The following is a 60,948-nucleotide window of genomic DNA, read 5'->3' as shown; positions in this document are numbered from 1 at the left end:
GAATACACCGCTCCTTCACCGCTGCAAAGATGCGGCTAGCAGGACTTTTTTCACCGTCCTGCCAGCGCATCGCTCCAGTGTGAAAGCCCTCCGGCTTTCACACTGGAGTTAAAGGGGCCGGTTTTTTTCAGGCGTTACACAGGCGCTATTTTTAGCGCTGTAACGCCTGAATACCGCCCCAGTGTGAAAGCAGCCTAATAGATTTCATGATAGACAACAAGCCTTCAAATTTAAAAAAGGAAACATATAAGCTCTGTTCTGAACACATCTATGCACATTATTTGGCTATATTTGATTAAATCATACCTTTTGAAAAACATTTTCTTTATAGGACCTTACCACCTGGTCAGTTCTGATGAAAATGTGATGATTGGGACGTATAGATCAGCTTTAGAGGTGTGTAGGAAGAAAAAGGAGTCGTCATGGGCAAGGACTGATTCAAATTTTGCTAAGAACATGACGTTTTTTATTAAACAAATGTACATTTAATAAAAAATAATAACAAAAGGTATTTCTCGCCTCTCTTTATAACATTGAATTAGCAACACAGTGCCCATCTGAGAAATTATAAGTAACCTCTAAACACAGCTTTCTCTAAAGCATCATCTACATTCATATATTGTGCATGTGAGGGGTAATTAGTGCAGTTATAGCGGCCACATGTTCTGACGTGTTCAAGAAAGTCTGGAATCCCTGGATAAACAACATTGTCAGCCAGCAAAACAGAGCCTTCCTTCAGCAAGCGACATTCCTGAAGAATGTAAAGAGGAATAAAGAACAACAATGCATCAACAACAATAATAACAAATGTCTACCCTAAAAGCAAAAAGTTAAAGAAAGGCAAATCTTACAAGCAATGTTCTAAGGTTACCAAGTCAAAATGTTCATGCACCTTTTATATTCAGTGTCTGCCCTTGCATAATTTTTGACAATAACTTAAGGCCTTGGTTAAAAAAAGTTTAGGATTTGTCCAGCAGTTGACTACCAAGTACATTTTGTGTTTTTAATAGTTTTTTATTTCAAGTTTTCAATTTTCCATAATGATTATCACACCAACATCTATTAACGATAAAAAACTTCCAATAACATGGTTCTGACATTTTGTTTTCTGAGGTAGCATTGACGTTATTATTGTTACATTTATGTCCCTCTATAAAAAAAATTATAGATTGTTACTGGTGTTTATATTAGGATTTGCCACCTCATGACAGACCGGTTAGAGATGGCCAGCATAGATATTTAAACCCAAAAAGAGATAGGTGAAGAAAGGAAAGAATACAAAATGAGTTTGAGTTTTAGAGGTTTAGATGGTGACCTCTCATATCCCGACCCCCACCCCCCGCCCGGCCCTCCCAAAGGGCCCACTGATTTTTCCCAGGTTCTTCTCCCCAGTTGGTGTAGCGGCAGCAAGGCACACAGCAACAGTGACTCTTTCTGGCTCAATGAACAGTCTAGCTGGGAAGGTGGGAGTCAATTATGTTCCTGGGTTTTCTTTTGGTGGGCTTTGTTGGGTCCAATCTATTGGCTCTGTGTGATATAAAAGGAAGAGGGGGTCTGAGCCCAGGGGGCCTAGGGGATTCTTGCTGCTGTTTTGCTGGAGTCTAGAAACCCAGTGATGTGCTGAAGATGAAGTCCCCACTGTTCCCACTGCCCGCTGGGGTTTTCACCTGAAAACATCATCCAAGCAGGCACTCTTTTCAATGCTGGTATGCTGGGGCAGCCACAAGCCTGAGGTAAGGACTAGGGATGTTAGGGGATCGATTGCATTTCTTTGGACTGTTGTCTGTAATTATTATCATGTTGATTTATTCTTCAAGTAAAATGTTGAAAACTTTGCCTCTGTCTGGTCTGAAGTTATTACAGGGGTGCAATGTAAGTAACCAGCACACATAGTCTTCACTTCCCTAAGCACATTGGGATATGAAGAGATCAGCGGTGCAAGAGTTAATGCAGTGTGACGATACAAGGGGGTACCAAAGATAACAAAGGTTTCTCTAGCAGCCTGTCATTAAGCGTGTACATGTGGCAGGTGAGATAGGCTCTTTCAGCGAGGGAGATGTTGTCAGAAATCCTTCAGCAACGATCCATGTTCCATAGCAATGGGAGCAGATCTTCACCCCGGAGACCCTCAGTCTGTGCACAGGTATGGAGGAAGAAGAGTTAAGTGAAGTGTAAGAAGGAAGTCCATGCTAGGTGTGCAGCGGGACCCCATACCATTGCTGGGAGTAAAGTTGCGGTGATACGATGGACAGGTGGAGTGGGCAAGCGAACTGTGTGTCCCTCCTAAATGCACAAATAACCATGGTAATGTTTAGTACATTGAGAGAGTTTAATCAAGTTTAATCAAGTTTAATCGTCTGTTCAAAGTAATAGTATCCCATTTGTAAGGTAGTAACCCTGTATAAAGTGCCTAGCATAGCCCAGAAGAACCCACCCGGAGTAGGCCTCTCACGTGACCCTTTCTTGGACCCCCCCACGAGGAGGGAAACATGGAGGACGTAACAACCACTCCATCACCCTATCCCTTACATGCTTTTTTGATGCTATATTGCATAATTAAAATTGGATAGGGTGCAGGGAGCTATGGGATACTCCAGCAACATTGGAAAGCAATAAGAGGATACTCTTTACTTCGTCAAAGCTTTCTAATTCAGTCTTTCTAGTAGCAACTAAGTAAATGAGCAGCCCTATGACAGCATAAGAAATGTCCAAATTTAAGAAAGCTCTGGCACTGATACCTAAAGGATAGTAGCAGAAAACTCTTACTAGGTTATATGTTTTGACATTTTTAAACTCGACAAACCCTTTCCAGTGGTATTTATCTTGGACGTGTCATTTGTTTCAATCAGTTCTGCACCTTATTTGGCCATGTTTTGGCTTAGAAATGATATGGTCCACCATGAGTAGAGCAGCATCCGCGTTCCGCCGAGGCCTAATTTAGGCTGTTTGTTGGTTATACTCTGGTTTCTCTTCAGATCGAATAAATCTTTCGCCTTTTACTAAAGATTTCCGTGGAGAGGAACAACCATGAGTTTCAGAGAATTTTTTGATGCCTAGCTGATGCTGGGCTTCGCTAATTTGGTGAAAAATAGCTCGAGTTCCCTACACTCTGGTCCATACCTACAATGTCCCTTTATACTTGAATGCATCTTTCCAATATCAGGTAGAAAATTCTCCTGTGAACTCTCCAGACCAGATCCTCAGTGAAATCTCTTAATCAGTTCCAGAATGTTTTCAGCAAGATAGGCCCCCCAGCTCTAGCATAGCTGGGACCTCAACGCGCATATGTAGAACTACAGCTGAGCTGCCCAGAGGGACAGCAGCCCTTCAGGCCGGGAACGTCTCTTCCTGGACAAGAACAGGGCTACCTCAAGCCCCCGACTACTTATTTCCCAGCCTGCTACTGAACACCCCACCCCCAGGTGGACAACATAAATATTCAGGCTGTTGATTTGCCTCTTTCAACCCACTACATTTTATAATCCTCCAGAAAGCAGGGGGAAACAGTCAAAACCTGCACCCAGTGAAGCCTAGAACAGCCCAAAGCAATCACAAACTGCTCCAGTGATTACAGAGGAGCAAAAAAGGACTATATTTACCTACATTTTATAGCAACCTATATAGGAGTGTGCTACATACATCTATAGGTTTCAAGGCTGGCGTAGTGCAACCCCTGAAAAGGCCACTGATTTAACTGGGTCTTTTCTCAATAAGTACACAGGCTGCCCATCCACTCCAGCAACAGTCCATTCACACTGGCTCCAATAAACAGTCTAGGGGATGTATTTTCAAAGATTATTGTATAAGGGGAGGAACTTGGCATGGGATACGTGAAAACATTCAGAAGCAGTAGTGTTTAGAGGATAGTCTTTCTTAACAGTAGTGGTACTGGTTGAGAACAGCCCAGGGTTCAGAGCCTGAAGACGGGGCAATTTTGGGCATCTGGTTACCGTGGATAGTGTGCAACTATCGGTACCCAGTTCAGAGTCCAGCACACAGTCTCAGGAATCAGCTTAAAGCGGGATTCCACTGCCGTTTTTTTTTTTTTTTTACCTGTGTCACTGTTGGGCGATTCTTACGGTGTCTTTGCAGCCACGATCGGCGTCTTTTTAACCCCTGGCGTGACGATTTCATTGCGAAGGAAAACTTTTAAAAAAGCAGTCCGGCGGTTTCCATTTTCACTGTGGGCGTTTGAAGCCCACAGGCATTTACTTCCTGGATGCGATGACACTGAGCTCCCAGCATCCACCGCTCCATCTCGCACATGCTCATTGAGTGTCCTCTTTGTTTTCCTTCCTTTTGCCTCATGTGTTATAGTGGTAATGGCTGATAGAGCTGCCTGCCCACTTTCAAAATGGCAATTTCGGCTTGACTGTGTCCCCCACGGATTCCTGGGAAATAGCTAAAAAAAGTTCCCAGGGACCATTGCGAAGCCGATAAACACGCCTACTCCCACGGGAGGAGAGCCCGGAAGTCGGCATAAACATTAAAAATAAAAGGTAAATACTGCATATTATTTTATTTCAATGGTCATAACTACATCTATGTTCCAAAGCCATTTGAATAAGATGAACTTGCAATTTTCTGTACCAAACCGCTTTAAAGTCACTACTCACAAGTCCAGTGGACAGCTGCCTACTTCCAGCTTCCTCCAGACATAACCCAGTGATTAAGGTGGTGTCTATCAGGACTGGATCCCGTGTGGTGTGTTTCTGCAGTCAGCTATGAGAAAAAGTCCACTTGAGCCTTGGATCTTAGCACCTTTATAGTCTCTTTTAGCAGTTGTTCAGTCCATGGGCTGCCAGGCGGCAGCATCCCCTGTACTTCTGGAACCCTTCTAGGGAGAAGGTACCCTGCTCTTCAGTGTCTGTGACTATTTATCTACACTCCAGCCTCCTTTTGGAAACTTCACCTCCAGAGATTGGCTGGAACCTGATAAATATTCAGGCTGGGCGATTTGAATCTCCTGCTCTAAGCTCTAGAAACTGCCTGTATGACCCTTAACAGGCCAGACTAAACAATTACTGTTTCCCAGATTGTAAAAGAAGCCAAACTAAATTTGCCTAGCCACCTACACTAGGAGATAGCTACATTAGTTTGGAACTCTGTAGCAAAAACCTACGTGGGTCCATGTCTGTATAACTACCCCATACTTATATCAAATTGCTTACTCCTTATTTACACCCACAGCTTAGAAGCCTTGGTAGGCTTCCATGTTACAAGAGATTTACCATGTGATAGGAGATCTGTGTTTTTACATAAGTCTACTGTGTTTCAATAGTGAGCTGTCAATTTGCAAGATTCTGATGGGTTACGAAGAGATACATGGTAAAAGAGACTTTCATATTAGAAACCGATGCAACATTATAGGAGAATGCTGAAGACTGCTTTCAATTTACAGGAGACTGTTGCCATGTTAGAAGAGACTGATTGCTGTTATGTTATCATCAGTGGCGGCTGGTGAAGTTTTAGGATGGGGGGGCGCAAGACCCCGCCCATCCACGGTTGGCCCCTCCCACTTCTCATAAGCCACACCCAGAAATTTCCAAGATTATAGTATGAATTTACATAGTTAAAGGCCCCGTTATTACATCTGATTTATCTGCGTGGGTGTTCTGGCATCACATTGTAACAGTTAGATATTATTATTTCATTGTTAGAGTATTCTGCCTTTTCTATAGTCTTAAGCAAATCTGTTACCATCCCTGAATATAAGCCATTAAAGGATATCTAAACCCAGAACAAACAATTTATTTTTGTTATATTTATCTAAATGAACATGATTTAAACTGGCTAGCATTTCAGATTTAAAATTCAATGCACTGTTCACTTTATTCAGATTCCAATCATATTTGTTCAACTTCAGTCCATTTCCAAGTTTGTAATATTTGGCCACATATGGATATTACCACTATGTGCAGGTGGCTACAATTTATTTCTGAGCTGTGTATAAGCAACATTTATTATAGATAAGAGAATGTGTAAATCATGCTCAGCAGTGTATTGCATAGTACAGATCCAATTCTGTTTATCAAAATTGAAACAAAAATCTACCACTGCTCTCCTCTCCTCTTTGTGCCTAGTTTAACATTCTAGCTATGGGCATGCTTATCATGCTCATAATCTACCACACAATTATTTTTCGATCTCTCTCTTAAATACAGGTATAAAAATATTGGCCAAGATCTTGACTAACTGGCTAAGACACCTCAGTGTATCAGAGCTCCATATTATTAGCTGAAAGCAAGTTAGGGTCAATGGCGCCCTTTCTCCATCATTTCCTATTAGGAACGGGATGAAACAGGGGTGTCCTTTGTCAGCACTCCTCTTCACACTGACTCTTGAACCCTTAGTTTGTAAAATTAGATTACATTCATGGTATTCAAATCGCTCTGGTGGAATGTAAGCTTGACACACACACACACACACACACACACACACACACCTTACCTGACTGTGTGCTCTCCGCAGCCGCTCCTCACACCGCTCTACTCCTCTTACTTCCTGTTTCCTCTCTCAGGTGAGATGGGAGAGAGAAGACAGGAAGTGACATCTGAGTCAACTCAGATGTCAATCAAACTGCCCGCCCGGCCGTAGTAACACATACTACAGCGCCGGGCGGAAGCTACTCAGCGCTTCAGAAAGCGCCCTGAGGCGGGCTAAACACCCGCAAATGAAGCGCCACGCCTGCAATCTCATGATTGCATTGGCGTGGCGTTTCCCGGCGTGCAGTGTGACCGGCGCTCGAGCACTTCCTTAAAGAACTTTTTTTTTTTTTTTAAAGGGCCAGTTTTAAAACTTTTTTAATTTTTTTACATTTTTTTTTTTTTTTTTTTTTTACCACACAGGGGGGGCGGCGCCCGGGCGCCCCCTATGGACGGGCCGCCACTGGTTATCATTCACATGAGTACAAGGACAATTTTGTAGTACTTTTTGCACATTGACTATAAGGGGGTTGATTTACTAAAACTGGCAAATTCTGGTGCTGCTGTGCATGGCAGCCAATCAGCTTCTAACTTCAGCTTGTTCAATTAAACTTTGACAAAAAAAAAAAAAACTGGCAACTGATTGATGTTTACACAGCACTGAACCAGAATTTGCATGCTCCAGTTTTAGTAAATCAACCTCAAAGCATCCAAGCTCCAATTCTATATTGCACAGTAACAACGCATAACTCCATTAAGCCATTAGGCTAACCTGTCTTTCCTGATAATATGATACCTATGTGCACATGACCCACTGCAGAAAGCCACATAATATATATGTATAGTCTATCAGGCTTTTCTAGACTTTTCTTCAAAGGAGAGGTTTGTACTTTTGTACATTGGTGAACAAGTACAACTGTACAAATGCTTGTGTTCAACCTACCAATCAAAATAACTAGGACTGTGAGGTCACTGCGCCTTACTTTATCTTTACCTTTCTAAAAAAAAAAAAAAAACACCTCATATTTAATGAATCCCTGTGCTCCTGCTGCCTGCAACATTTTAGGTCACTGTGACCTGTGGCATTTTTCCTTTTCAAGTGTTTTTTTTTATTGGTTATGCGTCATAGTCATTTGAAGCCTCACATCAACAAAACAGCAGAATTCCAGTCAACATAATAGCACTTTACCATTGTTAAGAATAAATGACATGTGCAATGTACTGAATGGCTGCCTGTGCCTATAGCACTTTCTGCATACAAATATCGAAAATAACCACAGTGCAGTCCAGAGCCAGGGATTTCCAAGAAACATCAGCAGGTAAGTGTAATGGTAGGTGCTCTTAGTAGTTTAGGTTAGATAATGTAGGAGGGGTGGTAAAAATTGACTACTTGAGTTTGCCAGTAATAATATACTTGCAAAATTGGATGTAGGCAGGGACTGCACAGGTCTGCCTTTTGCCCACCTCAATGTGGCAGATGTTTTCCAAAGTGGCAACTACTTGGACTGTTTTCCATAACTGCACGCAGAGAGGTCTATAGGCAAAATATTTGTATCACTTATGTGGTTTTCAATATGGCAACATGCACAAAAGGTTCCATTGCATTGCAGAAGGCTGACAGGCAAGTGTACCCCCAAGCAGAGGGCTGTATCCTGAAATGGTCACTTTAGTTCTCCACGCATGGTTTGGACTTGAGAAGACAATTTTGACTACACAAGGCTTTCCCCAAATTCACTATACTCAAGAAGAGAAGCTGGTGTCCAATGGACATGTGTCACACAGGTCTCCCACAGTGCACTAGCCCTTGTTGTAGGCTGTAATGTATTCATTGCCTGCCTACCATCTCTGACATCAGCAACAACAATCAAAAGACTGTGACAGGAGCAGTAAACCAGAAGCCAGGGGTTGACATATTGGATATGTGAATGCATATATTAGAATGCAATGTAAAGAAAGTACTCTTTAGCAGATCTGGTGCTGAGCCCAGCACACATTACATTTCATGGATGGCCATAAAGTCAGTGAGGCTACCGATAACTTCTGATGGTAGCCATTAATGTCTCAATCAGGAGCTGGAAGCACTGACTGAGGCTGGCATGTGTACAATTAAATGTGTCATCAAGCCTGTGCTAGGGAGTGATTGTGATTCACACTATAACCGAAGCTATAACTGAATGCACACAAAGACAAATGAGAATGTGTAATATGTAAATGTAGCATGTGATACAACTAAGATTCCAACTGATGAATGAAGCAGTTGGGGTGGGGGTGCGTAAGTAGTAGTATATACTACTTTGCTTAGGGCCCCATTTGGTCTTCATTAGCTCTGATTAGTGCCATATGTCTGCACTAGGGATGAGCTTCGTGTTCGAGTCGAACATACGTTCGACTCGAACATCGGCTGTTCGTCCGTTCGGCGAAGTCCGAACATTTTGGTCCGTTCGTGCCAAATTCGTGTGGCGCTCACGGCCCACAATGCACTGCGATGGTGCAGTGCATTGCTGGCTCATGATTGGCCAAGCATGCACTGTGACCCCCGCATGCTTGGCCAATCGCAGCGCCAGCAGCGAGGAGAGCCATGATTGGCCACAGGCAGGATGCCTGTGGCCAATCATAGCTCAGGCTGTGTAGTGCACGCCCCACACTATATAAGGCCGCCAGCGCGGCGGCCTTGTGTAGTGTGTTGGCGTCTGAAGCAGTGGGTGTTCTGTGTAAATTCAACACAGTACACACCGATCGTTTTCGGCCGATTTTCGATCTTGCTGTTGTGTAGTGGTTGTTGTCTGCGTGCCCTGACCGCAGTATACACCGCTATATTCACCTCACCTATATAGCTACTGATCTATCTTTTATAATAGAGCTTGCAGTCAGTAGTGTTAGGAGCTTGTGCGTGCTGTCTGCGTGCTCTGTACCCAGTACATACCGCTATATCCACCTACATAGCTGTTCTCTATTTGAGCCCACCTGCCATCTGCAGGAGTTATTGAAAGTTGTGTGTGCCTCCAGCACAGCACAGTATACATCTGTATATACCCCTTTATCTCTGGTGTTCTATAATAAAGGCATCTGCAGGAGTTAGTGGGTGTTCTGTGTACCTTCAACACAGTACACACCGATCGTTTTCGGACGATTTTCGATCTTGCTGTTGTGTAGTGGTTGTTGTCTGCGTGCCCTGACCGCAGTATACACCGCTATATTCACCTCACCTATATAGCTAGTGATCTATCTTTTATAATAGAGCTTGCAGTCAGTAGTGTTAGGAGCTAGTGCGTGCTGTCTGCGTGCTCTGTACCCAGTACATACCGCTATATCCACCTACATAGCTCTTCTCTATTTGAGACCACTTGCCATCTGCAGGAGTTATTGGAAGTTGTGTGTGCCTCCAGCACAGCACAGTATACATCTGTATATACCCCTTTATCTCTGGTGTTCTGTAATAAAGGCATCTGCAGGAGTTAGTGGGTGTTGTGTGCCTCTAGCACAATATACACTACCCAACTGCTTTTTTACCCAACTCCCTTCAGGCCATTACCATGTCTGGAAGGCCAGCAAGGAGAGGCAGACAGGTCTAGAGACAACAGTGCTGGTCGTGGACGCGGTGCATTGTCATCAGCACGTGGCCATGGGACACGCTTGTCCTTCTTTTCGGTAGCTGGACATGTTGAGCCGCAACATGCCAACGACTTGGTAGAGTGGATGACCAAGCCCTCTTCATCCTCCTCATCCTCTCTCACCCAGTCTCAGGGTACTAGCAAAGCAGCTGCCAACGCATCGTCTTCCCTCCTCTCAATGTCATCATCAGTGACTCCTTCCCTAGACCCACCACGTCCTCCTGAGGAGTCTCCTGAACTCTTTGAGCACAGTGTTGGGTACATGCTCCAGGAGGATGCCCAGTGTTTGGTGGGCTCTGATGATGACACTCAGCTAGAGGAAGGCAGTAGCGTGAGCGCAGAGAGAGGGGATGCTCAAGAAGGACAGCAATCTGGCAGTCATGTTCCACAAGCTGCAGCATACTGCCAGGTTTGCTACAGCGATGAAGAGGGAGGGGATGATGAGGGCACTGACTCCACGTGGGTGCCTGGAAGGAGAGAGGAGGAGGAGGAGGAGGAGGCACATGTCCAAAGAGGCAGGATGCCCTCCGGGGGCCAGCTTAGGGGCAGCACACCGACTGAATCACACCGCAGAGCTCCGCCTGTGCAGGGCGCTGCCTCTGCGCGTTATTCTAAAAGTTCTTTGGTGTGGGCCTTTTTGAGACGAGTGCATCAGATCGCACCGCTGCTATTTGCAACATATGTCTCAAGCGTATCTCGCGTGGCCAAAACATCAGCCGCTTGGGCACCACATGCTTGACCAGACATATGTTGACCTGCCATGCAGCTCGTTGGCAAGCGTACCTCAAAGACCCACACCAAAGAACAAAGCGGACCTCTCCTTGCTCCTCATCAGCTGGCATCTCCAACCCCACTAGACCTTCAGTCCTCTCTGAAACCTGCTCTGAGAGGAATGAAGGTGTAGAATTAGGTGTGTCACAGCCAAGTGCTTCCGGGAACTCTGCTAGCGGTACACCCACGTCCGATTATAGCAGGCAAATGTCTCTGCCCCAGCTGCTGGACCGGCGAAAGAAGTTCACTCCCAGCCATCCACATGCTCAGCGGTTGAATGCTAGCTTGGCTAAATTGCTAGCACTTCAACTGCTGCCTTTTCAGTTGGTAGACTCGGCCCCCTTCCGTGAGTTTGTACAATGTGCGGTTCCTCAGTGGCAGGTCCCCAAACGCCACTTTTTCTCATGGAAGGCGATTCCGGCTCTCTACCGGCATGTGGAAGGCAATGTCCTTGCCTCGCTGGACAGGGCGGTCAGCGGTAAGGTGCATATTACCGCTGACTCATGGTCCAGCAGGCATGGACAGGGACATTACCTGTCTTTCACGGCCCATTGGGTCACTCTTCTGGCAGCTGGGAAGGATGCAGGACAAGGTGCAGTAGTGTTGGAGGTTGTTCCGCCACCACGCCTCCAAAATGCTACTATTGGTTGTGACACACCTCTCTCCTCCACCCCCTCCTCTTCTTCTTCCTCCATGGCCTCTTCCAGTGCTCTGTCCTCAGAACCAGCGGTGCTTCGTAGGCGTTCCAGGGGCTACGCAAGTACGCAGGCAAAACGATGCCATGCCGTGCTTGCGCTGGTTTGTTTGGGGGACAGGAGCCACACTGGGGCGGATGTTTTGTCAGCTCTGCAGGGGCCGGCTGAGAGGTGGTTGACGCCACGCCAGCTTAAGCCAGGAATGGTGGTTTGTGACAATGGCACCAACCTCCTCTCCGCCCTCCGACAGGGACAACTGACCCATGTGCCCTGTGTAGCTCACGTCCTTAACCTGGTGGTGCAGCGGTTCTTGGGCAGGTACCCCGGCTTACAGGATGTCCTGAAGCAGGCCAGGAAAGTCTGTGTGCATTTCCGCCGATCATTTAATGCCTGTGCTCGGCTGGCTGAGCTCCAAAAGGAGTTGAACCTGCCCAAGAACCGCCTTATATGTGACATGCCCACCAGATGGAACTCAATGTTGGCCATGCTGCAGCAGCTGCACACGCAGCAGAGGGCCATCAATGAGTACCTGTGTGACTACGGCACCAGGACAGGGTCAGGGGAGCTCGGTTTTTTCTTACCATGCCAGTGGGGCATGATCAGGGATGCATGCACTGTCCTGTCACCGTTTGAGGAGGCCACAAGGATGGTGAGCAGTGACAATGCATGCATCAGTGACACTGTACCTCTTGTCCACCTCTTGGAGCATACGCTGCGTGGAATAATGGACAGGGCACTTGAGGCAGAACAGAGGCAGGAAGAGGAGGACTTCCTTGCCTCTCAAGGCCCCCTTTATCCAGACAGTGTTCCTGCTGTGCCACCCAGCACACAGAAAGAGGATGAGGAGGAGGAGGAAGAGGAGGAGGAGGATGATTGTGTCAGCATGGAGGTAAAGGCTGGCACTCAGCATCAGCAGCAGCAGCAGTCTTGTAGGGATGATTTACAGTCCCAAGAAACACGTGGACTTGTACGTGGCTGGGAGGAGGCAGCTGCAGATCATGTTGTCCTTAGTGACCCAGAGGACTCCGGACCGAATGCCTCAGCTAACCTACGCTGCATGGCCTCCCTGATCCTGCAAAGCCTGCGGAAGGATCCTCGTATTCTTCGGATCAAGGAGAGGGACCATTACTGGCTGGTACAAGGGTAAGGTTGCCGACCTTATCTTGCCATCGCAGAGGGAGCAGAGGATGAGACATCTCCGGGAGGCCTTGCAGAAAGGTCTGTGCAACGCGTTCCCAGAGACTGGGAGGTTACAAACTCCTGGTCCTGGACAACGTGTTGCTGAGGCATCGGCCAGAAGGAGCGGTGGAGAAGGTGGCCGTCTGACTGATGCTTTCAGACAATTTTTTAGTCCGCAGCCCCAAGGTATGATCGGTTCCAGCAACCATCGCCAGCGTCTGATTTACATGGTGCAGGAATACCTAGGGGCAAGGTCAGACTTGGACACCTTTCCCACAGAAAATCCTCTGGCTTACTGGGTCTTGAGGATGGATCACTGGCCAGAGCTTGCACAGTATGCAATTGAGCTACTGGCCTGTCCTGCATCCAGCGTTCTTTCGGAACGCACCTTCAGTGCTGCTGGTGGCTTTGTTACCGATCACAGGGTGCGTCTGTCCACCGAATCAGTTGATCGACTGACCTTCATCAAGATGAATCAGTCTTGGATCACCCACAGTTACCAAGCACCTAAAGCTGATGTAACAGAATAATTTTTTTTGAAATATCACATCCCTTCAAGACTGCCTATGCTGATGCTGAGTGACTGTCCTGTTATGTTGATTGTCTATCCTCTTCCTCCTCCGCTGATATGTTGGAAGAACATTTCTGGTTCTGGTTGATGTCATCAGCCCAATTTTTCTGTCCCTGTTTAACAGGGGCGTTTAAGTACAATTTTTGATGCAATGCTTTGCAGCAGGGCTAATTCCTGCAATCAAACAAGAGTATATGGGAGAGGTTGCAGTGTGGTGGCACCAGCACCAGTGCCTAAGGCCCAATTTTTCTGCCCCTGTTTAACAGGGGCGTTTAATTAAAATTTTTGATGCAATGCTTTGCAGCAGGGCTAATTCCTGCAATAAAACTAGAGTATATGGAAGAGGTGGCAGTGTGGTGGCACCAGCACCAGTGCCTAAGGCCCAATTTTTATGCCCCTGTTTAACAGGGGCGTTTAATTACAATTTTTGATGCATTGCTTTGCAGCAGGGCTAATTCCTGCAATAAAACTAGAGTATATGGCAGAGGTTGCAGTGTGGTGGCACCAGCACCAGTGCCTAAGGCCCAATTTTTCTGCCCCTGTTTAACACGGGCGTTTAAGTACAATTTTTGATGCAATGCTTTGCAGCAGGGCTAATTCCTGCAATAAAACTAGAGTATATGGCAGAGGTTGCAGTGTGGTGGCACCAGCACCAGTGCCTAAGGCCCAATTTTTCTGCCCCTGTTTAACAGGGGCGTTTAATTACAATTTTTGATGGAATGCTTTGCAGCAGGGCTAATTCCTGCAATAAAACTAGAGTATATGGGAGAGGTTGCAGTGTGGTGGCACCAGCAGCAGTGCCTAAGGCCAAATTTTTCTGCCCCTGTTTAACAGGGACATGTAATTACAATTCTTGATATAATATTTCACAGGAGGGCCCCTTCCTGTGCCCACCCAGAGTAACGGTGAGGACTTATAGTGTTGTGGCACCAGCACCACAACCACCAAAGGTCAATTTTTCTACCACTGTTCAACAATGGCATGTAATTACAATTGTTGATATAATCGTTCACAGCAGGGCGCTCCAGCGCCCACCAAGAGTCACTTTGAGGGCTTACAATGTTGTGGCAAAACCAACACCTTGTTCCGCCATTTCTGCAGAGCATATAGGGCAGGCCCCTACTTTCAAACATCCAATTTACAAACATCTCCTACTTGCAATTGGAAGGAGACAACAGCAAGTGAGATGAAAAAAGATGGACGACAAAACAAATTATACAGGGATGATAACCCTTCCCTATGTTTTCCAAAAAGCTTAAAAATTGTTTTTTTGACTGGAGCTACACTTTAAAAATGTACCAGTTGAAAATTACAAACAGATTCAACTTAACACAACAAAGCTACCCAGTCCCTGTCTTGTTTGCACCGCCTGTATACTGCTGTTCTGAGTATATAGGGCCTGGGGGCCACACGCATTTCCTTTTTTTAATATGGGTACAGGGTTCCCCTTAATATGCGTACAAGACCCAAATAGGCTGGTAATGGGCAGGGAGGGCTACCCATGCCATTTTTCTCAATGATTTTCAACCATATTGCAGGAACCAGATATAACATTAAGGCCGGGTTCACACCGCTGCGATGCGGGAACGCTGCGAATCCGCGGCGTTTTCCCGCATCGCACACCTCCCGCCGGCAGTTCACGCTGCCCTATGCGGACGGCTGGGAGTGTCAATGTTATGTTAATGACACCCCCAGATCCGTCCGCATATCGCAGTGCGATCTGCCGACTCGCACAGGAATCGGATCGCATGGTGTGAACCCCCATGCGATTCGATTCTGTTGCGGACCAAAAAAAGGGTCCCGTGCGAGTTTGCTGCAGGAGCGCTGCGAATTCAGCCATACCATCTGTATGGCTGAACTCGCATCGCTACGGAGATCGGATGTGATTTGCGGTGCGAATCACATCCGGATCTCCCCCCGCAGCAGTGTGAACCCAGCCTAAAACCACAAGCAGTTTTAAAAGGTGTTATTTCCGTTTAATGTCATTTTGTGCAGGGACTGTTCTAAACACGGGAAACACGTGGCACTTCACAGGCATACTACAGACAACCCCCAGGCACAATATTTAAAGGAATATTTCACTTTTTTTTCACTTTAATCGTCATAAAAAGCAGTGCTCAAGCCAAAATGGCCATTTTTAAAAACATTTTAGGCATTGACCCATGTCCCCTGGGGCAGGAGCCAGGTCCCCAAACCCTTTTTAGGACAGTATCTTGCATATTAGCTGTTAAAATTAGCACTTTTAATTTCCAACGTTCGAGTCCCATAGACTTCAATGGGGTTCTAAAGTTCGTTCGAATTTGGGGTCCGTTCGAAAGTTCTGGTGCGAACCGAACCGGGGGGTGTTCGGCTCATCCCTAGTCTGCACCAACAATATGTTCTAGAACAGTTTTTGTATCTTGGCTGTAGGTCTTTGAAAGGTACCCTTAGAGGTTTTTCAACAAATTAATTATCAAAATGGCAGACCTATCGCATTATAAGTCAACAAGCAAAATTGTGAGCATATATTAGCTGCTTGGTAGAGATAACTGCTAATAGGACACAGCAGTAAATAAACAGGGGTATCCTCACTCTAAGGCATGCCATAGATGGTTTGGATCTTGGCTGTTTCAGCAGGAATCGGCTAAAATTCAAATCATGTGTGGGCAGGCTGAATGTACCAAGTTGATTAATCAACTTGGGTACAACCAGCCTGCCAGATTATTTAGCGATTATCGGCCGCTAGCAATTATTACTGTCTTCTCCATGAGGGGGCAGCTTCCCCCACTCCCCGCTGCCGCCTGGCCAGAAGAATACATTGTCTCGACAGGAGGGATTCCCCTGTCAGCACTGACTGTGTTGATGGGGGAATCATGCAAATTTCTTTCCTGCATAATATTTACCTCCAACAGTATGGTGTCTGGTCGGTATCTGTCCTTTGCGTGGTCCAAGAACACGAAGTCCAAAGCATCCACGTTATACTTTTGCCTTAACTGAGGAATGATGTTTGTAGTGGACCCTTCCAACACCAAAACCTAAAAATCAAAACCATGTAGATTTGTCAAGATCATATAAACATGCACTCTTTACATCAACGATCTTTAACACAGGCATCATGTACACTGCCCGTTTACTAACATTTAGGACACTATGTGCCCAGGAATGAATGCCCACAACGCAAGCAGTCTGCATTCCAAGCATTCATCCCTGTGTGCATACTGCCCATATTGCCCTGTACTGCTAGGTGCACCATCCAGCCGCAGCAGTTGTTAGTCTCTCATAGTGTTTTATAGGCTGCCACCAGCAAAGCTGGATGGTACACCTGTGCTTTCTACCCAAGTCTAAACGCTGGACCTTTATACACTGGGGCAAAACGCTGAGTGGGCATGAGGCCTAAAAGGTATTTCCACCTAAAACCAAAAGTTAGGTAATTTGTTATGCCTTTTTTCCTTGTATATGGATACATTCTGGTGCCAAACACTTCTTTTGGTTCTCACTATGCTTTTGTCAACAGCAGTTAGGCAAATTCACTAGTAAAACAAACTGAGATTTATTTATTCATGTATTTATTTATTATAGGTATTTATAAATCTATAATAATATACCTATAATAACCTTTATGCAGTGCTTCACATATTGCAAATTCACATCAGTGTGTTGAAATCCATTCATTTTGCAGTATGCAATTCATTACAGACGTGGTTTAAAGGAAACATGTCATGAGAGCAATAAATGAGCGGCCATTCCTTCTGAAAATGCTAGATGTCTGGCTGTCATGTTGATGCTTGGGTTTCTGAGCAATTGACCTAAACAAGGTAAGGCATGTCGAATTTTCTTCCACTGATTTTCTTCATGTTTGTTTTGGTTCATGAATCAGGGGTACTAAAGCGAGAGTCAAGCAACAGCAATGTCAACCCATACATTTCTTTATATTAGGATATACTTTAATTGAAATCTGATGGAAAATTGAATGTTCAGCATCTGACAGCAAATATCAAGTAAGCAAAACATCTTTTTTTTTGAAGATTACGAGATCAATTTACACTTGCGTTAAAAAGTTTGTAATCACTTTTTTTTTAAAGTATCTAGTAATATATATATATATATATATATATATATATATATATACACAGTATAAATCGATTGATTACATTGATTTCAAAAGATCTATATTTACATATTAAAATGGTATTATTGTTATTTGCGCAGAGCTGCATATCTTGATAAATTCTGCTTAGGGAAATGAATGACATGTAAGTCATCACGGTTCTTTGCTGACTGGGTTTGTTGAACTTTGAAATTTGCTGCAAGCCATCTGTTGGGTATACCGTATCCTGAACTCCTGCAAATTCAATCATCTGCTTGGCCACAGCAGCATGAACTGGATCCAGCTCCACGGTGAACAACCGAGCTCCAGGCTTCAACAAGCGAGCGATTCGTATTGCAGAATATCCGCAGTATGTTCCCAGTTCCAGGATTACTGAAGGGTCTGTCTCTTTCACTACTTTGTCCAGGATCAGGCCTGAGAAAACACAAAGGATGGTAGCTCTAGCACATAACTCACTTTATACAGGAACTATAGGCAAATATTAAGAATAATCTTTAACCCCTTCAGCCCCAGAAGGATTTACTCCCTTCCTCACCAGGCCATTGTTTGCGATGCGGCACTGCGTTGCTTTAACAGACAATTGCACGGTGTTATTTGATCACCTCTGTGTTTTTTATTTTTTTGCACTATAAACAAAAATGAGAGATGAATTTGAAAAAAAAAAAACCACAATGGGGTTTATTTACTAAAGGCAAATCCACTTTGCACTACAAGGGCACTTAAAAGTGCGCTTGAAAGTGCAGTCACTGTAGATCTGAGGGGGGCATGCAAGGAAAATAAAAAAGCATTTTTGTTTGTACATGATTGGATGATAGAAATCAGCAGAGCCTCCCCTCATTTCAAATCTTCCCCTCAGATCTACAGCGACTGCAATTCCAAGTGCACTTGTAGTGCAAAGTGGATTTGCCTTTAGTAAATCAACCCCGATATTTTTTACTTTTTGCTATAATAAATACCCCCAAAATTTCAAAAAAATATATTTTTTTCCTTCAGTTTAGGCCAATATGTAATCTTCTACATATTTTTTGGTAAAAAATCGCAATAGGCGTAAATTAATTGGTTTGCACAAAAGTTATAGCGTCTAAAAAATAGGGGATAGATGTATGTCATTTTAATTATTATTTTTTATTTTTTTTAAATAAAAAATGGTGGCGATCTGTGATTTTTATTGGGACTGCGACATTGCGGTGGACAGATCAGACACTTTTGTGGGACCACTGACATTTATACAGCAATCAGAGCTATAAATAGCCACTTATTACTGTATAAATGTCAATGGAAGGGAAGGGTTTAACACTAGGGGGTGATCAAGGGGTTAAATGTGTTCCCTCAGTGTGTGCTAACTGTGGGGGGGGAGGGGTGGGACTGCCTGGAGGAGACTGATCAGTGTTCCTATATTCTAGGAACACACGATCTGTCTCCTCTCCCCTGTCAGAACGTGTTTTTTGTGTGTTTACACACACAGATCCTCGTTCTGGCTCTGTCAGGAGCGATCTCATGTGCCCGGCGGACATCGCGGCGTACACATCGCACCTCAGTACCGCAACGGGCACACACGCCCCCTATACCCCTTAAAGTGGCTGCCGTACAGCTACGGCGATTTGTGGCGGGTGGTCAGCAAGCGGTTAATCTAGCTATGAATACATGAAGAAATTAATATTTATATTACCTTTCCACAATCCTATAGTTAAACAACATGTCGCTTTTGGTGGGCAGTGCTGCTGCCAAACATGGTTAATGCAGTTCTATGGAGCCACACCGGAACCATACCACAACTGCAAGTAATGCGATGCATCATGCAGTAGTACGTCAAATATAGGATTAAATCATATTGTCTCCTCACTCCCCTGTGAAGAGCCACAGCACCTGCTGCACTTAAAGTGATTGTAAAGTCTTGTTTAAAAAAAAAATTAAAAAAATAACAAACGCACTTACCTGCTCTGTGCAGTTGGTTTTGCACAGAGCAGCCTGGATCCTCCTCTTCTCAGGTCCCTCTTCGCTGCTCCTGGCCCCTCCCCCTATTGAGTGCCCCCACAGTCAGCAGCTTGCTATAGGGGCACCTGAGCCAAGTCACAGCTCCCTGTGTCCATTCAGACATGGAGCTCTGACCCAGCCCTGATCCCTCTCTCCCCTGATTGGCTACCTGAGTATGATTGACAGCCGTGGGAGCCAATGGTGCCGCTGCTGTGTCTCAGGCAATCAGGAGGAGAGACCCAGACAGGTAAGACACTCATGGACATCGCTGGACAGAGATGGGGCTAAGGTAAGTATTAGGGGGGCTGACGGGGGCTGCTGCACACAGAAGGTATTTTATCCTAATGCATAGAATGCATTAAGATAAAAACTCTTCTGCCTTTACAACCCCTTTAAGTGCCGGTTCACACCAGCTTGGCTTCAAAGTCACGTGACTTTGAAGCTAAGACATCGCCGCTTGCATACAACTTATTTAACACAAGTCAATGAAAGTTGTGATGAAGTCATTCCAAGGTAGTGCAGGAACCTTTTTCTAAGTTGAGACGACTTGAGTCGCATGAATTAGAACAGTTCCATTGCCATTAATGGGGCACAAATTGCCATGTGACTTTGACACATGACAAGTCGCAGCAGTGTGAACCGGGGCTCAGTGTTAGATTTAATAGAAGGCTGAAGGGGGTGTGTAGGCAGCCTAAAGTGTTTTTATGCTGTTTTATGCTTTTAATTGGGATAACACCTACTTTACATTTGTTATATGTCCCCATTCACATAGCATACCTTTTTAAACTCCAAAACAGAAGTTTTAATCCGCTATCCAAAATGAGTTACAAAGTTTATGTTTACTAAAATTAACCCTGTCTATACTGTGTTGTCAGTTGTAAACTAGATTTGAGCACTGTAGGGTAGATTTACTAAAACTGGTGCACAAAGAATCTGGTGCAGTTGTGCATAGTAACCAATCAGCTTCTGGGGTTTATTGCCAAAGCTTAAAGAGTAACTCCACTTTTTTTGAGAAAAAACATTGCCCTCTGGGTGATCAATGTACATTACAAGGATTTTAACAAACTTTTTCGCAGAGTCCTACCTTTTGTTATTCGGAAGAAATCCCTGTGTGTTTTTTTGTGTCCACATGGTAAGTGAATCTAAAGGGAGCAGTTTCATAATTATAAATCAGCTGCCGCACCTGCAGAGCTCTAATGAGGAAACATGCTGGGTCTTTAAACGTAATTTCCTATTTGTAGTATCTTAGCAAAAATTACATTTTTGTTGCAGGGATGCCTGATAGCTGACTTGTAGCTTAGTGTAGACTTCTGGGAAAATCAGTGAGCCAATCACACAAGCAGGAAATGATGTTTCTGGGGGCGTTCTGTACACATTCTGTGTACAGAACACCTCCAGGTAGCCATATTGCATTGCATTTTACAGAGAATTACAGCACTGCAGATTGAAAAGAAATGTAATTTTTAATAACATTCAATTACAATATGACTTGTGTTGCAATTGTATATTCTATATGATTTTTTTTTATTTGCATTTTTTTTCGCCCCACGAAAGTGGAGTCATCCTTTAACTGAACAAGCTGAAGTTAGAAGCTGATTGGTTACTATGCACAGCGGTAATAGATTCTGTGTGCATCAGTTTTAGCCTTTCTCAACCTCTTCAACGCAGAGGAACCCTTAAAATAACTTTACGGTCTCAGGGAACCCTTGCTAAAAATTACTGTATCTACAACTCATGATACATAAGTGTCATGGTCAGTGGGAAGAAAGCTCCTTACCCTTGTGGTCAATGGGAAGAATTACAGATATCTAAAAAGACCAATGGTATTAGTGGAAACTTATCTGAGAGGTGCAAATTGCTCATTACTCAGCCCCTAGCAACCTCTGGCGGAACCCTAGAGTTCCATGGAACCCTGGTTGAGAAACCCTGATCTAGAAGGATGGCCTTCTACATTGTATGTTAATGAGGGGAAATTAAAACTGAATTAAGTATTTTGAAGTCTGTCCAGGGCCTTCTCTAAACAAACAACTAAAAGGGTAAGACATTTTTTTTTTTTATTATTTTAGTTATTGTGTGTAGGGTGCCCACATGCCCTGGATTTCCCGGGACTGTCCCGCAATTGACATGTTTGTGCTGGGTCACAGGCACTTTCACTCTGGGACAATGCAGTGACAAATGGAATGAAATAGAGGACACAGCCAGTCAGCCACCCTACTAACTACATAGCCGCCTCCACCTGGTGTCTAGCAACCTGTGACGTCAGGCTCTCAGCGTAAGGCTGAGTGAGCTTCTGCTGCACTGCTGGCTCAGATCGATTCGGCAGCTGTCCGACTTCTCCTTCTCCTGCCCGCGGCCCGACTGAGGGACCTCACTCACCAGAGGGGACAGAAAGTGAAGGAATAATAATGAAGAAGGTGACACAAGTGAGAGACAGTAATGAAGCTGACAAGTGAGGGGATATGAAGGTGACAGGGAAACAACTGAGGTAATAGTAATGAAGAAGGTGACACAAGTGGGGAACAGAACTGAAGCTGACAAGTGAGGGTATATGAAGGTGACATATGGGACAGTAATGAAGGTAACACAGAGAAGTGAGGGAATAGTAATGAAGGTGACAAATAGGTAACTGAAGGGACTCTAATGAAAGCGACTCAGGGAACTGAGGGGACAGTAATGAAGGTGACACACAGGGAATGGAGGGGACATTAATAAAGGTGACACAGGGAACTGAGGGGACAGTAATGAAGGTGACACATAGGGAACGGAGGGGGCATTAATAAAGGTGATACAGGGAACTGAGGGGACAGTAATGAAGGTGACACACAGGGAACGGAGGGGGCATTAATAAAGGTGACATAGGGAACTGAGAGTACAGTAATGAAGGGAACTGAGAGGAAATTGATAAAGGAGACAGAGAGAACTGAGGGGACACTGATGCTTATTGCTTTTGTTTTTCCAAAAATTAACAAAAAAAGGTATCAAAAATCATCTTTCTTTGGGTGGGGGAGTGTTGTTGCAGGGTGTCCCTGAATGGCAGTTTGAAAATGTGATCATCATAGTTGTGTGAGTGGGAACACATAACCAACATATTAGTGGGGTTTTCTCAAATTTGACTGCAGAACTTTAGGCTACTTTCACACTGGGGCGTTGGGGGGCATCGACGGTAAAGCCCCGCTATTTTTAGCGATGCTTTACTGCCATTTTTGCGGAGGTTTGCAGTTGATAGCGGGGTGCTTTTAATGCTAGAGGTTAAGAACCGCTGGCAAAGCAAGCGGAGCTGCAGCGGATTGGCGGCACTGCCCATTGATTTCAATGGGCAAGGGCGCATTAGAAGCAGTGTATACACCGCTCCTACAGCAATGCAAAGATGCGGCTTGCAGGACTTTTTTTACCATCCTTCCAGCACACCACTCCAGTGTGAAAGCCCTCGGGCTTTCACATTGGAGTGACAGGAGAGGCTCTTTCAAGACGCTTTGCAGGCGCTATTTTTAGCGTTATAGCGCCTGTAAAGCGCCTCAGTGTGAAAACAGCCTTAACGTTAGTCTGAAGTTTCTCTAAAGAACAAAAAATTGCTGCAGGTATAAATGGGGGGACCTAGAGGCACATTGTCCTTTCTTTATAAGTAAATGTACTTCAAAGTAGTTCCTTTTGGACTATGAGGGGGCTGCCCCACTGGCCTATAGTAATAAGTAGGAAGCTGGAGAGAATGGAAAACATCAGCATTATCAAGAAATGCTAAGGTTTTGCCTATCAGAGCTGCCAGGGATTCAGTTGTACAAGCTCACTGCAGGTACTGTACCTCTAGGCTGCCAATAAAATGCAGAAAACAGACAGAGGAGATTACAGAGTGCACTGCAACAGTGTAATGATGTGCGCTCCTTACTAAATCAGTAGGCAAGGTAAAATAGTTGCATTAGGCTAGGCTCACATCTAAGCAGCTCTGCTGTGTTTACGCAGGCATGCCGGTGTTCTGCCGTATAGTGTCCGGCCATCATATAGCGTCCGCCCCGTACTGCGCATGCGCAGTACGGAGCAGACGAAGCTTCGGAAAATTTCCGAAGCTGAACGGCGCCTGCGCCGTGAGTGGAGGTGGTAGCCCCACCTTCCAAGTGGACATAGGGTTGTGAGTATTAAAGGGCCCCTCGCGGGCGAGCTTCGCTCGCCACGCTTCGGGCTCGGCCTCGCTGCGCTCGGCTCTTTTTTATTCCTACTCTATGTCCACTTGGATAGTGGGGATAGAACCTGGACTCACGGCGCAGGCGCCGCTCATCCTCGGCAATTTTCGGAATCTGTGTTGCTGTGTACTGCGCATGCGCAGTACACAGCGGACACTATCCGATGGAGGACGTTATTAGACAAGACACCGGCCCATAATTTGAATGGCTGCTGTCCAAGCATTGTCATGCAGAAAAAGTTCCCTGTGCCTTTTTTAAAACACGGCCAGAGGGAAATCACATGGTGCTTTTGCACCATGCAATTTCCCACAACCCAAAACACATTGAGTTTTCAGATGCATGGGGGTACCATCAAAAGTGAACAGCCACACCGCACGTCTACAAAAGAACAGCACGCTTTTGCTGGGGGTGGTTGCAGGTGCAGGAACAGTTGCGATTTACACTCTGTCCTGCACTCAGAATCACCACAACCAGAAGTGTGAACCTAGCCTTAGTGCACAAAGTTCACGTTTTTGTGATAGAGATGTGTAAAGCCCCATATATACTATCAGATTTTCTGCTGATTTTTGTCTTCAGATTTACCAAAACCATGTAGTGCAAGGGCCTGCCTGATTGCATACACGTTGAAACTCCTAAGGTTTGACCTCATATTATATGGTTTTGGTAAATCCGAAGGAAAAAATCAGCAGAAAATCTGATAGTGTGTTTGGGGCTTAAATAACAAGAATGGCTGAACAAAATTAGAACTATTTTGGTAGGTAAAACACACATGTATGTGCATTTAGCGTTTTTTTCTTTTATTGCAGACTCTAATTTAGGATTAAAGACCCAGAAAACATCATAGAGGCTTACAAAACTACGAGCTGCATGTATTTTATTGTGACTAAGCATAAAAAAAGATGAGTACCAGGTGAATGAATTATTTAGAAACAATCAACCACTAAAAGAAACAGGTGTAACATTTTTTATTAACGCTAAATTTACAACTTAACCTCTCCCACCTAGATTCCATTTGAAATTGAGCGTGTTTGCCAACACCTTAAATGCTTTTCTGGAATGCTCAACTGCTGCTAACATGCATCTGTAATCTGTATACACTACATAGATTTAAAATACTACATCTATCCAGAATAAGTTTTCCATTAAGCAAAATGATGATTTCAGAATTCTTTATTCTTTACCATCATGTTGTACTAAATATACACACTATGACCTCATTATAAGTCTCTTACAAATATAATTCAACCATTCTCTACACAGATGCCATAATCTATATATACGAGCAATCAATGAAGTAAAGAAACGTTGACTGCAGTGTTGGTGGTGTTTGTTAATGTCATAGCCCTCTTTAAGCTTTGTTGTTGTTCGTTTTAGTGCTCACGTAAGGTGTTCATGCGAGCACCAAAGGGCTGTAAGGCATTTTTGAAGGTATGTTCAACCAATATAACAAATCTGTACATTTCTAAATTATGTTTACTTGCATGGTTGCCACCCCTATCAAATCATTCTCTGCAGCTATTACCTTTTGTACCACCACCCCCTCCCTTTAGAATGTAAGCTCTACGAGCAGGGCCCTCCTGCACCTTTTGTATTGTACTTAACTGTGTTGTCCCCCCTATACATTGTAAAGCGCTGTGTAAACTGTTGGCGCTATATAAAACGTGAATAATAATAATAATGGTTGACTCACCACAAATGTGCTAGAACATTGAAAAGGAGAAATCATTTATAATAAAATTAAGAGGAAAGCCTAAAGATGTATTGGTCCTTACCCTTCTCATCTCCAACATTCATGGCCCATTCTTTGTGTCTGCAGTAATTGTCTATGTTGTCCACAACACTCTGAGGGTCTCCACATACTGCGGTTTCCAGGGCAAACTTCAACATTCTGTGTTCCTTCAAATTATTTTCCATGGTTGATTGTTTCACACACCAAATAAATTTCTACCTCAATAGTGAATACTGCAAATGATAGATGTTGTGAAAGATGTTATAAAGCTGAATATAAATTGTTATATTGGTTTATACTGTATCAGATCCAACAAAATTAATAGTGTAACTCCTCTACCTTTTGTGTAGTGTTCATTGAATTATAAGGGAGAAGCTACATGGAGTCATGAAGTCGCAGATTATTTTATTTATTTTTTTACCATTGGTGCTTGGAGTGAAATTATGGTTTGGAGTCACATAGGGGATGATTTACTAAAACTGAAGAGTGCAAAGCCTGGTGCAGCTGTGCATGGTAGCCAATCAGCTTCTAATTTCAGCTTGTGCTATTAAGCTTTGACCAAAAAAAAAAAACTGGAAGCTGATTGGTTTCTATTCAGAGCTGCGCCAAATTTTGCAGACTCCAGTTTTAGTAAAGCAACCCAAGTGGGACGTATATTTATACTAGTTGCTACACCTTTATACAGCGGATTTTCATATATGTAATATTTCATTTTGCAAAAATGAAAGGAAAGCCCTGTCTGGTTATTACACATTTTCAATTCATGCATTTTTATATTTATGAAGAGTAGCTTAGGAGGGGGTTTTTGAAAATTGATTGGAATGGGTTTATTTGATTACTGACATTGTTCTATGCTACCAAAAACGTTTTTATTTCGATGCAGACAAATATATGCAATATTAGTTCAGAGGGTACCGTAGTAGTTGCATGATTGCTATTGTTTGACATGGTAATTCTAACTAGATTGATAAATTAGGTGACTATTTCTTAAACAAAGTTAAGAGAGCACAGAATTGGGGAATTGTATTTTTTAATATACCTGAGCAGTGTGTAAGTGACAACATCATGAGAGATATGCAAGGGCTGCCATTGCTGGCCTACTTCAAAAACAACTTTTTATTCACAGACCCAGAACAAACATGATGTAAATGAGTGTCCGAAAAGTGTCTAAACTTCCTATATTTTTTCCAAGTCATTGATTCCAGAGCTTAAAAGACAGATCATTGACAGGACATCCAGGGAACTAGAATTCTCGAAAGAGAGTTTAGAAATGGTAGCTTTGATTATGTTTTTATGACAGAGTCCCCTTAATTTACTGACCCAGTAGTAGACAATTTCCCCAAAGCATCAAAATGGAGAAGCAATCAGGGAAATTCCCTTAGTGAATAGCTGCCATTCTATTGCAGGGGCTCTGCTGTTGCATAGGAAACCCTGCAGAGATAGAAAGGTGCTGTCTTTGAAACAAAAAGCCCAACAGCGACATTCAGCATTAATACATGGCCCCGGTATTTAACTGTTATATGCTTGCAAAGGTGGCAACGCTGCAATTTCTTTTTTACTTTTATAAAATGTTTATTTAGGAGGTTTTCAAATGACAAATAAGGACAAGAAAAGAAAAAAAAATACAGCAGAGAAAAAAATGGCAACTGTACCTCTTTTGAAAGACAGCAAGTGAGTTTTGTCATTTGCCCAAAGAGGTAGATCTTCCTGGTAGGATCACTAGATAATATTTGACAATGCCAAAGCAGTTGGACAATAGCATTGCATGGAGTTATATGGTGTTACATGATGAATAGCCTAACAAATCTTACATTTAGACTTAATATATGTTTTAAATAAGTAGTCATTATGCAATTTCTCAATGAACATCAATTATAGGAAGAAAAGTTTGATCCTTCAGGGGATCCAGTGGTCCAATCACACACTGTGAAAGAGAGGAGTTTCCAGACAGTGCTGAAGGGCAAAGTAGTATACTGAATAGAAACTGAGGTGTATTAAAATAAAAAATTATCTACATGATAATGAGGTCACAAAGAATCAGTGAATGTTGATGTGTGCTGATAGGACAGTTCAATAGAATTGTGTAACAGCATAGCCTATATGATGCATTATTATGATTTGCCTAAAATGCACTCAGCTCTTAAGCTTTGTTGTGGGCTGACAACTTGTGCTTTTGTGGATTGAGTGTTGTCAGCTTCCAAGTGTATTTTGCTAAACTACTCAACCTCTCCCACTCTCTGATCTTTACAACACAAAGGCAAATTTGTCTGCACTACAAGATAAAGACTAGGAGGGTTGTGTGCAATAACGCAGGAAGTGAGCAGAGAGTTTTTTTTTTATATTAAAGAGATATAAGAAAGGGCTTTAAATATTTGTTAAACAGACCAAAAGGGAGCAAATAGAAGGTAATATTTAGGGTGTGTATACACTTCCATTTGAAAAAAATGCTATCAGGTAGTTTTAGTGCAATAAGAGACAATGGGGTTGATTTACTAAAGACAAATAGACGGTGCACTTTGCAAAGTGCAGTTGCACTGTGGAAGAGCAGTTGCTTTAGCCTTCGGCTCTTCTCGGCGGCTTTCGGTCGCCTTCAGCTCTTCTCGGCGGCTTTTGGCCACCCTTGGCCGTTCTCGATGGCCGAAAACTGCAGAGAACGGGCGAAATCTTCCGAGAATGGCCGAAGGTGGGCGTAATCTACCGAGCACCGCCGAGATACACAGAAAATCCGGCTCTGTATCTCGCGGGACCATTTTTAAAAGGAAAAGCTGCAAAAAAAAACTGACAAGGCTGCAAATGACACTGGGTGCAATGATGGACAAGGCTGCATGACAAGGCTGCAAATGGTGGACAAGGCTGCATGACAAGGCTGCAAGTGGTGGACAAGGCTGCATGACAAGGCTGCAAGTGGTGGACAAGGCTGCATGACAAGGCTGCAAATGATGGACAAGGCTGCATGACAAGGCTGCAAATGATGGACAAGGCTGCATGACAAGGCTGCAAATGACACTGACAAGGGTGCAATGATGCACAAGACTGCAGATGGACACTGATAAGGCTGCATTGATGGGCATTTAAATGTAATTTTTTTTTCCTTAAACTTCCCTCCTAAAAGTTTTTTTCCTTAAAATCCCCTCCTAAACTTGGGGTGCGCGTTATACGCCGGTGCGTGTTATACGCCGATAAATACGGTAGATCTTCCACGGCCAACCAGTGGTGAAGTAAGAAAGACTTCAAGCCTGAAAGAAGCCTGGGAGAAGATGGCAAGAGTATTGATGGAGCCACGAGGGAGAAGGACAACCTTGCATTGCTGGAGGAAGACATGTAAGTCTGCCATAAAGTGCACTTAAGGTAAGAGTTCTGGGTGGGGGCACCAACATGTACAGTTATACTTTAAATGTATCAGTGAGGCTTGAACCCTGTTTCATTACTATGAATGTGCTTAACTCTAGTACTGACTGCTCTAAATTGAAATAAAAATACAAATCTGATTGCTATGGGTTACTGCAGTTTGCTCAACATCATTGCTTTGTTGTAGAAAGTCTATATACTGAACTTGTAGCACCCTCTAGTAGGTGCTAAAATTAGGATTTTCTAGCAGTCTGGGGGGTGACCCTGGGTTGGGGCTCAGGTGCATCCAGGAGGAGTGACGAGACCCTGGAAAGAGAGGCACATGAGAGAGCAAGGAGAGGACAGCAGGAGAGAACACTATGCCGCATACACACGACCGGACTTTCCAGAAGAAAAGGTCAGACGGTCTTCCCGACTGACTTTCGACGGGGTTACGATGGACTTCCGAATGAACAGACTTGCCCACACACGAACGGACTAAAGTCCGTTCATTTTGAACGTGATGACGTAAGACAGGACTAGAAAAGGAAGTTCAATAGCCAGTAGCCAATAGCTGCCCTTACGTCATATTTGGTCCGTCGGACCAGCATACAGATGAACGGTTTTCCCGATAGGAATTGAGTCAGTCAGACAGATTTGGAACATGTTCCATTTCTAGGTCCGTCTGAATTTTTTAAAGAAAAACGATTGGACTATCCCACACATGATTATCCGACGGAATGATTCCATCGGACCTATTCTGCCGGAAAGTCCGGTCATGTGTACGCGGCATAAAAGTCTCTAGGGAAGACAACTGGTCACAGCCGGGGGGGCTGGTGAGTGAGCACAGTCGGGAGGACTGGGGAGCCATGCCTGAGAGAACTGGGAGATTGCAGTTTGAGATAGGTGCAAAACCAGAAGGGAGGACTGTGAGAATGGTAGTGGAAAGAGGTATTTGCAGCCATGCTGGCTGGCAGGGCCTGAAGAGAGCTATCTGGGTTTGGTAGCTGAATAGAGGACAGTTAGCACATGAACTATTTCTACACCACAGGGGCCCGGGGTCCTTGCCCGCAAAAGGCGGTGGGTCTGAAGTAGTGTTAGGCCCAGGGCCATCTTTAATATTGATTGAACCCTGGGCAAAACTTTTCTTGGGCCCCCCCAGGCAGTTTTGCTCTCCACCTGATCTGAGACATACAATAAATAGCAGCTAGTCTCAAAATCAGTTTACTGAATCAAATCAGGCAGCTATTGCGATTGGTTGCCAGAGGTTACAGTGTATTATTACCGCTCACTGGCTGGTTGCTAGAAGTTACAGCACACAGTACAGATCACTGGTTAGTTGTTACAGAGGTTACAGCCCATGATTTCTGCTTGTTGATTGGTTGCTAGAGATTACTGTGGCTATGACCTCAGGGGGGCATGATATACATATCAATGCCGCCTGCCGCTGCTATTTATGTATGAATGCCGTCACTATTTACATATGAATGCCGGTAATTTACATGTAAATACTGGGTCTGCAGGTGAGTCATCTGTACACAAAAATAGGGCAAAGCTAAGCAGCATTAGTAACAGCACTTCACACTGAGATATTGGGACACAGCACAGGACTACAACCTCAAGGGGTGAGGGAATTTAAACCAGGATAGTTGGCAAGTATGAAGCAGCTGCTTTGGGCCCCACAACAATGACAGGGCCCAGGGCAGCTTCCCCTTTTCCCTGCCTTAAAAACAGCCCTGGTCAGGCCTACCCATGCGGTGCTAGCTAGTTTGGAGGAGTAACAGTCTGCAGCAAGGGAAGTGCTGGAGGAGAATCGATGTACAGCAAGTGTTTGTGCTGGAGAGAAGAGTGTCTATATTGGAGTGTATATAGCAGTCCCAAGAAAGTTTGCACTGAATATTCCTGGGCATCCCATAATTCCCAATTTCCCATCCAAGTTTAAGCCGTTCGAATAAAAAAACAAAAAACAAAGCTATGGACTGTTCTATGTCTCTGAGTGACTGAGAGATTGATGTCTGGCTGGGCAGAGTGACAGGTGAACCACAACATTCAGCAACCCCTATGGGGCATGGCTACATACCCCTGGTTCAACATGTTAATTGCCAGTCCATCAAGGGCAGGCATGTCAAATTCTGATAAATCAGTGGGCTGAATTGAGAGGACTAAATCCTCAATCTTTTGCCTGTTGTGGGCTGCACCTGCTAAATGTCAGAAAAACACTATGTGGAGTTATTTACTAAAACAGAAGCGTGCAAAACCTGGATCAACTCTGGATAGAAACCAATCTGCGTCCAGGTTTTATTGCCAAAGCTTTTGTACAAGCTGAAATTAGAAGCTGATTGGCTACCATGCACAGCTGCACCAGATTCAGATTACTCCAGTTTTAGTAAATATCCCCCTATGCCACTTTGGAATTTAACATTATAGAAAAAATTGCAATTACAATATTTCATCACATAGAAAGAGGCCATAACACATTTCCTGAAATATTTAGCTACAAAAGTATGTAAGATAGATTTATATTTTTTGTCCTCAAATTGAGGGTCACAGAGAAGTGACAGGAACGCATGTGGCCCACAAAACAACTATCTGCCATGCCTAATCTATATTATTCTTTAGAAAAACAGTGCATTATGGCATGCAAAATATACTGTTAGCTCTTTGTACATACTGAAGCGTCAAAATATGTCCCATCCCGACAATGTCTGCAAGGTTAATTCATCAGTCCCTCAGTTTCCTTCATACAGTACAGTGTCATGTAAATATGTTTCCGCATCCGATTCCCAATATGGATATTAACCTTTATTTCTTTAGCAACCTTAGTGTTCTTTGTGCATATGCCATATAAACCTTAGTCCCATTAAACAATTTAAACTCTGTCAATCTGGAATATATTATTTGTTTTCATTGGGAAATGTTCTATGTTCTCCTCAAATTTCCATTCTCTCTCATTTTCAATGCCAGATTAAACCTGATTGGTGGCTGTAGGCAGCACAGAACACGTCTTTCGTAAGACAAATAATAAATGAGGCCAAGTGAGGTAAATGTACAGCACTGCAGCTATAATGTTACTCAGTCTGCTTCTGGAAATGTCAGCAAGCATCGTAGATGCACAAAATACAGCAACCATGGCTGTTCAGTGTTTTTTTGCAGTGCATGTGTGTTTCTTAATACACAGCTTACCTCTTACCGACAAGATCTTAAGTTATTCTACATTGGCTACATAGATAAATGTTGGGTTATGTAAGGAATGTTCTCTTTGCTTGTGTGGGTTTCAAGGATAGTCTGGTAGGTCAATTGACTCCTGTCCAAATTGGCCCTAGTATGTGTGTGTATGTATGTGAGATAGGGACCTTAGATTGTAAGCTCTATGAGGACAGGTAATGATATGAATGCATGTAAATTGCTGTATACATTGCTGGTGTTATACAAATACCTGCAATAAATAATACAAATAAAAACATTACAGAAAAGATCACTGTTTCATTACTCACCGAAGCAGCCACGTGCTCTTCTGGCAGTATAGACCCCAGTGAAAGTGTGATATAACACCTATCCTTAAACCTATAGGGTAATGCTAGCATAGTGTTAAATTACACACGTCTCATTGGGTGTGAACTCACTGGTATGCAGCAAGACTTTCTTTTTGGGGGCCTGGGGCACAGTTGAATCTCCACCCATTTATTAAAATTGTTATGTAAAATAAGTCACTAAGAAGGTCACCGCCAAAAAGATACTGTATAACAAGCAAGTACATGTGTTGTAGTGAAAAGTGAACGTATATTTGATCTCATTGCACATTACAGTACAATTTTTGATGTAAACAAATACTAATTTTGTTTTTGCATACTAGTATAATCTCTGGGAGATGTTCACCAAATTTGTTGCACAACATGGATGCGCAAAACAGGAACGTGATACATTTTATGAGCTGTATAGGCTTGATTTATAAATCCCTCTATGCTGCAATTGTTTAAAGTGGTGTTCCACAAAAAAATAAAAAAAAAGATTAAAATTCCTAAAAAAAATAAAAACATTTTGAAAAAAAAATGTTTTAAGGCTGGATTCACACCTATGCATTTTTAGTGCTTTTTGCATTTTGCACTACAGTCAATTTAACATGGTTTCCTATGAAACACGTTCTGTAGTGCAAATCTGCAAAAATGCAAAAAGCACAAAAAATGCATAGGTGTGAATCCAGCCTTATGCCGCATACACACGACCAGACTTATGTCCGACAGACTTTTGAAGGAGTTCTGACGGAGTTCTGACAGAGTTCTGACGGACTTTCCGAATGAGCAGACTTGGCCACACACAATCACACCAAACTCCGACGGATTCGAACGTGATGACGTACGACTGGACTCGAATAAGGAAGTTCATAGCCAGTAGCCAATAGCTGCCCTAGCGTCGGTTTTTGGTCCGTCGGACTAGCATACACACGAGCGGATTTCTCGGTAGGAACTGGGTCCGGCAGAGTTCTGGCGGAAAAATTTGAAGCATGTTCCATTTCTAAAGTCTGTCAGACTTTTGCGAATCAAAAGTCCGTTGCAGCCCACACACGATCGAATAGTCTGCCGGAATCATTCCGTCAGACTTTTGATGTTGAAAAGTCTGGTCGTGTGTACGGGGCATAACTCACCTCTAAATAAATGCCTGTTGCTAGGGGGTCCATTGTAGTCTGCCTCCTTCAGGGCCTGGGCTGGTGACATCACTTCCATTTGGCGCAGGAAGGGCTCAGCTTTGCCCCCTCCCTCCTGTCAGTCACCTGGGACACGTGACAGGTTCCAGGTGACTGCGCATCCAATCACGGCGCGCGGAGGGGGGGACAAGCAGGGCTTCGTTCCCCCGCATCGCTGGACCCTGGGACAGGCAAGTGTCCGAATATTAAAAGTCAGCAGCTGCAGTATTTGTAGCTGCTGACTTTTAATTATTATTTTTTTTTTTAAGGGGAACTCCTCTTTACCCTCCAGATTTACCAAAACCATATAATACCGTATGAGGTCAAACCTTAGGAGTTTCAATTTGTATGCAATCACTTGTACTACATGGTTTTGGTAAATCTGAAGGAAAAAATCAGCAGAAAATCTGATAGTGTGTATGGGGCTTTATGGAAGTTGGCTTCCCAGGATTGTAGATAGAAGGATCACAAATCCTTTGCCAGATAAGAGGTGGACTGATCTGTGTTAGACATACTTCTGATATGATCGGTAACTTGCTTAGAAGTTTTCCCACCCCAGTGTAAAACAGCATTGGGTGCCTAAATGGGCAATTGCCAAAAGCCAGCACACAAAGAGTCACATTCTTCCAGTACTGGGAATTACTGGGTAATGCCCTGTACACACAGTCAGACCTTCTGATGGAAAATGTGCGATTGGATCTTGTTGTCGGAAAATCCGATCGTGAGTGGGCTCCATCTGACTTTTTCCATCGGAATTTCCAACACACAAAGTTTGAGAGTGGGATCTAAAATTTTCCGGCAACAAAATTTGATCGTTTAAATTCCGATCGTGTGTAGACAATTCTGACGGACAAAGTGCCACGCATGCTCAGAATAAATTATGAGATGAAAGCTATTGGCTACTGCCCTCTTTATAGTACCGTCATACGCGTTCTACGTCAACTCATTCTGAACAATTGGATTTTCCGACAACTTTGTGCGACCGTGTGTATGCAAGGCAAGTTTGGGTCAAAATCTGTCAGAAAAAATCTGACGGATTTTGTCATCGGAATGTCTGACCGTGTGTACAGGGCATAATTCTCTTCAATACTGCAGGGAACTGAAAGGACTGGGGATGGGGGGGTGGGGGAGACAAGGTGAGTAAAAGCTACTGCATGGGTATGACATAAAATGCATATGACCAGTGATTGCCCCTGTACATATTTATATTGTCTCCTGTAATTTAGGTTCTGCAGGGGTACCCAATATCTGTATCACTCAGATACGTCTATATGTAAAAAGTTACCATTCATCCCTGTTTCCCAAGGACAATCCCTGTTGTGAGGGGTCTGCCCCCCGAAAAGTTCATCCTCACAAGCTGATCACTATAAACATTGCAGTGCACAGGCTCCAACCTAAGTCACACTGTGAGAGCATCGATCAAAAATGGCACTGCCAGAGCGACGATCCCAGTTATCAAGTGCATGCAGGAGACTCCAGCTGTGCAATTTTGGATCGATGCTTGAGCAGTATGACTTAAGTTGGATCCTGTACACTGCAATGTTTATACTATGCTATCCAGCTCCCAGGAACAATGGTAGGGATGAACTGGAAACAAAAGGGAGAAGCCAGATGCTGGATGTGGGGGGCCCCAGTAGTAGGGTGACCACATTTTCAAACTGCTATTCATGGACCCCCCTTCCCAAAAATCAGTTTGTGCTGTAACAAATCACAGCACAGTCGGGGCAGCTGATGCGCGCTCTACCCAGAAGCATGTTTTTGTTTTTTTCAAAATTTTCTGTCTTTTTTTGTTTGTTTAGCAAAAAATAAAAACCCCAGTGGTGATTAAATGTCATCAAAAGAAAGCTCTATTTGTGTGAAAAAAATGAAAAAAATGCCATTTGGGTACAGTGTTGCTTGACCGTGTAATTGTAATTGACAGCGCTGAAAGTTGAAAATTAGCTGGGGTAGGAGGGGGGTTTAAGTGCCCAGTAAGCAAGTGGTTAATCCTTGTTTGTGAACTTTGTGTGTTACTTAATCCAATTCCTGACCCCACACTCTGTGCCTTACTTACTCCTGAATGGAAAAGAAGAAAGGTAACAGCGCTCTCTGCAGGGACAACTCAATCCATACACCAGGTCCACTCACAGGTGCCGAGGCTCAATGTGTCCCAACACACTCCAATGCAACAGTAGTAAGAAGAGGCGGCAACACTGTAATCCTTGAAGTTTTGTTTATTGGTACATCAGCATGACAATAAAACAATAAAGCTGACGCGTTTCAGCAATAGCCTTAGTCGTAGCTGGTTTGAAACAGATATGGCAAAAAAAATATACTCACATACTCACATATGCAAACTCCATTGGCCTATCATGTTAGTGTCACAGAAAATTAACATATTTAATTGATACCACCAATTATTCAAGTGGTTAGTGACTACACCTGTTTTTAGCCAGCATAAGAAGGGGATGAGGAAAGAACAGCAATAAAAAAGTTATTTTGTTGAGCCAAGAAAAAGTGTGTAGAAAAAATGCTACATGAAATATTAGGACCTTATTGTTCCAAGGGAGAAATGTATTCCTTAGAAAAAGGTGAAAATGCAGACGTATGTTCAAGTAAAATATTTAGTGGTAACAACTCAAAATAAAGTCAAAATAAATGACAGAAAAAAAAGGGGGGGATGTAATTTATGGCAGGATCAAAAAAAAAAGGATTCAATTAATGGCAGGATCAAAAAAGAGGGATTCAATTTATGGCAGGGTCAAAGAAGAGGGATGCAATTTATGGCAGAATAAAAAATAAAAAAAGGGATTAAATTAATGGCAGATCAAAAAAGAGGGATGTTATTTTTTGGCAGGATCGAAAAAGAGGAATTCAATTATGGCAGAATCAAAAAAGAAGGATTCAATTAATGGCAGGATCAAAAAAGAAGGATTCAATTAAAGTGGTTGTATACTCAAATTTTTAACTTTTACCTACAGGAAAGCCTATAATAAGGTTTACCTGTAGGTAAAAAAAATATCTCCTAAACCTGTACGGTTTAGGAGATATTCCCCTCGGTATGCGCCGCTGACTGCAGCGGCGCATGCGCACAAGGGGATTCTCGGCCTCAAAATCCGGCAGTGGCCGACTGGCCGGAATGAAATCTCCCGCGCGCATGCGTGGGAGTGACGATATCGCGGCTCCGGCCACTCACAGCGCCGGAGCCGCGATACCCGGAAGAAACGCAGAGGGAGCATGTCAGCTCCCTCGGCGTGGATCGGGCCAGATGTCGGGGCCTCGTTCTAAGGTAAGTATTTCATAATGAGCTAGTATGCGGTGCATACTAGCTCATTATGCCTTTTGCTTTGCAGGTTTTAAAAAAAAAAAATTATAATTTGCGGGTTTACTACCGCTTTAATGGCAGGATCAAAACAGAGGGATTCAATTTATGGCAGGATCAAAAAAGAGGGATTCTGTTTATGGCAGGATCAAAAAAGAGGGATTCAATTTATGACAGGATCAAAGAAGAGGGATGCAATTTATGGCAGGATCAAAAAAAGAGGGATGCTATTTTTTGGCAGGATTGAAAAAGAGGGATTAAATTATGGCAGGATAAAAAAAAGGGAGGGGATGTAATTTATGGCAGGATCAAAAAAAAGAAGGATTCAATTAATGGCAGAATCAAAAAAGAGGGATTCAATTTATGGCAAAATCAAAAAAGAGGGATTCAATTTATGGCAGGATCAAAAAAGAGGGATTCAATTAATGGCAAGATCAAAAAAAGAGGGATTCAATTCATGGCAGGATCAAAAAAGAGGGATTTGATATATGGCAGGATCAGAGAAAAGGGATTTAATTTATGGCAGGATCAAAGAAGAGGGATGCAATTTATGGCAGGATCAAGAAAAGAGGGATTCAATTTATGGCAAGATCGAAAAAAGGGATTCAATCATGGCAGGATCAAAAAAAGGGAATTCAATTTATGGCAGGATCAAGAAAGAGGGATTTGATTTATGGCAGGATCAGAGAACAAAGGGATTCAATTTATGGCAGGATCAAAGAAGAGGGATGCAATTTATGGCAGAATCAAAAAAAGAAGGGATTACATTTATGGCAGGATCAAAAAAAAAGAAAAATAGAAGGCAGAAAACAAGCACAGAGGGAACCTACTGGGACAAAAAGGCAGATACTGAGGCAGGTGACAATAAAACGAAAGATGAGATAGGATTATCTCATTTGAGAAATAGATCCACATCCCATCTGTGGTTCATGCCTGTGGGGGTGCGTGTCCCCAAAGGAAAATCCACTTGACTTCCTGTTCCAGTAGCCTCCTGTGTTTGTCTCCTCCACGTACCAACATTTAGATTTTTTGAATTGCAGAGAAGGAGAAGGAATCCATGTTACCATCATGTATAAATTTAAAGATGTTTAGATACATTGGATGGCCTTCTCTCATTACTTTATGTGGCTCCATTATAATGTTCGCTAATCCTAGTGCGAAGGGGCCTAGTGGTGCATCCTACATATTGTAATTTACAAACATCACATTCTATCACGTAGATTTCTTATTGAGTACTACAATTTATAAAGTCCTTAATAGGAAATACCTTATTATTATGGTATGAGGTAATAGACTTGTGATTCTTATTATGTTTGTTACAATACCTACAAGTATTCAAACCACAACTATACGAGCCATTAGTACTGAGTAGGGATGAGCCGAACACCCCCCGGTTCGGTTCGCACCAAAACCTGCGAACAGACCGAAAGTTTGCACGAACGTTTGAACCCTATTAATTACAATGGACGCGAACGTTCAAAATCGAAAGTGCTAATTATAACGGCCAATATGCATGTTATTGTCCTAAAAAGGGTTTGGGGACCCAGGACCTGCCCCAGGAGACATGTATCAATGCAAAAAGAAGTTTTAAAAACTGACGTTTTTTCTGGAGCAGTCATTTTAAAGAGGAAGTAAACCCCTTCAAACCACTTTGACCTACAGGTAAGCCTAGATTAAGGCTTACCTGTAGGTCCAAGCAATAGCTCCTAAACCTATATGGTTTAGGAGATATTTGCCCGAAAATGGGCACCGCTGTCTACGGCGCATGCGCCGTAGACAGCGGCGCGCAGGCGCACTAAATGCGGCAAGTCCAAGAATGGATTTGCCTAATTTGTCGACTCCCGTGCGCATGCGCGGGAGTGACGTCATCGCGGCTTCGCCGAATGGCAGCGGCGGAGCTGCGAGACGCGACTCCCGTGCGCATGCGCGGGAGTGACGTCATCGCGGCTTCGCCGCTGTCATTGGTCGGAGCTGCGAGACGCCACCAGCAAGATGGATGCGGCGGACTACAGGGATCAGCGGCGACTTCGCTGGCTCCTGTGTCAGGTAAGTGACACATAATGAGCTACTATGCGATGCATAGTAGTCCATTATGTTTTACCTTTGCAGGGAAAAAAAGAGGAAGTAAACCCATCAGGGTTTACTTCCTCTTTAATGATGCTTAAAGTGAAAAAAAAAGTGAAATATTACTTTAAATATCGTACCTGGGGGGTGTCTAAATTATGCCTGTGAAGTGGCACGTGTTTCCAAAGTTTAGAACAGTCCCTGCACAAAATGGCATTTGTAAAGGAAAAAAAGCCATTTAAAACTGCTTGCGGCTATTAAAGCATTAATTAAGTAAGTATTAAGTAATGTCTTGTCCTGGCAAAATGGAGGAAAATCTTTGAGAAAAATGGCATGGCTACCCCATCACCCCCCTACCCCAGCCCATTACCAGCCCCTTTCGGTCTTGTATGGATATTAAGGGGAACCTCGCACCCAAAATATGTTATGTTAATGTTAGGCAGATGCCTGTGTTGCACAAATGAACTGCACAACACCAGCAACGAGGGAGTAGATTCAGGTGTATGCTGTGCAGGAGGCACAGTACACTGACTGAATATTAGGCAGATGCCTGTGTTGCACAAATCAACTACACAACACCAGCAATGAGGGGGGGTAGATTCAGGTGTATGCTGTGCAGGAGGCACACTACACCCACTGTAACAGCGCTAGGTTAAGAAGCAAAGCAAAGCTGACACTGTCCCTGCCTATCCTGCTCTCTATGAACACCGCAACACACTACACAAGGCCGCCGCGCTGGCGGCCTTTTATAGTGTGGGGCGTGTACTAAACCCCCTGAGCTATAATTGGCCACAGGCATCCAACCTGTGGCCAATTATGGCTCTCCTCGCTGCCAGCGCTGTTATTGGCCAAGCATTCGGGGTCACAGTGCATGCTTGGCCAATCATCAGCCAGCAATGCACTGGGACTGGCGCAGTGCATTGTGGGCTGTTCGTATCACACGAATTTGATGCGAACGGCCCACAAAGTTCTGTTTTCGACAAACGGACGAACGGCCGATGTTCGATTCGAACATGGGTTCGAATCGTACATCGGGCTCATCCCTAGTACTGAGCCACGTTTTGGAAATAGTGGTGGATTGATGTAGACTGGGCCACAAAGAGTTACCTAAAGTTGGGGCACGACGACAAGAGAAATGACACCCTTTAGAAAGCACATCTATTAGGTCCTCATCACCATAAGGAATGGGAAGATGTTTATTAACAATCTGTTTGATCTGATTAAATTCTCTGGAGAAAGTGGTGACAAAGGTAAGGGAACTCCTGTCCTTGTTCTTTTCATATTTATGTTGTATATATTTTAAAGAGCAAGGGGATATCTCTCTATTATGTAATAGATTGTTCCTGTTCTCTGAGGCTATGGGAATGGCTCTATTAATATGTCACTTCTGATAGCCTTTATCCCTTAATCGTTTTGAAATGTTAGAACATTCTAGCTGAAAACTTTCCGGGATGGAGCAGTTGCGCTTAGCTCGAATAAACTCACCCACCGGGATGGAACAAATAGTATGGGGTGGATGACAGCTGGAGGCTAGAAGTAAGGATTTTCGGCAGTAGGTTTGCAGAAAGTTCCAGTATTTATAAGACCAGTGCTGGGGTCACCACCGAGTGTGATATCTAGAAAATTCATCTCAATCTTATTGCTCACATAAGAGAATTTAAGATTAAAGGGATTGTAAAGTTAAAAATGTTATTTTAAAAAAAATAACAAACATGTTATACTTACCTCCACTGTGCAGCTCGTTTTGCACAGAGTGGCCCCGAACCTGCTCTTCTGGGGTCCCTCGGTGGCTGTCTCTGCTTCCTCCCTCAGATGCTTCTCACGTTCATGCGAGCTCCCTCGCATGGTGAGAAGCATCTGCGGGCACGCTCCCGTGATACAGCCCTTGGCTATAGCCGCTCGCTGTATTACACGGCCCCGCCCCCCGGCGCTCCACGTCAGTGGATGTGATTGACAGCAGTGCGAGCCAATGGCTGCGCTGCTTTCCATCCATCCACTCCAGCCAATCAGTGGCCAGGCTGAGTGGTGAAGAGGAAGTCAAGGACGAGCGCGGGACTTTCAAGGGGTGAGGTAAGTAAAACAGGGGGGACTGGGGGCGCCGGCACTGTCAGATGTTTTTTCACCTTAATGCATAGAATGCATTAAGGTGAAAAAACATTTACCTTTACAACCCCTTTAAGGCTGTTATTTTTGAGGTATGAGACAAAAGAAGTTAAAGAGGAATCCGTGTGGTCCCAAATTAAGATCAGGTCTTCTATGTATCGCCCATACCTATGATTGTGGGGTGCATAGATGTTGAGATGTGAAAAAATAAAACATTCTTCCCACCATCCCATGTACAAGTGAGCTAATAGAGGAGAAAATGTTGCTCCCATGGAGGCTCCACAGCATTGTACATAGAAGGAATCATGAAAGAAGAAGTAATTTGTGTTGTAATAAAAAGGTGACAGCCATAATGATGAATTCTTTGAGCTGGGGATCATAAAAGCTATATTTGGACAAATGATATTGTAGTGCATCTAGAGCAAGATGATGTGGTATGCATGAACAGAGAGACTTAACATCTAAGGTAACCCAAAAAAATGCTTTGCCCATTGGACTTCATTTATATGCTTTAGGATTGATGCTGTGTCTTTTATATAGCCTGGCGGTCTTGTCACTAAAGGTTGCAAATACTGGTCTACCCATTCACCTAATCTCTCTAGGAGTGAACCGATGCCTGCTACTATTGGACGACCTTTAACAGGTCTCTCAGGTTTGTGTATTTTGGGGAGGTGATGGAACACAGGAACAACTGGATTTTCAACTAAAAGGTGCTCTGTAAACTTTTTTGTCAGAACTCCCATTTCCACACCTGTGTCCAAGAGGTGTTGGAGTTTACTCTTGAAAACTGGAGTTGGATCAGATTTAAGGGGGTGTGGAAGAATCATTAAGTTTCCGCAAGTCTTCATTTATGTAATCACTATCATTAAGTACCACTAAAGCCCCCTTTGTCTGCCTCTCGAATAATGATATCTTTGCGATTTTTAAGATCTGCAAGAGCCTGTCTTACAGACGTACTGATGTTGTTAAACGTTCGAGATGCAGTACTGTCAATCATTTCTTTCAAAGAGAGGAGTTCCTTCTCCACAACCTGTTGAAAAATGTCTACTGCGTTCCCTCTGGAATGTACAGGATAGAAACGTTTATCACCAGCTAGGCTTGTGCAATTCGTTTCGTAACGAATCGAAATTCGGCCGAATTTTGCATCTTTCGGACATTTGGATGCATCCGAATGTCCGAATAAAAAAATAACAAATTACAACGAATACGAAAGAAATATAACAAATGAATTCGAATGAATTCGACATGATTCGAAATTATTTCAACCGCATTTGAAATTATTTCAACATGATTCGACATTATTTCAACTGCATTCGAAATGATTTCAACAGGATTTGACATTATTTCAACCGCATTCGAAAATATTTTGTGACCCGACTTTAGGGCCATGTATCTCGGGGTCACTTGGTGCTAGACACTTCAAATTTGGATATGTTATAGTGCTAGTATTATTGTGTTTGGATACCAAATGGGGTTTCTAGTGTGGCAGCACGCAGGTAAAATCACCTGGTTGTATTCAGGATGGGAAATATGTGTGTCCTAGATTCAGGTTTTATGCAGACTTTTACAATTAGAGGGGAAGAGTTAATGAGCCCAGCTGTAGTAAGTGGGCTCATTAAGGCCTCTACAAAAAACCCCAGCATGCATAGGGAGATGCTCCATCCTGGAACCAGTTTTGTGTGTATAGACTGGGGAGTCTGAGATCTGTTCTGTGCGGTGAGTTAACGCCTGTGTGGCAAACCCCTACAATAGCGACAGGGAATGGGGCAGCACAAGGCTGCACCCAATTGTTAGACAGGGAGTCTACGTGTGTAGTTAGAGGTCAAGCTGACCAGGATTTATTTTCTTGTTTTATTTTGTTTGGCTGTTTATGTATCACTGCATGTAGCAGAAATAAACCGGATCTTTTGTTTTTTGAACCTACACCGCTGTCTGCTGTGCCTGACTTTGTGTTGTGAACCCATCCAGGGGGGTCACACACACCCGCTACCGAGTTAACCCCTCACAGTTGGTGGAGAATGCGGGCAGTTTTTTTTTTTTTGTTGTTAATGCCAGCATGGAGGAGATACTGAGACAGCTGGCTCTAGCAAATGCAAACCAGCAGCAAACAAATGCAGGTTTACAAAAGAGCCTTGCAGCTCAACAACAGAGCCTTGCCGCCCAGCAGCAGGCAAATGCAAATCAGCAGCAGACAAATGCAACTTTGCAGCAGAGTTTGGAAGCTCAGCAACAAGCCCAGCAGCGATCTGAAGCCCGCTTCATAGACCTGTTGCAGAAGCAAGAGCAGAATTTTCAACAGCAAATAGAGACATTGATACAGCAACGTCCGCAGACCAATGAAACAAGTGGGTACAATAATACCGCATCCTTTGGTGTGAGCCGTTTACTGACAAAAATGACTGGAGAGGATGATCCGGAGGTGTTTTTGACCACGTTTGAAAGGACTGCTGAAAGGGAAAAGTGGCCTAAGGAGCAATGGGCTCGACTGGTGGCCCCTCTGTTAACTGGGGAATCGCAGAAAGCTTATTATGACCTAGAGCCTGAACAAGCAAAAGACTATGTGGTGCTAAAAGCAGAAATATTGGCACGGCTGGGTGTCACCCTGGCAGTCCGGGCTCAGCGTGTGCATAACTGGACTTTTCAGGTTGGAAAACCTCCCAGGTCTCAAATGTATGATCTCATTCACCTGAGCAGGAAGTGGCTGCAGCCAGAGATTTTGACCGCACCAAACATTGTGGAACGTGTGGTTATGGATCGTTTCCTGAGAGCTCTTCCTACTGCCATCCAAAAATGGGTAAGCCATGGAGACCCAGAAAATGCAGACAAACTTGTGGATCTGGTTGAGAGGTACTTGGCTACAGAGAACTTGACCACCTCTTCCAGGGACTCACGGACTTTCCCCCCTAAGACCAGATCATCCCCAGTGGCGGGTAAGATGACTCCAAGGGGTGAGGGTGGAGAGAGTGAGAGGGTGGGAGTTCTACCTAAGGTCTGGCGGGAGCAGCCCAGGAAGCCCATGCTGCAAGAGGCAGCGAAAAAGATTATTTGCTACCGCTGCCGCCAAGAGGGACATATTGCAGCCAATTGCCCAGTTGTGGATGAGCCTATGCAATGTGACTTTATAAGGGAGAGACGTCAGTCGCTGTTTGCGACAGTTGCATGCACTGCCATTCGGGGACCTGAGAAACATTTATGTAAAATGTGTATTAATGGTAGACATGTTGATGGGTTGCTAGATTCAGGTAGTCTGGTAACATTGATAAAAGCTGAATTAGTTACTACAGAGGTCTCTGGGAAGAACAGGGTGGCTGTTATTTGTGTACATGGGGACACCCGAGAGTATCCTGTAACTTCAGTGTTTTTTGAGACCCCCAAAGGTAACCTCTCTCATCAGGTGGGGTTAGTGTCTCACTTACCACATGATGCTATTGTGGGAAGGGATTTTCCAAAATTCTGGGAACTCTGGGATTGTCCTGAGGCCCCCACTGGTGCCCCTATAGACCAGGAAGAAGACCAGAATTCCTCTGGGAGTGGTGAGGACTCTCCTGAATTTCCCTTGTCGGTATTGGCGGGGGAAACTCGAGAAACTGGGGAGGAGCCAACATCCTCAGTTGAAACCATGCCGTCTGTGGAGTTTTCGGATCTTGAGGTTCACAGGGAAAATTTTGCCACAGAACAGTTAAAAGACCCCACCCTAATAAAGGCCCGGGAAAATGTGGTGAAAGTAGATGGCGAGTTAGTGAACCCAGATAAGACTTGCACTTACCCGTACTTCACTGTGGAAAGGGACCTGCTGTATCGAGTGGCTCAAAGGGCAGAAGAAACCATTGAGCAACTTGTGGTGCCCAAACCTTACAGGAAGTTGGTGTTAGAATTGGCTCATGGACACATTCTGGGAGGTCATCTGGGGACAGAGAAAACCAGAGAGAGGGTATTGCAGAGATTCTATTGGCCTGGGGTCATGAAGGAAATAGAAAAGTATTGTTCCTCCTGCCCTGTGTGTCAGAAGTCGGCACCTATGCCACATTTCTGTAACCCACTGGTACCTCTTCCTATCATTGAGGTCCCCTTTGAGAGGATCGCAATGGATTTGGTAGGTCCGATAATGAAGTCTGCTAGGGGGCATCAGTACATTTTGGTTATATTGGACTATGCCACCCGTTATCCGGAAGCAATTCCTCTCCGAAATACCTCGGCCAAAACCATAGCCAAAGAGCTATCCCTTGTTTTTAGCCACGTGGGTATTTGTAAGGAACTGCTTACGGACCAAGGTACACCCTTTATGTCCCGGGTTATGAAAGAATTATGCAAGTTGTACAAAGTGAAGCAATTGCGTACATCTGTGTATCACCCCCAAACAGATGGGTTGGTTGAAAGATTCAACAAAACCCTAAAACAAATGTTAAAGAAGGTGGTGGATAGAGATGGAAAGAATTGGGATTGTCTAATACCCTATCTGATGTTTGCCATTAGGGAGGTACCCCAATCCTCTACGGGTTTCTCACCCTTCGAGTTGCTCTATGGGAGACACCCAAGAGGGCTGCTGGATATCGCCAAGGAAACTTGGGAAAATGAGAGTTCTCTTCACAGGAGTGTGATTGAGCATGTCGCCCTGATGCAAGATAGAATTGCACAGGTAATGCCAATTGTAAAGGAACATTTAACCCAAGCGCAGTTAGCACAGCAGAGAGTGTACAACCGTGGAGCCAAGACCCGTACTTTTTCCCCGGGGGATAGGGTCTTGGTGCTAGTCCCTACGGTTGAAAGCAAATTTCTGGCCAAATGGCAAGGTCCATATGAAGTAATTGAAAAAATTAGTGAGGTGAACTACAGGGTTAGACAGCCAGGAAGGCGAAAGCCGGAGCAGATCTATCACGTCAATCTGCTGAAAGCCTGGAGGGATAGGGAATCCCTAGTCGCAGAGACTTTGTCACAAGTACAGCCTGATTGCTTAGTTCCTGAGGTTGGAATAGCAGACACCTTATCGAAACCCCAACAACAGGAGGTTAAAGAGTTTGTACTTCGTAACAAAGAGATTTTCTCTGAGCTTCCGGGACAAACATCTGGCGTAGAGCATGACATTATCACCCCGCCAGGAGAAAGGGTAAAACTAAAACCTTATAGAATACCAGAGGCCCGACGGGAGGCAATACGTGGGGAGGTTCAAAGGATGCTGGAATTGGGTGTGATAGAGGAGTCCCAGAGTGACTGGTCCAGTCCTATCGTACTAGTGCCCAAACCTGATGGGAGCTGGCGGTTTTGTAACGATTTTAGACAATTAAATAAAGTTACAAAATTTGACACCTACCCCATGCCACGTATAGATGAGTTGATCGACCGGCTGGGAACAGCCCGATATATGACAACTCTTGATCTCACCAAAGGGTATTGGCAAATTCCCCTGGCCGAGTCGGCCAAGGAGAAAACTGCGTTTGTAACCCCAGATGGGGCATTCCAATATAAGAGAATGCCGTTTGGGTTACAGAATGCACCGGCAACATTCCAGCGGAAAATGGATAAGATTCTGAGGCCCCACCAGAAATATGCTGCAGCTTACCTGGATGATGTGATTATCCATAGCACAGACTGGGTCTCACATTTGCCAAAAGTACAAGCAGTCCTAGACTCTATCCGGGAAGCTGGGTTTACGGCCAATCCAAAGAAGTGTACCATTGGACAGGAGGAGGCCAAATATCTTGGGTACACTATTGGGAGGGGGGTGATAAAACCCCAAGTCAATAAAGTCGAGGCCATACAGAGTTGGCCACGTCCCAACAGCAAGAAACAGGTACGAGCCTTTCTGGGAATCGCTGGCTATTATCGACGATTCATTCCCCATTTTGCTTCTCAGGCTGTGCCCCTCACCAACCTGACAAAAGGGAAAGAGTCGATTATGGTTAAATGGTCCCCAGAGGCTGAGGAAGCATTTCAGTCCTTAAAAACAGCCTTATGTAGCCAGCCAGTGTTGTACTCACCAGACTTCTCTAAGGACTTTGTTGTACAAACTGATGCATCAGACGTTGGGTTAGGAGCAGTGTTATCCCAGGTCTGGAACGGGGAAGAGCACCCAGTCATTTACCTTAGCAGGAAGTTGAAGTCCCATGAGGTAAATTACTCCACGATTGAGAAGGAATGTTTAGCAGTGAAGTGGGCTCTAGATTCCCTTCGGTACTATCTGCTAGGTAGGCACTTTGACCTGGTGACTGATCACGCTCCTTTAAAGTGGATGGCTCAAAACAAGGAGACCAATAGAAGGGTAAATAGGTGGTTCCTGGCCCTACAGGAATTTAACTTTACAGTTAAGCATCGCCCTGGTGTTAAAATGGGGAATGTGGATGCTTTGTCTCGGATACATGCGTGTCTGGCCGCTTGTGTTACAACCCCAAGGTTGAAACAAGAGGGGGGGGTATGTGGCAGCACGCAGGTAAAATCACCTGGTTGTATTCAGGATGGGAAATATGTGTGTCCTAGATTCAGGCTTTATGCAGACTTTTACAATTAGAGGGGAAGAGTTAATTAACCCAGCTGTAGTAAGTGGGCTCATTAAGGCCTCTACAAAAAACCCCAGCATGCATAGGGAGATGCTCCATCCTGGAACCAGTTTTGTGTGTATAGACTGGGGAGTCTGAGATCTGTTCTGTGCGGTGAGTTAACGCCTGTGTGGCAAACCCCTACAATAGCGACAGGGAATGGGGCAGCACAAGGCTGCACCCAGTTGTTAGACAGGGAGTCTACGTGTGTAGTTAGAGGTCAAGCTGACCAGGATTTATTTTCTTGTTTTATTTTGTTTGGCTGTTTATGTATCACTGCATGTAGCAGAAATAAACCGGATCTTTTGTTTTTTGAACCTACACCGCTGTCTGCTGTGCCTGATTTTGTGTTGTGAACCCATCCAGGGGGTCACACACACCCGCTACCGAGTTAACCCCTCACACTAGCTATAAGTGACCCCGAGATATGTGGCCCCAAAATCGGGTCGCAAAATGTTATTAGTTATTAGAGCAGAGAATGACATTTTGCGACCGATTTTGGTATGCAAACAAAATGGTACTAGCACTACAACATATCCAAATTTGGAGTTTCTAGCACCAAGTGACCCCGAGATACATGGCCCTAAATTCGGGTCACAAAATATTTTCGAATGTGGTTGAAATAATGTCGAATCATGTTGAAATCATTTCGAATCCGGTAGAAATATTTTCGAATTTCGTTGAAATATTTTCGAATGTGGCTGATTTTTCGAATTCGGTAGAAAACTAAACGAAATCCGAAAACGAATTTAAGGAAGTTAACGAATATAACTAAACAAAATTAATGAATTAACGAATTAAAACGAAACGAAACTAAACAAATTTTTTTCCTTTTGCACATGTCTATTACATGCCCCCCAGAGGATTCAGACTGCAGGTTCTCTAGTATATATTTAGCCTTGAGACTTTGAAAATCAAAGTTGGCCAGGGAGTCTATGCAGTCATAAAACTCAAGGGAGGCAAGCACAGGTGTATCAGTAGTAGTGGAAAAGTGTTTTTTTTTAACAAAATATTGCGGACAAACCTGTTAACGTCTAAAATTTATGTATTTTCTACCATTTTAGACGTTAACAGGTTTGTCCGCAATGTGTTGTTAAAAAAACACTTTTCCACTACTACTGTTACACCAAGAACCCCCAAGGGGATCAAACTGTGCTGGGTGGGGGTCTCAACACTGGAAACCCCTCCCCCTACCATGTGACCTAGGGTTGGCATAAAATGGTTCTAGAGTTCCTACAAGCATCTGGAACTTCTGGCTGGTGATTTGTATGTGTTCCACTGTCATCCCGTTTAAAGGGGGATAAAAGAGGAAGGAGAATAGGATAGGATCGAGAGAGTAAGGGATAAAGGAGAGGAAAGGAGAGGAAAGGAGAGAAGGAGGTGCTGCTAGGTGTTGTCTATCATTAATAATTTTCAGATTGGGATTGTAACGTTTCAGTCTGGCCTACTGACAGAGAGGAGGGAGCTACCCATGTACTGAGCCTGCGGTTCCCATGTGGCTTCAGATTTAGTGGTGTCTGACAGTATACTAGATAATTTTTCTTGGTACATAATCCATGAGATCTTCCTCTGCTTTAATGAAGATGTTTGGTTGTTTCCAAGCTTTAGCTATTGTAAGTTTAGTGCCCACTAGCATGAAGTGGATTAGCTTCCTAGTATATGCAGGGGTTTTTGGAATCTGTTCATTGAGAAGGGCTATTGTTGGAGATCTGGGCACCTGGCGACCGACCAACTTGTCTATAATGTTAACGATTTTTCTCCAGAAGGGGCGTATCCAGGGCCACTCCCACCAGATGTGGGCCATTGTGCCTGTAAGTTTACATCCTCTGAATCAGAGGATCTGCAGAGGCATACATGGATGCTAATCTGAAGGGGGTATAATACCACTTCGAAATTACTTTTATACTGGCCTCTGTGAGTGATGTGTTCAAGATACCCTAAAAGGATTTAAAGCAGGCAGATCGCCAGGCCACTAGATCCCAACTGAATTGTAGCTCCTCTTCCCACCTCGTCATGAAAGGAGATTTAGAGTCTGGGAGTACCAGTGATGAGTAAATGATCAATATTCCTCCCCTCTACTCCGGGCCCTGTCCACACCATAGTGCATATGCTGTGTATCTAGGCGGGAGTGGTTTTTCTGACCATATGGTGTGTAGAAAATTTGAGATTTGTTAGAATCTGAAGTGTTCTGTTGTGGGTAGCTCAAGCTTATTAATACAATGCTTGAGGGAGAGAGGGTCTGCAGGAGAGAAGAAGTGCCCGACTCGGTACAGTCCCTTGTCCAGCCACCATTTGAATGCCACAATGTTCTGGCCTGGGGGGAAGTTGGGGTTGTTAAATAGATGGGATAGAGGTTTGCTGACTGAGGTTAGGGCTTTAGACTTGCATAACTTGTCCCAGAGCGTTAGGGAGTGGGAAAGGGTCGATGCTATTATCGGCTGACGGAATTTTGGGGAAGACTACATTAAAAAGTCTATAGTGTGGCGGGGTATTGCTTGTCTTTCAATTCGGACCCAATCTGGTTTTTCGTATCTTGAATATATGATTGAGATTTGAGCTAGTCTAGCTGCAAAATAATATTGAAGTAAATTGGGGAGTCCTAAGCCCCCCTTTTTTCTATGGCTATACATGGAGCCTTGTGGTATTCTATAGCCTGCCTTGCCCCAAGTGAATTGTATAATCTTACTTTGAAAGGATTTGATGTAGCCCCTGTTGAATGGGATGGGGAGAGAGTATAGGATTTTGGGGAGAAGAGTCATCTTTATAGAATTTATCTTTCCTATCCAGGGGAGGTTATGGCTAGTCCACACTTTGAGTTCCATTTCCAGTTTCCAGAACACAGGGGGATAATTGTTATTATAGAGAGATTCTATCTTGGGTGTTAAGTTGATTACAATATATTTAATAGACTTGTCGTTACATTCGAAGGGGAAGGATTTTTGGAGCAGGTATACAGTTTGCTGATGGAGCTATATATTCATGGCTAGAGACTTGGAGTAATTCACTTGAAGCCCTGAAATGCTTGAAAATTCCTCTAAGGTCTGTGGTAAATTTGGTAGTGACATGATGGGTGAGGTGAGGAATAGGAGGATGTCATCTGCGTAAAGTCCGCACGCGTCAGTTTGTGTGCCACATGTTACTCCTTTTATGTTTGGGTTCTCCCTAATCGAGATGGCAAGGGTTTCAATTGCCAAGGCAAATATTAGAAGGGGTAGTGGACAGCCTTGCCTCGTGCCTTTTGAATATGGATGGGGTTCGAGTAGTGTCCCTGGAGACGTATTCTTGCTTGGGGTTTAGAGTAAAGAGATCCGATTAGCCCCATGAATCTATCTCCAAAACCCCATCTTTCCAGCAGAGTGAAGCTGTATGGTTAGGATACGAAGTCAACGGCTTATTTTAAATCTAAAAAGAGTAACATGCCTTCTTGTTTGGGTCCCTTTCCTAGTTAGATTGAAGGATAAATATTATCGCCCTCCTAATTTGGTCTGGGCCTTGTCTGCCTGAGATGAATCGTACTTGGTTTTTGTGTGTATATGTATATATATATATATATATTTAGTTATGAAGGAAGCAAATCGATTGGCTAAGATTTTGGTTAGTATTTTAAGATCACAGTTAATAAAAGAGATTGAGCGATAGTTGCTAACTTCTTCCAGGATCGCCGCTATGAATGCGGAGTTGAGCTGCAAGTTTAGTGGGTCTCCTTGGGTCTTGGCGTTGAAAAATTTGGCTAAATGCGGAGCTAAGATGTTAGCAAAGGATTTATAATAAGGATTAGACAGTCCGTCCGGACCCAGGGCAGATCCACTTTTTAGTTCCTTGATAACGCCAAGAACTTCCTCTTCCGTGAAGGGAGCTTCTAATGAGTTTTTATGATCCTGGGACAAAAGTGGGATGGGTAAATTATCTAGGAATTTTTTGATGACCTCAATGAGAGCTGCAGGGCTGCAGAGCTGGAGGTGTGCCTTTGTGTGTCTGTGTAATTCCAGGAAATGAACAGGCAGCAGCTTCCACTGCCTACAGTTAAAAGGGATGCAGCCAGACTCAGTAAAGGAAGATTTCTACAGCATATTTGGCAAGTACAGAATTGCAGTATATATAAAATAATATGCAAAGTGGTTGGAGGGAAGCTTCAGAATGGCAAAGATGTTTTTATTACAAATTATGCAATTATGCAAATTATAAAAAATATACAGTTTCCCCATCACTCTGTGCCTGTTATATGGAGTGTGTACAGGGGTACCTGGGTTGCTTTAAATCATTTAAAAATATTTTTTATTAATTTTATACAATTCTTTTTTTCTTTACACTTTTAAATGCTTTTAACCTAAGTGCTATCATAAGGCATGAACAAACCTCCATGTGATAGCTTTGGCAGGTGACAGGTACTCTTTATGGAAACATTGGGGGTCCATTAGACCCCCCAATGTCTTCCCTGTCCTCCAAGCTGTAGATATAACAGCAAGTATTGTAAAAACATCAGACTGGAGTCATCCAGGCAGCCCAGAGTGATCACACGTCCAGCCTGAGGGATCATCAATGAGGCCTGCAGGAAGTATTTAACCTATGCAGTATCTGAATAGTGGTTCCTAATGGCTCAGTCTCTAGGGATGTTGGAAGATAATGGCCGACAGCAGTGATTATCCTTCTGGCTGGACATTCGCTCACTCTGGGCTGTCTGGGTGACTCCGGTCTGTAAAGCAGCACATCTGTACCCTGGAGGTGGCTCAGACGCTCTCCCTGTTCATAAGTCACAGCTCTGTGCGGATTGACACAGCGAGGGATGTATACTAGCAGCAGCTCTGTACTTCAGTTTCCCTTGGCAGTGCTGTGCCAGACAGTAATGGCTCCCCACAGCACAACATCTCTCTCTTCTGTCCCTGGTAGCACTGTTGTCCAAGAGCTTTTCTTGGGCTCCTGGCTCTCTCTCTCTCTTCCCCCGCAGAGCATGTTGGGGCTGTAGTTTGCTCCCTGTCACTGCGCCACAGGACACTTGTCTTCCTATATGGCATATCTGCCCAGGGTTGGTGTCACCTGGTGCGGACAAAAATGGTGTCAACTCCCCCTCCACCAACTATAGTCCCCCCTCAGTACAGCCCCCCCCCCACTAACTACAGACCCCTCTTCATTAAGTATAGACCCTCCCATTAAGTACAGGTCCCCCTTCCACAGTATAGATCTCCCTTCCTCAGTGCAGACCCCCCTCAATAAGTAAAGACCCCCCTCCATCAGTATAGACCCCTCCCCTCAGTGCAGAACCCCCTCCAGAAGTAGAGACACCCCCTCAGTGCAGACCCCCCGCTCTAGCAGTATAGACACCCCCTCAGTGCAGACTCCCCTCCAGCAGTATAGACACGCTCTCAGTGCAGACTGCCCTCTCCAGCAGTATACACCCCCTCAGTGCAGACCCCCCTCCAGCAGTATATCTCCCCTCAGTGCAGACCCCCATCCAGCAGTATATCTCCCCTCAGTGCAGACCCCCCATCCAGCAGTATAGCCCCCCTCAGTGCAGACCTCCCTCCAGCAGAATAAACACCCCTTCAGTGCAGAGCCCCCCCCTCCAACCAGCAGTATAGCCCCCTCAGTGCAGACCCTTCTCTCCAGCAGTATAGACACCCCCTCAGTGTAGACCCCCGTCCAACAGTATAGACTTTCCTCAGTACAGACGCCCCCTCCGGCAGTATAGATGCCCCCTCAGTGAAGACTCCCCTCCAGCAGTATAGACAACTCCCTCCAGCATTATTGCCCTCCCACAGTGCAGACCTCCCTCCAGCAGTATAAACCCCCCTCAGTGCAGGCCCCCTCCAGCAGTATAACCCCCTCAGTGCAGACCCTCCTCCAGAAGTATAGACCCCCTCAGTGCAGATCTCCCTCTCCAGCAGTATAGACATCCCCTCGGTGAAGACTCCCTCTCCAGCAGTATATATACCCCCTCAGTGCAGCCCCCATCCAGCAGTATAGCCCCTCTCAGTGCATACCCCCTCCAGCAGTATAGACCCCCCTTTAGTGCAGACCCCTCCTCAAACAGTATAGACCCTCCTAAGTGCAAACCCCCATCCATCAGTATAACCCCCCTCAGCGCAGACCGCATCCAGCAGTATAGCCCCCCTCAGTGCCGACCCCCTCCAGCAGTAAAGCCCCCCTTCAGTGCAGACCCCCCTCCTGCAGTGTAGACCCCTCCTCAAAGCAGACCCTGCCAGCAGTATAGACCCCCCTCAGTGCAGACCCCCATCCAGCAGTATAGCCTCCTCCTCAGTACAGACCCCCCTTCAGCAGTATAGACCCCCCTTCAGTGCAGACCCCCTATCCAGCAGTATAGCCCCCCTCAGTGCAGACCCCCCTCCAGCAGTAGAGACCCCTTTCAGTGCAGACACCCTTCCAGCAGTATAGACCCCTCAGTGCAGACCCCACTCCGGCAGTATAGACCCCCCCTCAGTGCAGACCCCCTCCAGCAGTATAGACCCCCCTCAGTGCAGACCCCCTCCAGCAGTATAGACCCCTCAGTGCAGACCCCTCTCCAGCAGTATAGATCCCCGCAGTGCAGACCCGCATCCAGCAGTATAGCCCCCCTCCTCAGTGCAGACCCCCCTCAAGCAGTATAGACCCCCCTCAGTGCAGACCCCCCATCCAGCAGTATAGCCCCCCTCCTCACAATAGACCCCCCCTCCAGCAATATAGACCCCCTTCAGTGCAGACCCCCCTTAAGCAGCATAGACCCTCCTCAGTGCAGACCCCCCATCCAGCAGTATAGCCCCCTCAGTGCAGACCCCCCTACAGCAGTAAAGTCCCCCCTTGTGTGCAGACCCCCCCCTCCAGCAGTATAGCCCTCCCTCAGTGCAGACCACCTTTCAGCAGTATAGCCCCCCTCAGTGCAGACCCCCCTTCAGCAGTAAAGTCCCTCCTTAAGTGCAGACCCCCCTCCAGCAGTATAGCCCCCCCTAGTGCAGACCATCCTCAAGCAGTATAGACCCCCCCTCAGTGCTGACCCCAGACATCCCAAGTCTCCCACATCGGGGGGGAGGGGGGCTCCCGGACACCCGCAAGTGCTGCCCGATATATTCCAGCTGCGGGGCTGATCCTAGATGGTCCCCTGGTTCACAATCGGGGATGACCAATGCGGCAGGTGGGACAGCTGTGAACACTGATCTCCCTGTATAGCTGACATCCGCTTCTCCTCCTCTCCCTCCCGTGGCTGTTGGATAAAAAGCTATACAGGGAGATCAGTGATCACAGCTGTCCCTCCTGCTGCACCGATCATCCCCGGCTGCTCCCAGTATCCTCCTCCTGCAGCCCCCCTCCGTGTCCTTCTACCCCCGTGTTCTTCTCCCCCATTCTTCTCCAGCTCCCCTCCATGTCCTTCACCCCCCCCCCCCGTCCTCCTCTTCTGCCCCCCCTCGTCCCCCCGCAGCCGGCTTTCAACTTCTCCTCTCGCACCAGCTGTGGGGATCTGTCAGGATGAAGAGCACTTTTCAGCTTTAGTAAATAAGCCCCATTGTGTACATAAAAGTGGGGTATGCCTGTAATTGCACTGAACCACTGAGAGCTCCCACAAGTGGTTAATCTACAAATCTTTGCTTTAATATAAGAACAAAACTATTGAAGAAAAAGTTTGCCAAAATGTGACAGCCACATAAAAAAACACTTTGAAATATATTTACTCACTGAATATATGATATACTTTCCCCTTAAAACCAACTCTATGACCCAAATCCTCCCTCCTGTTTAATGAATGACCACAGATACTATACAGTATATAGCATTCTTGCTGACCGGCAGGTTAAGATAAGATCCCAGATAGGCTGAAATCCATCAGTATGTTACATATACTAATGTAGCAAAATCCCAGCCCTCCTTTAGTCTAATGGGAACCTTCAGAGCTGCTGACATCCTTCTGTATAGAGTGGGTTGTAAGGCATAGTGGGTGTAATGCAAAATAGATTGATGGGTGCCAGACACTTCAGATATTTTATTTCTCTTGAACAGAACTTTGGAAGAGAGGGTTAGGGCCAAGACACCCTTTGGTAGTTGCAATGTTAATTAGCAGACTCTGAGACTTCTACAGGTAGACAGCCATGTAGGGAAAGGCATCCAGCAAGACACCACATCTGCATGTGTAGGAATCCTATGGCAACAATCTTAGAACAGTTCCTAACACAGATTGGAATAAACTCCTTGAGCTCTTCCAATCTTCACTTAAGTATCTTCCACAAGCCTTACCCGCACTTTTCTGCTGGGTCCCTAGCTTGGCACTCCAGATACTTCTCAAGCTTAACCCCAGTGGCCTGCTTGGTCCCTGGCTTGACACGCAAGGCTGCTCTGCAAGCGTCGCCTCCGTTGGCCGGGTCCCTGGCTTAAAACCTGCTGAAGTTTCCCAATTCTTCACTGTCCCTGGTTGGTGAGAATACTACTCTGGTACTTTCTTCGGCTACTCAGTGTGGTCCCTGGTAATAAGGTGGTTGGTCCCTTAAGGCGATAGCTTCCCCTCTATCTCCGACCACGACAGGTTCCCCGGCCGGCAGAACTGTCACTTCTGGTTGGACTGCAAGCCACAGTCCCAACCCTATGCTGCTCAATTGCAACGGGATAGGCCCTCAGACAGCCTAGCAACCAGATGTGCCTGGGATAGGTCCAATCTCCGGCCTAGCAGCCCCTGCAGTACAACACATGTCCACCCAAACAGCCGTCCAGGTGCCACAGAACAGTGATCACCTGACTCCACCCAATAATAATTGTATAATAATATATAGGTTCTCCCAGCAGACCAAGAGATTTAAGAAAACCCCCTATCCATTGGCTGAGATACCCCATATACTCCTAATCCTTGCTTTGCCCTTGTCTTATCTAATCACAAGGTACCTTTACACCTAGCGGCAGAAGAGAGAAGTGCAGCAATTCTAGACTTAGGGTGGAATCAATTGATCCGTAACAATGAGCCAAGATAACTACACCTGGTGGGTAAATTTAGGAGCAACCCTGCCTAAACATCAGGGTGCTACACTAATATCAGAAGTAACTTTTGTTACATGTTACATCATTTGAGCTTCTTGGTGAGGAAAATATTTCCTATTCCTGTAACCGATTCTACAAAAAAGGGGTCATGTGACTAATTCTGTGAAAAGGAGAAGCAACGTAAATTTAACACTCTCAGCATTGTCTGAAGATATAGGCATAAATGGCAGATTCTGTATGCTGCTTCAGCTATATTATTTAGCAGTACAGTATATGTTAGGACAGCCTCTGGATTTAGTAAAGCTGTGTACAGAGTTCAGGGTACTAAAGGCACATATTTTATCCTGGGAAAAGCTGCACTGCAGTCGCAATCACAATCAAACCCAACAGTCCACTGCAGGGGCATAACTAGGAATCACAGGGCCCCATAGCAAATTGTTGTATGCCCCCCCCTGCAACCAGCCCCCCCCACAAAAAAAATTAACTAATGCCATTGAACAGATTACCACACCCATCACCTATGGCACCCATCACCAGGTGCACTGGATGTGGCACAGTACCCAGGCAACAGCTTATATTAATTTCAAACAACAAAGTATACAGTATACTGTATGCAGCCTCTGAAGGACACACATTGCTGACCTCAGTGGCGGTGCGTCCATAAAGGGAGCAGGAGCACTGCCCCCTCTCTCCTGCACCCGTCAATCTCCAATAGATAGATTCATGCATTGCATAAATCTATCTATTGTCACCGCCCCCTATTCAGGTGTCTGGCCTCCGGCGCTTGATGGCCACAGTGGCTGTGCTTGATGGCACAGTGCCTGCACTTGAGGGCACAGTGACAGTGTTTGATGGAGACAGTGGTGGCAATTTATGGGTACAGTGGCTGCGTTTGATGGCACAGTGGCTGCTGTATATGGCTGCATGTGTCAGGACACAGCTGAACTCACGGGGCCCGGAAGACCTAACAGTAAACTTACATTCCTCATCCTCACCCAGGGGCGGATCCAGAGTCTAGTCTCGGGAGGGGCACTGCCAGAAAATGCGATTTTTTTGGAGGCAATTTATTTAGGACATGGCTGGTGTTAATGCTTCAATCATGTCGGCACCATGGTTGTTATGGTGTCAGGATGATTGAGGCGCATTATTTCTATCATTACATTGTTATAGAAAATGAAATAGTTCAACTCACTATAATGCAGAATCAGTGGGAGCCCTGAGTGTGTCACTTGCCACCGTCGCCTGCCACCAGATGCAGATTGTCACATGCCACAAGTTGCGGATTGTCACTTGCCACATGTTGCGGATTGTCCACTTGCCACGCCACCTGCCACACATTGCGGATTGTCCAGTTGCCACGTCGCCTGCCACAAGTTTCGGATTGTAACTTGCCACACATTGAAAATTGTCCACTTGCCACATCACCTGCCACAAATTGCAGATTGTCACTTGCCACATCACCTGCCACACATTGCAAATTATCCACTTGCCATGTCACCTGCCACAAGTTACGGATTGTCCACTTGCCACGTCACCTGCCACAAGTTGCGGATTGTCACTTGCCACGTCACCTGCCACACGTTGCAAATTGCCCACTTGCCATGTCACCTGCCACAAGTTGCGGATTGTCACTTGCCAAAAGTAGCCGATTGTCCACTTGCCACTCACCTGCCACACATTGCGGATTGTCCACTTGCCACCTCTCCCGCCACACATTGCAGATTGTCCACTTGCCATGTCCCCTGCCACAAGTTATGGATTGTCACTGCAAGGTGGGGAATGTGTATTGTCACTTCCTGTGTCCCAATCTGAGTCAGGCAGCAGAGAGATGATAAAATCTCTCTGCAACTTGCACAGTGAGTGAGGGCGAAACTGCCGGGATGCAGGGCGGGCGCCGGGTGGTGAGAGATGAGGTCTTCTCTCTGCTCCGCCACTGCTGATTGGCCATCCACCTGGCAGCTTCCCATCTACTCTCTCACCCGCCCGCTGAGCCACCCAGCTGAGTCCGCTCGCACAGTCAGTGTGACTGTGCAAGCGTCAAGCTGATGGGCAGCTCACCCGCTGCCCGCACTGCACGCCACCTCACTGGGTCGGGGGCCCCACTCGGCTGCAGGCCCCATAGCACCCGTGTGGGTCGCTATGGCGGTAGTCCCACCACTGGTCCACTGACTGCTTTTGTTTTTTGTGTGCAGACAAAGTGTAAGTTTACTCTATAGACTATTGCAGGGGTCTCCAAACTTTTCAGTATGAGGGACACATTTTAAAGAAATTTGTGAGTTGAAACAAATCAGTTTTATAAAGAGTTACTTCTGACATCCAGGAGTGTCCATCAGAGGCCCTTTTACATCAAGGTGTGACTGTTTTTATCATTAACTGTTAGACAGGGACAATTTGTTTTGTTTTTTTGCAAGCCAGCTGGTAAGTGTGCTGGGAAATTTTTGTTTGTTTGTGATGCACTTCCTATGTGGCTTACTGTTTATCTCAACAGTTATTAAGGAAGAGTTCCTCCCAAAAATTTAACTTCCGCTTTAAGTGATGGTTACCCCCTGACATGCCTCATGGCATGTCATTTTGTTTGGATGGGGGGGCTGATGCCCTCTTTGTATAGGCATCCAGCTCCCACTTCCTCCCAGGGCTCTGCGGCACCGGAAGGAAGTTCACCTTTCCCCCTCCCTCCCTGCACCCCTTTTGGGGCATGTCACAGATACCAAAAGATTCCCGGCCATTCACAGTGTACAGTGCATGTACAGTGCATGCCCGGCAGTGAAGCCATAGCCAGGCGCCCACAGTAAGAATTCCGGTGCCGTGGAGAGGAGTGGGGCTTTGTGCGCTGTTTTTTTCTTTGGTGGAACTCCGCTTTAAGAGAGCTAATACAGTAATTGCACAGTGCCACTGAGAGTTCCCGCTAGTTTCTAAAATAGTGGCTAATGGCTAAAAAATGCAGTGATGATCCAATACCACCAAAATAAAGCTCTATTTGTCAGAAAAAATGACATGCATTTTATGTGAGTACAACGTTGCATTTGTCAGTTAAAGTAACGCAGTACTGTATCACAAAAAGTGAAGGGGGTAAATCTTCCAGATTTGAGTGGCTAATTTAGGATTTTTTGTGTGCTGTAGCTGTTTTTCTCCAGTAGGTGGTGCTGGATAGAACACCGTTCAGCATGTTTTAATGTTATTTTTATTCAATGTTGATTTTTAGTAAAATTTTGTGCCTCTGCGTGTCTGTGTAAATCTAGGAAGTGAACAGGCAGCAGCTTCAACTGCCCACAGTTAAAATGATTGTATCCAGTGGATTGAGATATCTGCAGCATATTTGGCAAGTACAGAATCACAGTATGTATAAAATAATATGAAAAGTGGTTGGAGGGAAGCTTCAGATTGGCAAAGATGTTTTTATTGCAAATGATGTGAGCAGACAGCAGTTCCTCTCGAAAAGTGATTGTAAAGTCTTGTTTTTTCCTAGAAATATAACAAACATGTTATACTTACCTGCTCTGTTGCAGTGGATTTGCACAGAGCAGCCCAGATCCTCCTCTTCTGTGATCCTGGCCCCTCCCTCCTGTTCAGTGCCCCCACAGCAAGCAACTTGGTATGGGGGGCACCCAAGCCGAGTCACAGCTCCCTGTGTCCATTCACACACAGGCCCCCTACCTGGCATCCGCCCCCTCTCTCCCTTGATTGGCTAGCTGATTTTGATTCATAAACAATAGTCCTGGTGCGCGAGTGCGCTGTGAAGTGAATTATTCATAAATAGTAAGACATGAGATAGACTTGACCACATGGGGAGGGGGGGGGGGGTTAGTTGTTTGGCAGTATTTAGAACTCTGATCGGTCATTGCTGGAGGATTTTTTTTTTTTAATTACTTATCTGTTCAGGTTTCCCGGGCCCGGTACAACAGGGCCAGTTGTACTGGCCTATCAGCGGCCCTGGCTGCGGGCACAGATGTTTCCAGATACGCTGATGTCAGATGTTTCTATGAAAACATAGAGGGAAACACTGTTCTTCCTCTGTAATACTGGTAATGCTGGGACTCTCTTGTTTCATATACAACAGACTGGTGCGTTCAAAACTGGAAACTCTTTGCAAGAATAATGAATGCTTCTAGCGATCCATTCCTAGGGCAGAACTATCGGGTGTCAGATTGGAGCATGTCTGGGATGGCTGTCCCAATGGTCCAGGTTGTCCTCACCATCCTACCATATACATTTGATTGCTAAACATTCTTGTAAGCAAATGTCAAGAAGTTTGGGAACTTGGATTTTTTGTAAACATTTATTTCTATAGTCAACACATTCTGTTACAGAGCATGTTTCAATAAACACCACCCACATATTGTATATTGCGCCACTATTACACTTTATACCACATGCTTTACAGAGTACATAGACTTATTCACATGAATCTTTGTTACATTATAACATCCCCTTTACTGTCACACACTATCGTTATACATTTATATAGGTATGACTATTTATACAGTGCTTTACGACACATCTTCTGTCCCTGTGCAGCATGACCTTTATAACTTTGAGGCTGGTTTACTAAAGGAGTTTAGAATGTTCACACAAATAAAGTGTGGCAATTCACTTCAATTATTCAATCATGTGCAATGAGATAAACAAGAACATGCTTATCATATAATTGGATAACTGAAGTGAATTGCCACTCATTTTTGTACATTACTCCTTTAGTAATTCAGCCTCAATTTCTCCACCACAGAAACATGTCCAAGGATCATCAGGGCTTAAAATACATAAAAAAAGTGTTTTTAT

General features: G+C 44.7%; 1 protein-coding gene and 1 non-coding gene across 2 annotated transcripts; one reads left to right on the top strand and one right to left on the bottom strand.

Annotated features, from left to right (window-relative positions):
- Positions 1–443: 443 nt before the first annotated feature.
- LOC143940392 (catechol O-methyltransferase-like) lies at positions 444–32,155 on the bottom strand. The gene is made up of 5 exons (XM_077461685.1): positions 32,039–32,155; positions 25,261–25,450; positions 17,560–17,753; positions 16,135–16,266; positions 444–751 (listed from the first exon to the last, which is right to left on the bottom strand). The coding sequence occupies exons 2-5, from the start codon at positions 25,400–25,402 to the stop codon at positions 566–568; spliced, it is 654 nt and encodes a 217-aa protein (XP_077317811.1). The 5' UTR covers positions 25,403–25,450; positions 32,039–32,155; the 3' UTR covers positions 444–565.
- Positions 2,956–3,070, top strand: LOC143941426 (U5 spliceosomal RNA). Its single transcript, XR_013264122.1, has one exon. It is a non-coding gene; the product is annotated as a U5 spliceosomal RNA (small nuclear RNA).
- Positions 32,156–60,948: the final 28,793 nt, after the last annotated feature.

The sequence above is a fragment of the Lithobates pipiens genome, unplaced genomic scaffold (genome assembly GCF_037356315.1).
Source record: "Lithobates pipiens isolate NorthernLeopardFrog02 unplaced genomic scaffold, aLitPip1_a1.2 Scaffold_3, whole genome shotgun sequence".
Lineage (NCBI taxonomy): Eukaryota > Metazoa > Chordata > Amphibia > Anura > Ranidae > Lithobates > Lithobates pipiens.
The sequence above is the reverse complement of the archived record's forward strand: the minus strand, read 5'-3'. Positions and strand labels throughout refer to the sequence as shown.

Coding starts and splice junctions, on each gene's coding strand:
- LOC143940392 (XM_077461685.1), bottom strand. CDS start 25,402: ATGGAAAATAATTTGAAGGAACACAGAATGTTGAAGTTTGCCCTGGAA. Junction 17,754..25,260: donor GAATGTTGGAGATGAGAAGG/GTAAGGACCAAT, acceptor GTGTTTTCTCAG/GCCTGATCCTGGACAAAGTA. Junction 752..16,134: donor CAGACACCATACTGTTGGAG/GTAAATATTATG, acceptor TACATTCTTCAG/GAATGTCGCTTGCTGAAGGA.